Here is a 71796-nt window from a genome sequence, read left to right as displayed (position 1 = left end):
GCTCCGAGTGTTGCTACAGGTACCGAAATTGGGGGACCGAAATCGGACCGACGGCCGCCGGCGGGCCGTCTCCGGCCACCGGACGGCCGATCCGAGCCGTCCAAAAATTCTAAAAAAAAAAACCGAGGGGCCCCACGCGGGAATCAACGTCATCCGAGGTGTGTAGGGTGCTTGATCGGAGCACCCCTTTTCGTGTGTATATGTAAAATTTTACATATACACACGAAAAGGGGTGCTCCGATCAAGCACCCTACACACCTCGGATGACGTTGATTCCCGCGTGGGGCCCCTCGGTTTTTTTTTTTAGAATTTTTGGACGGCTCGGATCGGCCGTCCGGTGGCCGGAGACGGCCCGCCGGCGGCCGTCGGTCCGATTTCGGTCCCCCAATTTCGGTACCTGTAGCATTTTTGTTAAAGCTCCAGTTCCAATTACACAGGTTCACCCGAATAAACAGAAAGCAGTTCTTCCTGAACCAAGTTCACCAACGTTTTCCACCATCAGACTTGGAAGTCCAACTCCAAGTTCTCTCATACAGTCAAAAACTAAATGTTCACAGTTATTGATGTTAGCCCAACAATTAATTGCTCAAGCCAGTCAAGAAGAAGATGAATATTCATCTGAAGAGTCAGCTACAGCAACATCTTGCAAAAACCCATATGGGTCCGCTTTTCAAGATGCTCAGGACCCATTTGCATAGTGGCATCCCATATAGTCAAAGAAGTCATCCGCCAATTATTACTTTTGGCCAATCTCCACCAACTGTCAGCAGTCAATAATTGCTTTTGGCCATCTGCACCGAAAGCAGCAACAATCATCAATTATTTCTACTTTTGGTCCCACCAGCACCAAAAGCAGGACAAGTCAGTCACTTTAGTCATCATTTCTCCACCGAAAGAGGAAAAGTCACGTGATTGAATTATTTGTAATACTCAGGACCTTAGTCTATAAAAGGATCCAAGAGTAAGGTAATAGGCAGAGGCAATAAGAACCAATTACAGAGTTAATTGAATTCTTGCTCTCAAGAGTAAACTCAGAGATATTTTAAATACTCTTCTACAAAGTTATTAGAGTTCTGAATATACTCTTCTATCCCTGTTAATCGCTGAGTATCAATCTACTCCAGCTTCCTTTGTAAACCGGTAAACCATTCATGTACTGTTTTAATTCAGCAATTGAATTACAGTTCCAGTAATTACTTCTGTTCTTACTATTGTTCATATTAAGTTATTCTATACTCAACTATAGAGCTATTATATAATTGCAATATTCATCCAAATTACTATTCATTACTGTTCATTACTGTTCACAGTACTATTCACCCACGGATTTAACTATTCATAATTGACTCCTTTCAATTAAACGTACCATTCAAACTTTTAACTTTTGCTTTTACTATTCCTGATTAATTGATTGATTTCTTCAGTCACTTTTCTATAAATATCTCAGTTACCTCCTCCTTTTGGGATCACCTCCCACTCTGTATCTCTCCTCTACTCTGATAATACCCATGTTCTCCTACTGTGTCTGTGCTTCCGCCCCCTTTTGGTATCATATATATATATATATTACGGGGCAGTTCCGGGAACACTCAAAAAATACCTCATAGTTTTCAATCAAATTTTCATGATCCGAGTCGCTCAATGTGATCAGAACATGATTTTAAAAATCTTCGCGAGAAATCAGCAAAAAAATTGACAGGAAAGAGCTTGATCCGAACAGTTTCAAACAGTTTTTTATTGAACGGTTCAAATAAAAACTGCTCAAATCAAGCCATTCTGGGTCATTTTTTTGCTAATTTCTCGCGAGCACCCTTAAAATCACATTCTGCACACATTGAACGGTTCGGATCATAAAAATTTGATCGAAAACTATGAGATGTAAGATATTTTTTTAGGTGTTTTTTTGAATGTCCCTTAAACCGTTCCGATATATATATATATATATATATATATATATATATATATATATATATATATATACACACACACACACACACACACACACATACACATACATGGTTGTGCGAACCAGTGCATAGTAGCCTTCTTTAAGAATTTGTAAATGAGTGGTGCTATTTGCACCGACCATTCCATACCGACGGTATACCGACGGCCGCACGCGGCCGTCTCCGGCCACCGGAAGGCCGATTCGAGCCGTCCAAAAATTTAAAAAAAAAAAATCGAGGGGCCCTGCGTGGGAATCAATAGCATCCGATGTGTGTAGGGTGCTATACATATATACACAAAAAATAGGGTGTTTAGATCAAGCACCCTACGCACATCGGATGCTATTGATTCCCGCGTAGGGCCCCTCGGTTTTTGATACATATATACCTGAAAAATATGGTGTTTAGATCAAGCACCCTACACACATCGGATGCTGTTGATTCCCGCGTAGGGCCCCTCGTTTTTTTTTTAAAATTTTTTGGACGGCTCGGATCGGCCCTCCGATGGCCGTCGACGGCCGCGCGCGACCGTCGATACGATTTCCCTACATTTTTGGTCAGTACATATAGGATTTTCAATTGTAAAATATGTTGTCACCCATCAAGTTATGACTTCACGGGCCTTTGGCTGTTTGTTGCATTACTCCAACTTCAACACAGCTTTCAAAGCCATCGTTGTTTTGTACTCCATCGAAAATAACACTTTTAACCCTAAGTTGTGTTTTCCATTTTCCAATATTTACCCCTTCTACTTTTTAACCATAAGTTGTGTTTTCCATTTTACATTTGAAACCGAATCCTAACAAGTTACACCAGGTTACCTGATAAAGGTCTTAAACCCCAAAACGCAGTTGTATCATATGTATACTATTGGAGTACATTAATTTGGAATCCTTCAAAAAGTTAACTTGAGTTTAGCTTAAATTTATTTATTTGGAAAAATGATTTATGTTTGTTGTTGTACTCCTTTTTTAAGTTTTTGTGAAAGTACTTGACTATTTCAATTTGTCCAACCAAGGAAAAAAATGGTCTTTCTTTTTGTTTTCCTTCTATCATTAGTATCTTTTTGTTATATTTTTGTCACAAATTTTTTACCTTATTAATCATTTTATCAAGATGAATAAAAAAGTGAAAAAACGGATTGAAAAAATAAGATGACCCTTGAGGATTGAGAGCCTTAGAGGCAAATATTAATGATGACCCTTTAGGATAAATTGACCAAAGAATAAGATCTTTGCATCGGTTCAAACAGATTAAAAATTAGAACACTTAATTTTTTTAGGATGTTTATATATTGTCAAAAGACGAAATAAAAACAGGCTAAAAAAAAGGGGTCATTACCACAAAAAAAAAAAAAAAAAATAGGGGTAAGATTGAAATACACAACATTTATCTCTTATCCACCCATTCTTATCTACCCATATCAACTACTACCTAAACCAAGTATAAGCTAATCTCTTATACTTAACTAATTCCCCTTATACCATATTATCCTCTCTTCCTTATCCCACTAATCCTTATATGTTCGACAAACGGGACAGAGGTGGAGGTGGCAAGATATGGATAGATTAAGAAATCAACAAGTCTAGAACCACTCACACACTCAAATGTACAAACACTCACATCAATGTGCGGGGCTTACACATAATACACCATCAACAAAAAATCTAGAATCACACCAATAACATATCTATTTGCATAGTCACACTCATAAGTGTGAGAGCTCCACATACACTAGATGTGTATAGTGTGTATGGAGCCCACACATTTGTGTATTTGGATGCGCAAATAGGTGTGATTCTAAACTTTTTATTCTTACAAAAACGGGGTGCTTATTTTAATATGAAGAAAAAGTTGTTAGTATACTAGTATTATTGTAATATGAAGGAGTCATTCAAAAAAGAAAAAAAAGAGAAGGGAAAATGGGATAGGTAGAAATGTGAAATAAAGAATATGGGTTAAGAGTATAATTTGTAAAAGTATCAAATGCATAGTGATGTTATGTGAAATAAGAATATGGGTTAAAAGTGTAATTTGTAAAAGCTATCCAACGTGCAATGATGTTTGTCCCGAGGGCCGATTAGGGTGCCGCTATTCGCAGCCCTTTATTTTCTCCCGTAGCCTACTACATTTCGGTAAATGGTTGTTGAAAATCATAAATAACATTTCGGTAAATTACTGTTGAAAACAATATTATATTTCGGTAACTACATGTCGAAAATATGTTCAACTTTCGGTAAACAACTGCCGAATATGCATTTTCGATAAACATCTGTTGAAAAAAATATTATATTTCGATAATTGGATGCTGAAAATATATCTCAATTTCGGTAACTAACTGTCAAGTATAATTGGAAATTTTTAACGGGCTATGGAAGTAAATAGAGGGCTGAGAATAGCAGCGCTCGCCGACTATTCGTAGCCCCGTATTTTCTCCCTTAGCCCGTTAAAATTTTTCGACTAATTACAATATGACCCCTTAATACAAAATGGCCTACTTACCCTTATACCTTTACACGAAATGACCTACGTGCCCTTATTACCAAAACCCCTAAATTATGGTATTCTCTCTTCCCCCTCAAAAAACACATTCACGTGTAAAAAAAAAAAAAACACAGACCAGGGGACCTCATGTTCTTCATCTTCGGGCTTGTCCTGTTCATCTTCTTTTCTCCTCTCTCTCTCTCTCTCTCTCTAAATCATCGTTCTCTTTTATCCTCTCTCTCAAATTTTCCATTGGAGGAGGAGCATGGGCCAAATATTGTATCAATGGAAAGTTCAAGTCTTTCAATTGATCCATTTTTTGACCCACTTGTAGGTTTGGATTTTGAAATTGAATTAAATTCTATTGGCATATTGGCAACTTTATGATGATAGAAGAGAAGAAAGATACTGTGATGGACATTGTATCTTGGAAGCCACGTGAGGAGGGAAGTTTTTCCATTTACAATGGCCTCTGGTTTGTTGTTGTGGCGTCTGGATTTTGTAAATCTAGTTTTTCGAGGGTTTTTCGATGTTTCTGGTTCGAACAGAGTAAAGTAAGTAATTTTGGTAGCTAACTACTGTAAGCTATTACCATACTCAACAGTTAGTTACCAAAATTGAGATATATTTTCAACATTCAATTACCGAAATATATATTTCTTATTTTTGTTGTATGCATTTTCGACATGTAGTTACTAAAATATAATCTTGTTTTCAACATTTATTTACTGAAATGTATGTATGATTTTCGTATATAGTAGTTCGGCAGTTGTTTACCGAAGGTTGAACATATTTTCGACATTTAGTTACCGAAATATAATCTTTTTTTAACAACTATTTACCGAAATGTTATGTATGATTGTCGTATATATAGTTCGACAGTTGGTTACCGAATTTTGTACATATTTTCGACATGTTATTACCGAAAGTGATCTACTTGTTGTTATTGTATATACGGGGCAGTTTCGGGGACAAAAAAAAAACACCTCATAGTCCCGATCAAATTTTGATGATCCAAGCCGCTCAATGTGATCAGAACGTGATTTTAAGAATACCGGCGAGAAAACAACAAAAAAAATGACCAAGAAGAGCTTGATCCGAACAGTTTTTTATTGAATGGTTTAAATAAAAACTGCTCAAATCAAGCCTTTCTCGGTCATTTTTTTTTTAATTTCTCGCGAGTATCCTTAAAATCACATTCTGCATATATTGAACGGTTTGGATCATAAAAATTTAATCAGAAACTATGAGATTGAGATTTGGGGTGTTTTTTAGGTATTTTTTTGGGTGTCCCTTGAACCGCTCTGTTGTATATATACATACATGTATGTATATACTCAGAGAGAGAGAGAGAGAGAGAGAGAGAGAGAGAGAGACACCTTGAAGGTGCGGCGGCAGGAGTGACGGTGGTGGCTATGGAGGTGGGAGGCGACAATGGGGGTAGGAGACGTAAATGGGGGGTGGGGGCTTAGGGTGTGAGTTAAAGTGTAATTTTTGAGAGGGGAACAGTATAATGGGAAGATCAGGTACATTTAATGGGATATATGGAGAATTTTTTTTTTTAAATATTAGAAATGGGTTACGTGAAAAAGTGGGCTAAGGGAGAAAATATAGGGCTGTGAATAGTCGCGCCCTTGTCCCATGGGTCAGAGTACGTCAATATATACACACACACACACACACATACATACAGTTATTTTTAAATAAGGAGGTTTTTATTTTAGTTAAAATAAGAACCTTCCTATTTTTTCCATCTTTCGTTCAAATTTTGATGATCCGAGCCGTTCAATGTGTTCAAAATGTGATTTTAAAGGTATCCGCATGAAATCGGCAAAAAAATGACCAAAAAAGTCTTCATCTGAGCAGTTTTTGTTTAAACTGTTCGATAAAAAACAAACAAAAACTGCTCGGATGAAGCCCTTCCCGGTCATTTTCTTGCTAATTTCTCGCAGGTACTCTTAAAATCATGTTCTGAACACATTGAGCGGCTCGGATCAACGAAATTCTATCGGAAAAGGGAGGTCCGCATTTTATTAAATTAAGGTGGTCATTACAGGAAGTGGACTATATATATATATATATATATATATATATATATATATATATATATATATATATATATATACGAGGCGGTTCCGAGGACCCCTAAAACCGTTATGGTCCGGATTTGTGTCTTAGCCGTTGGATTGGATGGAAGAGATCCAACGGCTGTGGAAATAAAAGGTAATAAAAGGGATTTCCCCCCTCTAGCCCTATTTCGTTCTCGCCAGAGAGAGAGAGAGAGAGAGAGAAAGAGAAAAAGGAGGCGACTGTATACGAACGACCCAGGAAAAAACGATGAACGACGACTGTATACGAATGACGACCTAAGGTGTCTCCCTCTCTCTCTTTCGTTCTCTCTCTCTCTCTCTCTCTCTCTCTCTCTCTCTCTCTCTCTCTCGTTTTAGGGGCTAATTTTTGTGATTTGTACACAGAGGTGACGATATACGAGCAACCCAAGCAAAGAAGACGAACGACGACCCAAGCTAAGGTGTCTCCCTCTCTCTCTCTCATTCTCTTTCTCTCATTCTCTCATTTTCTATGATTATTGAAACCCTAATTGTGATTTTAGGGGCTAATTTCTGTTATTTGTACACAAATGCGACGATATACGAGCAAAGATATACGAAAATCCAAAGCCGAGATCAGCCCTAAGGTCTCTCTCTCATTCTCTCTCTCTCTCTCTCTCTCTCTCTCTCTCTCTCTCTCTCTCTCTCTCTCGTTCTTGTTCTCTGTAATTTTTTTGCATTTTCCCGGATATACGAACGAATGATCCTGTTTTTGCAATATGGGAAAAAAAAAAGTGGCTCGAGATGTCCTCACTGATGTTGGAAGTTGGAACTGTCTCTTATAAATCAAAGATGATAATTTGTCCTAGGGCAATTAAACTGGTTACTATTTGTACTAGTTGATCTCAAAGAAAGGGAAAAATTCTAGTAGTTGAGAGCTGCTCTTGCCTCTTGATACAAAATGCTTTTCGACATTGATACTTGCAATATTTCGCATAATTTATTCTTCTAGCATTACATTTTAGGTGACTTAAATTTTTCCTAACTTATCAAATCTAAACCTGTTTTTGTTGGATCAAATTTAAATTTCACTTTTTAAAATTGTGGCAGTCGGTCAAATGTTTCTATTCTAGAAGCTATCCGTCTCGGATTGGCTCTCCTAACATTCTCACACCCCACTCTAGAAATTGATGCAGTTGTGCTCCTGTGGTAATGTGACTTTCAATACACTTGTTTCTTAAACTTCAGGCACCCTCATAGTATCTCCACTGAGCATGTAGAGACCCGTATTTTTTAGACTATATTTCTTCTTTTGCAATCGTACGGCCCGTCGAGATTGACGGTGCGGATATTCAGTGTGACGTCTTCGTGGGAGGATATAAGGGTAATTGTGCGAGAGGTGCACATGTGTGTGTGTGGGGTGGGAGCATGGGATTACTCCCCATGCCAATAATTTCCCCAGGAGAATCATTTCTCCCATTTTTTCTCTCTTTTTCTCTCTCGGCTATCTCTCTCTCCTCCGAAAAACTCCCTCTTCTCTTCTCTCTTCGATTTCATCTACTTAGGGTGTGATTCCGGGTAAGACTGGAGAATTAAAGTTGTTATACGGAGCACGGGCTTTCCGAATATCCAAGAAAATTCATGGTCGGACCTCGTTAGAGCTTGGTTGACTCGGTCAAAGGCTCGGATTTTGCTCAAAACCCATGAGGTAGGGATTTCTCACTTTTATTATGTGTGTATGCGTTGATTTGGTGTTTGAATCGTGCCCTAGATCGTTGTTTTCGTTGTTAGAAATGTTCTGGTGGAGTTTGAAAATCGTGCAGTGAAAACCCAGGTCCTACCGGTAGGAGTTTTGGCCCTACCGGTAGAAAAGTTGTCCAGTAATGTCATTTTCGTGAAATTGTGGTCTCCTACTTGTAGGAAATGAAAAATTCAGCATTTTGGCAAAACTTCGAACGGGCATAACGTTTTCATCCGAACTCCATTTTGGGCAAATTTTATATCGAAATTCATGTACCGGAAATGTACTTTCAAATGGTGGTGGTCTCATCTCCAATTTCTTAACCGATAAGGTTTGGTAGCCAAAATAAGATAGATATGTTCGTATACGTTGGGTAATCCTTTTTCCTTGGAATCGTGGAGTGAAACATGGATGTTCTTAGGTTCGCCTAAGCACTTAGTTGAGTGGTTTGATGAGGCTAGTGGTACACTAGGCTTTGTAGTGGTTGTTGGGTTCCGTGTGAGTCCTTTGACACCGAAACGAGGGTTTAGAGAACGAAAGGAACATAGGTGGGCGAAGGTTGTATGTGTGACATGCGATGCGAGAAACAAACTCATAGATTACTCTTTTGAGTTAAACAACGCTAGGCGCGAATACATGTGACATTTTCCTTATGTTTGATATGTGACACATTTTTTGCGTAACTTCTATGGTTTTATGTGTGGCAAGGTAGAAATCTACGAATCGTTGAGAATGAGTTTACTTTGATGTGAGATGTGTGGATATGTGGATGATAATATAAGAAACTAATAGTGTTATAGTTGCGAGTAGTTGACAATGGGGTTACCTTATACTTTCTACATGATGAACGAGTCTCGCCTATGAATCCATTTTATGTGATTGAGATAAATACTAGAGTTATGAAGTGTAGCAATGACTAGTGGTATTATGACCTATATTATGTGGATTGAATTCGTTCCATTTGTGTGAGAGGTATTTGTGGGAGTGATGGGACTCCATGAATAGCCCGAAAAGAGCATCCACACGTGACGTGTGGCATTGGTTTGCAATTATGATATGGAAGCAAATAAAGGGTTAACGGAATGAATCCATGAAAGAAATGGTTGGTTGTTCGAACACGATACTGTAGAGATGTACTTGTTACCGTTAAATGTGAGTTGTCACATATATTGCGACGTTGGAATATCGGATAGGTTATATCAGAATAGGTTGAGAGGCATTGGTAGTCGTGAGTAAATCATATGGGTATTAGATCTTCGAGGTGTACTTAAATATTGGGGTGTTGACAGAGAGCTTTCCTTCTGTAGTCGACGGTGGGACATTTAGTATACACGTTCTGTTGCCATTAAAGACACAGTATCTACTTCTGTTATTTATTCTACCTGTCATCCCATTTGCATATAATAGTGGTGTAGATTTCTCTACTGGGCTCTTGTAGCTCAACCTATCATTTTTCAGGTGTGAACCCGGAGCAGTAGCATGGAGCAGAGTGCTTGCATTCAAGTGCATAATTTTGAAAGAAACGGTAAAAGAGACTCATGGACTTTTTGATAAAATATATTTTGGGAATGTAATATAATCTTAACTCTATTTCTTTTTATGATGTAATATATTCAAACTCATGGAGTTGGAATTGTAATTTAATGATTAGGACATGGTGAACTCTTTTGGGGTATCATGTAAGATATTGTGAGGAGTTTTATTTATGAAAAACTATCTTTATTTATGTTGAAAATCGAGGGCGTGACAGAGCAACTGTTATTTGTATTTCCCTTGCTCTTTGGTTTTATCTACTCTTTAACTTTATTCATGAAAACTAATCTAGATATTGAATTGTCAAGGTTAAAACCATTTTCTTGATTACACGACTTATGGATCTCCTCCTTTCGAATATATAGGAAGCATCCTGTTGCCTGAAAACAAAACAATTATTTGAACTGGTTTTCGTGTGTGACTTATGTTGATTTTATTTTTGTAATCTCTGAGATAATGTCTGCCATTGTTTGCCATTGGTAGGTTACTCATAAGTAGCTCACAATTTGATTAAATGAAAGAACAAGATCAAACCAATGTTGATCCAACCCCCTTGTTTTGAGAACCAACACCGAGGTATCTCTCTCACTCTCTCAAAAATTTGTTGCATATTATAGCATAAAGGGAGACACATAGACTGGTATTTGTTGTAAATGTTTTTTTGCATGTTGGTAATTGTTTTCTATTTTGATTTTTAGAATGCAATATTTGGATGGCATAGCAGTATCACCATCCCCATTCCAACTGTGTCAATCATTTGTGAATTCTAGTCAAGAAATTTACACTCCTCAAGTTAAAAAATGAAGTGATACCGAAAATTGACCAATAATTTTTGAAGTTAGATGACGTTTGGAAATTTTACAACGATTATGCTAGATAAGCCGGATTTAGTGTCCAAATCAATTCTAGTAGGTTGGGTGAGAATGGTAAAGTAATGAGGAAGGAGTACATTTGTTTTAAAGAATGGGAGAGGAGAAATTCTAAGGCCACTAAATGGCGTCGGGGTTTAACTAGAGAACGTTGTGGTGCAAAACCTGCTATCGTGAGAAAAAGTGAAGTGTTTGTTGTATCAAAATTTGTCAAGGATCATAACCATGAGCTTACAACGCTAAGAAAGGTGCATTTGTTAAAATATCATCGCCGAGTGTCAGTCGCCCAAAAAGCTTTAACGCAACAATTATCTGCTGCTAATATGCCAACTTACCAACAAATGAGTATTTTTGAGTTGCAAGTGGGGGGTATTGAAAATGTTAGATTTTTACCACGAGATCTTTACAATGATAAAAGAGATAGGAAGAATGTAGTACATGGTCATGACGCGAACATGTTGTATGAGCATTTCGAGATGGAACAACAAAAGAATCCGGGCTTTAGGTTCATATTCGAGAGAGATGACAAGGATAAAATTACTCATTGTTTTTGAGCGAATGCGACCTTTAGAAAGTCATTTCAATATTTTGGGGATGTGGTAGTGTTTGATACTACATACTACACAAACAAATATTCCTTGATATTTGCACCTATACCACCACAGTCAGACAACACTTCTTGGGTGTGCGTTCTTGAGTGACGAAAAAACTGATTTGTTTGTGTGGCTCTTCAATGAATGGTTTCCGGCGATGACAAGAGCAATTGCTTCTGCTATTCCAAATGTGTTTCATCGATATTGTATTTGGCACATTGTGAGCAAATTTTCTGAAAAATTGGGTGCACTGTCATATAAGGAACATTATGATGAGTTAAAGAATTGCATATGGAATTCTGAAACACCTGAAGAGTTCGATGCAAGATGGGCAACTATTGTAGGAAACTCCAAGTTGTCTGCTAATAAATGGTTGCAGGATATATATGAAATTCGTGATAGATGGGTTCCCGCATATACGAACCACATGTTTTCTGCCCACATGACTAGTAGTCAATGGACTGAAATTTCTCATTCGTTTTTCAAGAGGTATGTGTCCAAAGAAAATTCAATGATGGATTTTGTGATGCGGTTCAATAGGGCACTTGCAAAGTCCGACATAATGAATTAGATTTGGACCATAAAGATGTAAATGAGAAGCCTCTCTTGAAAACCTTGTGGACAATGGAAAAGAAAATGAGTAAAATATATACACAGAGCATATTTGTGAGGTTTCAAGAAGAAATCTTTTAAATTAATGCGTATGTGGTTACGTTCACACGCGAGAATGAACATCGGTATTTGTGGAATGTTAAGAGAGAAGAAATGGAAGGTGTGAGAATTCGTGAGATTTCGTGGACAAGTCATCGAACCGTGTCAGTTGTAGCTGCAAGATGTTTGAATTCGATGGAATTCCTTGTCAACACCTGTTGGTGTACCTGTTTAGAATACAAATTAGAGAACTCCCTACTGAATACATCTTGCCGAGGTGGACGAAGACAGCAAAAGCGAGTAGGGTGATGGATGACTTAGGTAGTGGTGTGAAAGAAATATGTAACAGTTCAGTTCTTGTGAGGCGACAAGGGCTCTTCCAACTTGCTTGTATAGTTATCAATGATGCTGCATTAGATGAAGAAGAAAGTGAAGTTATGCGAGAAGCTTTGAAGTTTAGTTAAAAGAAGATTGCATTGATGAAGAGTTCTCGCAAAGATGGTTCAACGAGTCATATCCAAATGCCTTCTTCTCTCGGAAGCTGACATAGTTTGAAAGAACCACTTTAAGTTAGGGCAAAGGGTTGTGGTAAGCATTTGAAAGGAGGAAAAGAGAAGGCCGTCAAGAAGAGGAGGAAATGTAATAGTTGTGAGTTAACGGGGCAGTTGCATGACAAAATGAATTGTCCAAAATTTATGAATATGTAAGTGGATGTTAATTTGTACTATGAATTTCGTTGTTTATACACGGAATACATTTTAATTGTTGTCTTCTTTTATTAGGTCTTCACAAGATGTCAGGTTGAGTGATGACGAGGACGATGAGGGGGATGATGTTGACGATGAGTGTAAGTGTTTGTTTTTTAATGTTCTTTTATCCAAAGCATTTTTTGTTATCTACTGTTTGAGTTTTATCTGCTTAAATATGCAGTGTGATCAACATTCTTCATGATGAACCTCTTTGGATGACTTTAGCTTGGCTGCTTTGAATGACTCTAGCATGACACCTTCCAGCTCGAATTGGCAGTTGTTGAAAATGGGCATTTTGGAATTCCCTAGTTGAATTCTCCAGTGAATTTGTTGTTGGATAGAACAAGTTTGTTTGTTTTTTTTTTGATCTTGTTGGATAGAACAAGGTTGTCAAGCAATTTGAGCCGTGATACTGGTTTTGGAATTGAATAGTTACAAGAACACCAAGTATGTTTTCTTACTTTTTTTTCTCTGTCTTCTTGACCATTTCCATATGAGTTTGCCACTCCAAATTCATCCAAAAGTGTGAATAATTCAGTGAGCTTTTCCTATTACCCGATCATTTATACATGTTTCTTCTGAATTGAAAGTTCCATTGTAACAGCTCAGCTTTCGTTGCTAAAACTTCACTTTGCAATTCCGCATTGTCACTAATGATGCTGAACAAGGTTGGGAATATAGATTCCAATCTTGTGTTTCCAACCCATATATCTTTCTAGAATCTGATGCAGTTTCCATTGGCCGCCTTCGGAGAGATATTTTCCATGTAAAAGGAAAACATTTAAGGTTGTCTACTTTGTATTTGCATGATGTCTCGGAAAAAATAAAAAATAAAAAATACAGCGCCTTTTAGTACACTTTTTTTCCTATGTTTTCTTAACCTTTCATCGATCATTCACATCGAAACAGCATTGCCAGAAACTTGATATCTAACTCACATCAATGGATTTACGAATTCAATTTACTAATCACACCATAGCTACTCAAACCAAAAGCTTAAATTCTCAGAAGCATTACATTCATCCACATAGTTGCATTACATTCATTTTGAGCGCAAGTCAAGCAAATTCATTTACCAACGACTACAATAAATACAATATCTGCCATCACATTCAAAACATACAATACATTTTCAGAACTAAGGTTTTAAACTACCGGTTACAACAAATACGAACGAATACAAATTACATTCATTTAAGAAGTGCAATGATAGCCACTACCAATGCTAGCCCACTTAAGAATTGAAAGACAATCAGCATGTGCTTTAAATTAGCAACGGTGACTTCGATGACTTTAACACGTGCATCATTCTTTACTACTTTCACCTCTGGTGCAACATGTGGGTTGGGTTCGTGGCACCCAATTTGATAGCACCACTCCCAATACTTGCATTTTTCTTTATTCTTTGGATCCTTTGGACACCTATAGTAGAGCCTTCCAAGATTCTTTTCTAACTCTGAAATATGCACAGTAGCTCTCAACCCACACCAACATGTCTTGTTTAGAAATGTAGGGTGGCGAGATTGAATGGTACTCCTGTTGCTTGAACTGGACATGACTATTTTAATACGATTACTGCACACACTCACACAATGTCTACACACACTCACACAAATGTTCAACACAATTAAAAACTAGAAGTAATATAAAAAATTGAGAGAGGTAGTTTTGGCTCAGAAAATTTTCATCATAGCCAAATAAATTAAATGTTTAAGACACCACTTTTTTAAGGCACTAAGGCGGTAACTTTAGTTGCCAAGCTGACCATCTAATGTTTCCAAGCCTCAGTACAGATTACACATTTTATATACAGTCCTTTTCAAGTCCAGTCGTCGGGATTTTTTTATGGTCTAGATTTGTGTCTTAGCCATTGAATTGGATGGAGGAGATTCAACGGCTATGGAAATAAAAGGGTACTAAAAGGGATTTCCCACCCCTCCAGCCCCATTTCTGCGTTTTGTTCCACAGTCAGAGAGTGAGAGGGAGAAAGAGAAACGGAGGCGACTGTATACGAACGACCCAAGTTGAGAACAAAGACAACGAATGATCAAAGCTACGATCAGCCCTAATGTCCAACACAGCTACAACTACAAGTAACTTATATAAAAAATTTAGATAGACGATTTTGGCTCAGAAAATTTTCATCATAGCCAAATAAAGTGGCTCAGATAAATGAAATATTCACGACACCACATTTTTAAGGCACTAAGGCGGCAACATTAGTTGCCAATTGACCATCTAATGTTTTCAGGCCTAAGTAAACATTGCATGTTCATTTATCATCATAGCAAACAAATAGGGGCAAACAAATCTGGAAATAGGGGCAAACTCGCCCAACGGCTCAGAAAATTTTCATCATAGCCAAATAAAGTGGCTCAGATAAATGAAATGTTCACGACACCACATTTTTAAGGCACTAAGGTGGCAACATTAGTTGCCAATTGACCATCTAATGTTTTTAGGCCTAAGTGCACATTGCATGCTAATTTATCATCATAGTCAACAAATAGGGGCAAACAAATCTGAAAATAGGAGCAAACTCATAGAAAATCAGGACCATAAGAAAATCCAGGCGACTAGACTTGAAAACAACTGATATATATATATCACAGTTCTAAATGATACACTGATAACACCAAACAAACCCCACTTCAAAATTCTCTGGCTAAAATCAGCATAAGTCACACACGAAAACCAGTCCAAATAACAACTGATCATAAGAAAATCCAATAGCTCAGACACAAATCCGGACCATAAGAAAATCCCCAAATCGGATATCATATATACAACCCTAAAATACTGTTAAGGTTTCGAAAATCATTCAATCAGTAGAAATCAGCCATCCCGAGATCAAAAGAAATCACCACACAAACAAATCAAAGAAATCAGCCCCTATTCTTCATTTAGGGTTTCGAAAATCGAAGATATATTGTTAGGGTTTTGAAAATCATAGAGATCAAGAGAGAAAGAGAGAGAGACCTTAGGCTGATCGTAGCTTCGATCGTTCGTCGTCGGCCATCTCGAGATCAATCAAAACCACACAAAAATCAATTCGAAAATCACATGAACGAGAGAGAGAGAGAGAGAGAGAGAGAGAGAGAGAGAGAGCGCTTAGCGCTGACGTTCGTCGTCTTCGATCTCAGCTTCGGTCGAAGGTCATTCGTATATAGTCGCCTCCGTTTCTCTTTCTCTCTCTCACTCTCTGGCTGTGGAACGAAACGACGAAATGGGGCTGGAGGGGTGAAATCCCTTTTATTAGCTTTTATTTCCACAGCCGTTGGATCTCCTCTATCCAATCCAATGGCTAAGACACAAATCCGGACCATAAGAAAATTTGGGCAACTGGACCTGAAAAGAACTACGTGTGTGTGTGTGTGTGTGTGTGTGTGTGTGTGTGTGTATTAAGCTTCAGGTAAGGGCGTCTTCATTTTAAATAAAATGCGAATGTCCCCTTTCCTGATCAAATTTCGATGATCCGAGCTACTCAATGTGTTCAGAACGTGATTTTAAGGGTACTCGCGAGAAATCAGCAAAAAAAAAGACCAAGAATGGCTTGATTTGAGTAGTTTTATTTGAACCATTTGATAAAAAATAAACAAAAATTGCTCGGATCAAGCCATTTCCGATCCTTTTTTTTTTTGCTAATTTCTCACGGGTACCCGTAAAATCACGTTCTGAACATATTGAGAGGCTCAGATCATCGCAAATTGGTCGAAAAATGGACGTCCTTAATTTAACAAGTTAAGGACGCTCTTACTTGAAATTTTGTGTATATATATATATCGGAACAGCTCAAGGGACACCCAAAAAAAATACCCCAAATCTCAATCTCATAGTTTCGATCAAATTTTTATGATCCGAACCATTCAATTAATATATGCATAACGTGATTTTAAGGGTGCCCGCGAGAAATTAGCAAAAAATATGACCGAAAAGTGCTTATTTTAAACAATTTTTAATTGAACCGTTCATCAAATCTAAGCTAAAAACTGCTCAGATCAAGCCTTTTCCGATATTTTTTTTTGTAAATTTCTCCTTAAAATCACGTTTTGATCACATTGAGCGGCTCAGATCATCAAAATTTGATTGGGAACTATGAGGCATTTTTTAGATGTCTAATTAGTTGTCCTCGGAACTATGAGGTATTTTTTATATAGATAAACTAAAAATAATTTTATAATTAATGTCCAACAAATTTGTACAAAAATACATAAAATGTTCAAAATTAAAGAAAAAAGGTAAAAAAAAAAAACGTATACTATTGAAGTTGTATCTTACTGAACTTGTGTTCTATGTTGTTTTAGAAAGTAGAAATCATTTATTATCGAATTTGAGTCGATATCTTCAACAAGTTTTCTTTCAATGAAGATAATCATTTAGAATCGGTTGGACTACAAAAAGAAAATGAGGTGGACTAAACTCTATTGGGCTAAAATTTTACATATAATTTTTTTTTTTTCTTAATGAACTTGGGCTATAGCTCACCCCTAATTGAAGGTACTTCCGCCCTTAGCTATTGAGATGACGAGTAATTGTTCTTGGAAAGCAAACTTTGGTCATGATACACTTTACACAATCGTAAACAATTTTGATTTGGTCGCCGAGAAATAGATGTGAATGTTTAGATTTGTTGGACTTTATACTTTATAACTTTTTGCATGGATGAATGTTTAAACTTGATTGATCTTGAAGTTTTCGGGTTCTATTTTTCAATTTTTTGAGTATATATGTAAAAAAAAAACTGCAAGCTCAAATCCGCCCAAACCGGTCAATATTCACAGATGGGTGACCGATGGAGAAAACGATAAACTGCCACTAGCGCATCAGATCGGGAACAGAACCAATCTACGGGCAGCCCTGGTAATTACCAAATTAAACTCCAGCTAAGCTTGATTAACGGGTTGTGGACAACATAATTCTGACTTCTACCCTACTCTGCATACCTATATCTTGCTTGGAGCCACCCCCGCCATGGTCCAAAATTATGTGGTCGTAGTAATTAGTGCTAGCTGTGCATTATTATGTAGCCACAGTCAGGGCTGGCTCTGAGATTTTGGGAGCCTAAGACGGACGTAGACAATGAGGCCCTTAATAAAATTTACGACAATAAAATAACAAGTAGTTAAATGATTTTTTCAAAGCCAAATGCATGTATTCGACTAGGAAAAAACCCATACAAATACTAATATCTGATCCTGTTTTCTCTTCTTTGATCTCTAATTCATCTTCTTCCATTTTATTGTGTGTTTAGGAGATTAGAGCTGTTAATGGTAGAATATGCATAAAACTTATATAGGAACCCACCACATGGAATCATTTTCTAAAGGGCTCTCTATGAAGATAACTGCCCGTGATCCGCATTTTCTTTTTCCTTTTTTCTTTCCTTTGATTGAGCAAGTTAGGTTGGGCCAAACTATTGGGCCTGTGTCTCTTAAGTGTAAAATAGGTGGTTTGGGTATTAAAATGGGCCTCTAATGTTGTTATACCCAAAAAGATTGGACATATATAATGGGTACCTAAAATAATAGGAGGCCCTAATTTTTACACATTCTTGAGGGGCTTAAGGTGCCGGCCTCTTAGGCCTTAGCCCAGAGCCGGCACTGGCCACAGTTTACCTTCTTCTTCTTTTTTTTGAACGAACTGTTCACCATAGTGGACTTAGGTTAAGAGTTTTGCTGGGGGTAGTTCAGTTGGCCAAGATTTTTGCATCTCATTAAAAGGTCAAGAGTTTGAGTCTCCCCACCTACGTTCTTCCCTTAGAGGGTTTTTCCTTCATTTCTTTGTTTCTACCCTATAATGAGCTTATTTCTTGTATTGGTTGAGTTGTTGGACTTGGTTGTCTCGTGGACTCTCATAATTGATGTAGTGTCTCGGGTTCGTACTATATATTTCATATCTGATGTAAAATAATCGATCTCTTCTATTGATTGAAAAAAAAAGAAAAAAGACTTAGGTTAAAGGTGACTTTGGATAAAATTAAACACGGCGGTCATTATTGATGACTATTAATTAGTTCTTATTTGCAAGAGGAGAAGCTTGAAATAAACAAAAATATGGATCGAAAATGCGAAAAGTCAAGATAAGACCATTTTGAAAACTTCTAAATAGGGGTGTAAATGGTTCGATTTCGTCTAGTCTAGGGATTTTTCAAAGCTGAATCAGACAATTTTGGTTTGAACATTTCGCACACTAAACCAAACCAAATATTTAGAGATTTCGGTTTGGTTTGAATTAGTTCTGTTTGATTGGTTTATTCTAGTTTTTTGGCTTGAAGCAAAACACAAATGACTTCAAGCAACATTTAAACTAAAAAACAATTTCGAAATCATAACAGCAACTACCACGAAGCAAAAGTAACCCAAAAAAAAATTAGAAAAAAAGAGAGCAGCAAAACAACTTTAAAGTTCAAACAACAACGTCGTCTGTTATGTAACTTTAAACAAATATCAGCGTTTTTATGTAAGTTGTGAGAAATTTTTTGTTGCAATTAAGTTAAGTGTTTTTGGGTAGTGAGCATGTTATTGAGAAATGTCAAGTTATTTTCGGTAGTGAACAAGTTGTATAGTAGATGGGTATGTGAGTGAAAAAATTGTTAAAAAAGAAGTTGTTAGTTAGTGCGAACAAGATGCTAAAATGTCAAAACTTGTTGATTAGTGTGAACGAGACGATAAAATGACATAAATTTTTTCCCAAATCTTACCGGAAACGCCCCCTAGGTTTTTACACTATTAAGTTAAATGTTCAATATCGATCGAAAAACCTCCAGTAGCCATTCAGAGTCCAAACGGCATCATACAAATAGTAGGGCAAAAAAATTATAATAATTAATTTTTTTTGGAAATGTAGGGTGTTCCTGGCCAGCTTGCGTGCACCTCGGTCTAAACCCTGCAGCCCCTCTCACAGCCGTTTCACATGCTTACGCGTGGGAGTTTGGTAATGTAGGGTGTCCTGGGCTACTTGCGCGCACCTCGAACTAATCCTTACAGCCTCTCCCACAACTATTTCACATGTTTACGCGTGGGGGTGATATGGTCTCAAGTGTTGTTGGTAAAGATAATCAAACCTGAAATCTTAGCATGGAGCAAACACTTAAATTACAAATCAAAACCACTTGACCTACTCCTTTGGTTAATTTAATGTTCCTTTCAAAAAAAAAAATTTACCGTTAAATGTTGAAGAAGAATTTAAGTACGAGAACAGTAAAGGGTGGTATATATATATATATTTTATAAGTAAATAGAAACTGAATGCAAGCAAATATATTAGGTTCAGTCCGGTTTATTTCCAGATTAGATGGTGGTGAACCGGACCGGACTGACATTTTCTTTTTGATTTGTCTAAACAGCGAACTAGACCGAACTGTTTACCTCTAAAATCCAAACTAAATTACCGGTTTGGTGCGGTTTTTGTTTTCGGTCCTACTTCTAGCTAGACATTGAGATTGTGAAAAACTCACTTTTAAATTATTATTTTTTTGGTCTATAGTGAACTTTTTAGGACTGTTATGTTAGTATAATTTTTTTTTGGGCTCCGTTTCTCATTCTATAACATTAACAATCAAACCATGCACAAAGTAATAATTCTGTACCAAATTTAGTTAGATAAAAAGACATTTCAAAAGTGAGGTTGGGTTTTCCTAAAAAGTTTGTCTATAGTTTAAGAACTACTCCGTAAACTAGTTGTTTCTATTAAATAGACTTGTAGTTGATCCAGGTATTTGATGAGATTGACCAGTATCGAAATCTGTATTTTTTGGACTTTAATTAGCTTGTTAAATGCTTTTAGTTCATTTAGACAACACAAGAGGATAAACTCAACCCCAAATAGAGTATCTTTTGAAGTAATTGGTTATTACAGTATCTGACCTGTGTGAAGCTAGCAAAAAGTATGTGACCAAAAATGATCTAACAAATTAAATGAAGATGGCCCAAATAAGTTACAGGCCAGCAGGCACAGATTTACTATGCGGCACATGTGGGCACATAATTGTTACTTTGTGGCTTGATTGTTAACGTTTATACAAAAACAAAAAGCATGTGCGAATTAACTATGAGCAGTTTTTATTGACCAAGGGATCTCATACTAACGATAATCAATGTGTTCAGAACCCTTAAAAAAACCTCTAAAAAAACCATTCAAATCTTAATCTCATAATTCCCAATCAAATTTTGATGATCCGAGCCACTCAATGTGTTCAGAACGTGATTTTAAGGGTGCCCGCGAGAAATTGGCAAAAAAAATAACCGGGAAAGACTTGATTTGAGCAGTTTTTTATTGAACCGTTCAATAAAGTTCAATAAAAAAATGTTCAGATGAAGCCCTTCCCGGTCATTTTTTTTGCTGATTCCACACGAATACCCTTAAAATCACGTTTTGATTATATTGAGCGGCTCGAATCATCAAAATTCGATCGGGAACTTGGAGGGATTTTTTTAGAGGTCTTTTTAAGGGTCCTCGGAACCGCCCCGTATATATATATCATCTCTCATAATTATAAGAGCGAGGCTCTTGCGACTTACATCATCATTGGCCAAAAGATTAAATAGAAAAACACCATTGCACAGTTTGCACTACCCTTCCATGCACCTTCGCCACTACCGCCTAGCCGCCACGCCCACAACATCTCTAACCCATCCCAGGGATGGATCTGTAAATTTATCAGTGTGGGCACAGATTAGGGGCAAAAGGTTGCTAATTTTGATTATTCAATAGCCAAAATTTAATGAGTTGCTAAGAGATTGTTAAGTTTAGTTATGCCACTATGAGAGCATCCACAGTGGAATAATAAAAACCGTTGGGTTGCTAAAGTTAACAATGTTTTCTCAAAAAGGTGCTCATAATGGCATAATCAAACTTAATAACCTCTTAGCAACTCAACAAACTTTGGCCCTTGAATAATCAAAACTAGCAACCTTTTGCCAATAATCAAAATTAGTGGTCTTCACATTTTCTCAATCAAGTACACCCACCATTATTCAAAAACTTCTCTCTTTCATCTCTCTGTCTCTCTCTCTCTCTCATATTTTTAAAAGTTCTTGTTTTTTTTTTTGCAAAAACAGTAAAATGGTTTTCCCAAAACTTTTTTTTATTAAAAATTGTTTTTTAAAATTGTCTATTTTTCAAAAACTGTTTTTTTTTAAAAATGACCTTTTTCAAAAAAAAAAAAATTTAAAACTTTTTTTGAAAAGTGTTTTTTTTTTTCAAAATAAAAGTTTTCAAAAAAAAAAAAAATCCTATTTCTAATAACCTATTTTTATTAGTTTGAAAACTATTTAAAAAAATTATTTTATATAGTGACAATTTTTAGATTTTTATAGGTTGAAAAGGTGATGTGGCAAGTTTCGATTATTCAATTTTGACTATTCACAATCTCTTAAATGGATAACTAAAAGTTGATGTGACAACTTTTGATTATTCTAGATCTGACCAGTTTTTTGAAGAAACATTGCTAACTTTAGCAACCTCCAAAACTTTTTTTTATTAAAAATTGTTTTTTTAAATTGTCTATTTTTCAAAAACTGTTTTTTTTAAAATGACCTTTTTCAAAAAAAAAAAAAATTTAAAACTTTTTTTGAAAAGTGTTTTTTTTTCAAAATAAAAGTTTTCAAAAAAAAAAAATTTCTATTTCTAATAACCTATTTTTATTAGTTTGAAAACTATTTAAAAAAATTATTTTATATAGTGACAATTTTTAGATTTTTATAGATTGAAAAGGTGATGTGGCAAGTTTCGATTATTCAATTTTGACTATTCACAATCTCTTAAATGGATAACTAAAAGTTGATGTGACAACTTTTGATTATTTTAGATCTGACCAGTTTTTTGAAAAAACATTGTTAACTTTAGCAACCCTTAGTTTTGATTATTCTATTGTCGATAATGGAGAATGCATGTTTAAATGGTCCCCAAAGTTTGGCAGCCTTGGAAGCTAGGAAGAGTAGATACAACTCAATAATAAGTGGATTTTAATCACGAAGTACGATAGTAATTGCCACATTGCCATCTTGGTTTCTTATAAGAGCTAATCAACGGAAACTAATGAGAAGGACAATTTCAAAGAAAATAAATAAAATGGATGTGAAAATTATGTCCAAAGAAATCATCAAGCCTTCCACACCAACACCGAACCACTTGCGGAACTTCAAATTCTCCCTCTTAGACCAGTTCTCACCTGAATTATACATTCCGGCTATCCTCTTCTATCCTATCAATGATCCCCGCCTCAACATCTCACAAACCTTGAATCACCTAAAGAGGGCACTCTCGGAAACCCTAACGCGCTTCTACCCATTTGCCGGTAGAATTAAAGACTTGGTTTCTATAGATTGCAACGACGAAGGAGTTGTATACGTAGAAGCTCAGGCTAGCTGTCATTTGTCAAAGTTTCTTGCGAATCCCAATATTCGGCTCATCAACAAGCTCCTTCCTTGCAACCCTAATCACAAAGAAGAGAACTATTCGTCCTTAGTCGCTTTGCAGGTGAGGGAATAACATCACAATTGTTCCTTCAATGCTTATCTAGTTATCTGAATAGCACTCCTAAATATTTTTCTTAACCTTTTATCTCTAGGTTCAGAAAATAGAAAGTAATTCTCATTAGGTGTTATCTAATTAATGAAACATTGAAATACTATGAAAGTGCCTAGACCTTAGGGTACCCTATGAAAATGCCTAAACTCTATATATGGTACCCTATAAAAATGCCTCTAGGATACCCTTTAAAAATGCCTAGACCGGTACCTTATGAAAATGTCGGTTATCGCTAAAATCCTATAATAAGAAAGTGTACCATAAAACCCAACCTATTAAAGTGCCTAAACCTAAACCCTATGGCTTTATAAAAGCGCCTAAACCTAAATCCTAGGGTATCCTAAAGCCTAAAATCCTAGAGTGCCCTAAAATCCTAAAACCCCGCCACTAGGGTACCCTATCCACCAGGGTACTATACCCACTAGGATACCCTAAAACCATAGGGTGACACTTCCATTAATGGTAAATATATTTTTGTAACAGTGGATCTAGTGGTAATTAAGTATTTCATTTCTCCTTAATGAGAATTAAGTTTAGCTTTTCTATACTTAGAGCTAAAAATCTCATTTTTGAAAGAGAAAATAAAACCTTCTATCAGTCCTCAATTTTTTCGTAAAATGTATTTATGTGGTAAGTGATAAAACGGAGGCAGGTAAGAAAAGAAGAACGCAACGACCGTGAGAATAGAGAAGAAAGACGGAGAGAAGAGAGGGGTTATAAAAAGATTGGGGGAGAGGGGAGATGTGAGAACGCCTGTGGGAAGGAGGGGAGAGGTGGCGCCTCCCCCAAGTAAGCATATATACTATTTCTTGGGGTTTTTTTTTTCAATCGATAGAAGAGATCATTTTACAGTAGATTTAAAGTATATAGTACAAACCCGAGACATTACATCAATTGTGAGAGTCCACAAGACAAGACAACCAAGCCTAACAACTCAACCAATACAAGAAATAAGCTCATTATAGGGTAGAGAAACAAAGAAAAAAAGGAAAAACTCTCTAAGGGAAGAACATCCACACGCAAGTGGGGGAGACTTGAACTTTTAACCTCCTAATGAGATAAAAGAGTCCTAGTTAACTGAGCTAGCCCCAATTGATTTATTTTCATGCTAATTAAACACTAAAAATCCATATATTTTTTTTCACTTTACAACGTTTTCTATATTACCGCGCTAATCAAATGACCAGAATAGTTTATGATCCACACATCTTGTGGTGAGCCTCAACAAACAATCCAATCCACAAATACGTGAACTAAAGAGAAGCTTCTTTTTTCTTTTGGTAATACATGGTGTTCCGGGCTAGCTTGCGAACATCTCGGACTAATTCCTCCAGTCTCTCTCGCAACCGTTTCACAAGCTTACACATAGGGGCGAGATGGCCCCAAGAAAGAAAAGCTTATTATTTTGCAATCAGCCAAAATTTTACTTTTCCACCACAAGTTAAGAACCCCGATCTCCGTTTCGAATGGAGAGAGTATGCCCAAAAAATTTCCTAATAGAGAGATCAGTGCGTTTGAGAAAATGTTTACAAGGATGCTTAAAAACTTATTTTAAAAAGAATTGAGCGGCTCCAATCATTTTTTGTGAAATTTCTAAATGGGTCTCATAAATAAAAGGCATTGTACATTTGATAGTTTTATTGGAGGTAAAGTGATTGAAAAAATTTCATATTCGGAGGTTGCTTTTTTTTTTTGCTTTTTGAGAAAGTGAAGGAGTACTTAAAGCATCCACATCAGACAAGGCAAATTATCCTGTACGCTACTTTAGCGCGCCAAAGGCAGAAATTGGCCTCCCATCAGACTCTTCAAACGTGGGGACCACTAGCCAAATTTTTACATTTTCTACCGTGGCTCTTTTTCTTTGCCTAGTCACTGTTCTCTTGCTACATGATAGTATATTATTATATTATAATATACTACGATGCCTTAAATGCATGGGAGGCAATCCACCACTTAAAAAATGAATACACAAAATACTAAACCTTCTACAGTGTCTGGTCTTAATAATATGTTTTTACATACTTTTTTTTGGTTCAATGACTTTCATATGAAAGCCCTAGAAACAAATATTAATTATGATCTTTTAAAATAAAATGATTAGAAAAATAAATTTTTTGTACTGGTTCAAATAGATTAAAAATTAGAGCACGTAATTTTTTTAGACAGTTTATATATTAAAAAATAATAAATAACAAGTAAATAGTTACTCATAATGAGATAGTTTGGTGGTTTTTTTTAGAATAAAAAAAATATTTTCAATGGGATAGTTTCAATATACAAAAGTCTAATGCAGTAGGCATTTTAAAAGTGAATAACAAAAATAGTGAAGTAGCTTTTTACTCTCTAATTTGATCTAAAATTTAAAAATACTGGTTCGAATGCTCTTACTGGTCCTTTTCTTCCCCTTGACATTCGTGTAATTGAGTTTGGTTGACCATTTTTGTAATGCAGGTGACCGTTTTCGGTTGTGGAGGGATAGTAATCGGGTGCGGCATGTTCCACAAAGTTGGCGATGGAACCACAATGAGCGTCTTCCTAAACAGTTTGGCCGAAACATTCCGCCGCCAGGATAACCAATCATCAGATTCAAGCACCAATATCGATTTCACACCCGGTTCATCCCTCTTCCCTTGCCAATCCCTGCCCACCGGTTTACTCTCCTTCTTTGACAAATTCTACTTCGTCCACCAGAAAATCAATACCAGAAGATTCGTATTCACCGCTGAATCACTCGCTGCTCTCAAATCCAAATCCGCCAGCGAATCCATCCCCAACCCAACCAGAGTCGAAGCCCTAACTGCCTTCCTCTTGAAACGATTCATGGCCGCTTCCAAACAAATCCGGGGTAAATCGATCACCTCGTTGATGACGCACGCGGTGGACATGCGGAGGCGGATCGATCCGCCGCTGCCGGGAGACACGCCGGGTAACCTGGTCTGGTTAGTGAGCGGTTTCTTCGATCCACCCGAATCGACGGAGGTGAAGCTGTCCGAGCTGGTGGGGATGGTGAAAGAAACGTTTGGGAGTTTCAATAATAATGCGATAAGGAGTTTACAGGGGGACGAAGGATTTTTATTGGCAAGTTCTAGGCTTAAGGAGATGGAGGCGGTTCACGCGAATGTGGAGTTGGATACGTTTAGGTTCACGAGTTGGTGCAATCTGGGGTTCTATAGCGTGGACTTCGGGTGGGGGAAGCCGATTTGGGTGGGTCACATGGGGGATATTGAGAGTACGCCGGCCAAGAGTGGGGTTGTTTTCATAGAAAGCGGCGGAGGTGGTGGCGGGATAGAGGCGTGGATGATGCTGGATGAGAAGGAAATGGTTGTGATTGAAAATGATACCGAGTTTCTGGCTTTTGCATCTCCAAATCCCAACATTATTAGTACTATTACCCGCTGAAACTGATGATTAAACTTCGGGCGATTCCGGTTTTCATATGTAGTTTTTGCGAATTGAGAGCTTCTGGCTTGCTTTTTATGAAGACGGTAGATCTACCGTCTTGATAAAAATAAATATTTATATTAATCTTTTAAATCTAAAGTTGCGCTCTACGGTAGAGTAAAAATGTAATAAAATTACTATAGTGATGGTAATTAAGCCATGCCATGAATTGTAATAATTAAGACTTTATTAATTCTACAAAAGCCTAAACCAATGATGGTTATCGTGAAAGGAACAGACAATCATAGTTCGTATCGCAACAAATGTTACGCGACTTCACAATAATCGCAGTATTTTATTAATTTTGATTTTTTACATGATTGACTTATCAATTGATTATAAAATCAATAATTTAACCATCAGAAGGGATTGTGATTTGTTTTGTTTTCTCGGGTCAAGCTCCCTTCTACACCTTTATGATCTTCATACTCCATCTTTGTGAGATTTAACCCAGAGCAATATCAACGGCTGGATGACCCAAACTGTCGACCTCAATATCAATATGGAGAGGAGGAACATTTTTTAAAAAACCTAGTTTGTTTCGATATCGAAAGGTATTTGAATAACTCGATCAATAACCAAAAAAAAAAAAAAGAGTCTATCCATACAAACTAGCCCCTATCTTTCTTTCTAAGTCCCATAGGATAGAGTAGATTAGGATTACCGAATGACAAAAAAGAAAGTCTATCCATACAGACCAGATTAACATATGTCGCACAAATTAGAATTGTCGCACTGTCATGGCAAAAAGAAAGGGCCCCACCTTCATCCAAAATCAAAGCGGGTATATTTCAAGAAATTTGGGAGTCTCAAAATTTGAAAACTTCTCTGAATTCCATTCCCATCCCACTTATCTTTTTCTCTCATACCACCACTACCAACCACTACCGTCAGCAACAGATTCACCACCGACCTCCCCTCCTCCTCCCCCCCCTCGCTCTCTCGTGAAGAGATTAGGCAAAATTATCGACGGGATAAATTAAGGTGTTTCTTTTGTGTTTTCTTCTTTGGTAATTTGTAAATGATTTTGATTTTCTTTCAATTTTTCTTAAATCAGTTTGCTGTACTTTTTGAATGAAAGCCCTAATTTTTGAAATCCCCTAATTTTTGAAAGCCCGAAACTTTGGGTATATACTTATGGGTATATACTTAAATATTGATCCTCCAGCCTCATATAAGTTATTTTTTCATCCCGACCATTTTTTGGGCTTATATTTTCATCTTCAAATTTAAATAAATCCAATTATGTCATCATTGCACTATGTTTTCTATTTTTTTTGGGTACTATATAGGCACATAAATTTGGGACCAAAATCTAAACTTAGAAGTCCACCACATTATTCTATAAAACCTAATCAAGATTCAAAACTCATATACCCTCTCTCTCTCACACACCGCCAAACCCATCATCAAACCCATTAAACTATTAGTCGACCAAGATCAAGACCACCATCATCGGATCTCTCTCATCTGATGCTATTTCCCACCATCTTGATCGAGACCCATCAATTAGAATATTGCAGTGAAAGGCTTGAAGTTCAGTCGCTCCTGAGTAGTTTCCTTTTGCAATTTTTTGGGAAGAAGATAAAGTCAAAGACGAAGATGGAAGTGTATATCTTATTTGTGGTTTGTAGCTATATTTGTGTTTGCATGCCTTTGTATGTGGAAGGAAGTTCATTTGGATTTATTGATCTAGGTACCAGGTGTACCGCAAGCTTTTATTTTACTATCTATTTTGTTGTGTTGTAGCTATGGAAAGCACACTTCCTTGATTGTGTGAAACAATTTATCATCTTTGTTGATTGTATGCAAATAATCCATGGAAGTTTTATAATGGTTATGGTTCTAATTTTTAGTCTCAGTTTTCATGGTAATTTTGCATAAATAATTCATATAAATATGGTAGATTTTGATATATCCACTATGTTTTGAAATATGTTTTATGATGAATAAAAATAATCCATTAAAAACATAGTCGATTTGACAATCCACCATATTCCGAAAATATGTTTCATGGTAATTTTGCAGAAATAATTCATGAAAAAATGGATTTTCTTGAAATTGATCATATTCAAAAATTGGTAAGTAAGATAATACATGGGCGTAATAAATGCAAATTGGTGGTTTTGCTCTATAGTTTTTGTGAAAAATGGTTTTTCTTGCTTTGGATTTTGAAAGTGTTAGAGGAGAGAGAGTGCCTATTGGGGTGTCCATTGGAGGAGAGAGAACGGTTCAAGAAATGGGTCATTCTAAATATTAGTTATCCCTGACCAATTTGCTAGCAATTTCACGGCCGGTACAAAGTTACCATAACTATTGCACAACCAGGTGGTCCTCTATTTGTTTTCCATTTTCGTCATCCCCCTATCAACTTTTTGGACGAATTTCAGTAGGACACCTTAAATCTTACTACAATCACACCACACACCCCTTAGCTCTTTCAAATCACAATTTACACCTGTTGTCACTCTTTGATGACATCCACGCAATTTTTTTGTCTTGGAAATTAAGGATGTTTTCTTTCTCTCATAAACAATATTTTTTCCTTACTCAATCAAAGACACAAACAAACCACGTGGCTCAACTCAATACCGACCTTTTGTACTAGTGCGCGTTGCTCTCTTTTTTCCTTTCCTTTTCTTTTCTTTGTTCTATTATGTATTCTCTTATTCAATTTTTATAGTAAATTATAGTTTTATTTCCATTATCTACGTGATTCTATAATGCTCTAAATTAAAAAATGTGCTATTTGCATGGTTGTCTCTACATTAACTTATTTTTCATAAATGTAAAGATAATAGTATGAATTTACCTAATTAAATATATTGATGAAAAAGGAGTGCAAATCAATTGTGAAAGAGTAAAATACTATTGACTATCTACGAGCTTGGTAAGGAAAGGTTTACCATTGCTTGTTGAATAATTTATCATTATAGAGTATTATGTATTTACAATTAAAAATGGGCAGTGATAATGCCAAAACTCTAGTACAAAAAATGTTTGTACCATGTGTAGGGTACAAGTCTTTTCTGCACTAAAATTTTCACATTAATAAAAATAGTTTGGACATTATCATTTCCCTTCAAAATACTTTCAAAGAGATGGATTAAGTTCCTCAGTATATAAGGAGGAAGAAGGAAAAAACAATATTCATGGATCATTAAGGGATGAGAAGCACAAGTTTTGATCAAATTAATTTGCACCAAATATAATATAGTTAGACTAGGAATTAACTATGTTATAATTAATGTAAGCGTTGGCTCTCATCGACATGTATCTTTCCACCATTATAATCACCTTCTTTGTAGAGACCCGTGATTAATGTGGAATTAGGCATTTTAATGTGGATAATATCATGGGGCCTTTGTGAAATTGCTCATTAGTTGTGAGAATTGAAGTAGTGGCTTATATAATGGAGGAGTGTTAGTGTAATATGTCTTATATACTCGTCCGGATTTAATGATCCCTAATTCAATCTTAACCGGATAAAAAATGAGTTATATCTTTTAAATTAGTAAGAAATTTTATATCCAATTTGGATTTTGTTTAATAGATTTCAATTAGTTCTATAAGACAATATTTTCAAAATTACATAAAATATTATAAATTACAAGATATATAATTGATTGAAAAGTAGCACGAACTCCTAAAAAGAACTATTAAATTTGGACGGAAGGAGCATATGAGTATCAATAATCAGAAGTAAAATTTCACTTTCTCCCCCATCACCTACCATGCGCCTTTTTCCTCTCCCGTACTCTCTCCCTCTCTCTTGGTTACGTCTCAAACACCTCAAACCCACCAAGATTCACCACAAATCATCAATTCGAAAGAGGTGTTCTTGGTTGATTTCAAGCTTTAAGATCAAGGGCTTGCTTGGAGTTCTTGAGTTGCTTTTGAACTTTTGAGGTAGAGATTTTTCATTCTCTCTATGTGTTTATAAGTTGATTTTTTGACTTTATATAATATTTTAAAAATTAAAGCTAGTCAAAATTAGTTGGTTTCATATGAGATCGATTTTGTCTCATTTGGGGCTGTAAATGAACGAGCCGAGGTTTAGAATGTCCAGGTTCGTTTGTTAAGTTTTCAAATAAACTCGAACTGAGCACTAACTTAATGAAAATTTGACAAGCCAAGCTTCGACTGAGCTTGCCTAGGTTTGATTCAAACTTGTTCACGAGCTTTAATGAGTCGAAAAATTTAGATATTTATACTCTCGTACAGGTCTAAAATTGCAAATAAAAATTTTATTTTGTAAATATGTATGATTACCGATAAATACGGGACGGTTCAAGGGACACCTAAAAAACCACCTAAAAAAACAAGCTACAAAATGAATTAAAATTATAATTTATAGTACAAGCTATAAAATGTTCATATGTACATGTGTGTGTCTATATATATATATATATATATATATATATATATATATATATATATATATATATATATATATTCATATTAAGGTTATATGTGAAATTATTATGAGATTTACATATACTCTAGCGTTGTGAGCCTAATCGAGTCGAATACTGTCAGGTAGGTTCATCTCATTTATTTAACGAGCTTAAAATTAATTAAGGCTCCGATTTGGATTGTGTAATATCTGAATCGAACTCAAATGAGCCTTACCGAGCCGAGCTTCAAACTAATCACGAACGACTCAGTTCTCCTAGTTTCAATCAAACCAACATTCAACAACTATTATCTGGCTTGGTTCGTTTTACAGCGTAAAGCCCAAACTCAGTAATATCTCATTTTCAGGCTGCGTTCTTTTTAACTCACTAGTGTAATGCACGTGCTCCGCACGTTTTCGCGTGCTCATTGGTTGATTTTTGGTCTGCAAGTTTTTTTGGGTTCTTGTAGTGGTGGTAATAGTGAAATATTGAAGTGTTATTTTAGGAGTAACTATGTTAATTTTTTGCAATGATCTGACACATCTCAAAAGAAGAAGTCAGCAGTCGAATCATCTTCTAACACAAGAGCATAATGCTTGTAGTGTATTAAGGTCTGAACGTAGAGCATAATTAACATAATTACTTACGATGTGATGATTCCATATCTCATATTGGTTCTGAAGCGAGTTGTGCAACTCTCAATTAACTATGCCTTTTTAGTTCTGCAAGCAGTGGTAGTCTCAGAAGTACAGGCAAAAAAGTGGATGAGTAAGGTATCAAATTATGAAGAGATTTTCATAGGCGCCCAGAAGAAGTTAATTTACTGCCACAGAAGCTGCAGGAACTGGCGCAAGTATACAAAATTCTGAATTCCTGTGCTCTTGAATTCCATAGAGGAGGGAGCGGCTTGCCACAAACCACCTCACACTTTGCTTCCACTCGGTGATTTTATATCTTACTTCCACTGTCGATAGTTCTACAGCAACCCTACCAGAATCAATGAGAGCCCTACTAACCCATTAGGTTATCTTTAAAAGGTAATCACGAACAAGTATATCTACAAAGAAAATATCAAACAGCTAACATAAACCAACTTTTTTGGTGCTTTAACTTAGTTTCTATCACCTGCAAATCTACATTCAGAGGCAATATGGTCTCCTCCATTTTGGTAGCCAGTGACAAAGCAGTGTCAACTCTCACTTTTCTTGTAGTTGTGTCTATTATGCAACCGTTAGCCTGTGTGTTTGCATGACTATATGCAACATGGGGGTATCCACATATAACCAAAAATTGACTTATTTATCTACCCTATTTCTCATTTTCTGCAGCAATCGCCCAATTTGGGAGAAATTATGGATATAAGGACCTACCAAGTAGTGAGAATCGAAGACAACACCATCCAACAATGTGATTCAAGTCCCATGTACAATACACTAATAGAGAAATACAAACATACATAAGAGACTCCTACGTTAAGAAAATGAATAACAATGAAACTGTAGCCTTGATACAACAACTAAATCTTCCAGTGTCGCAAGAGATTGGAGCTTTCTTTCCAGCTCAATGCAAATTTGGTGTTTAAAAAGGCGAGCACTATGACACTTCATTTCAATTCCATCCAAATCAATGGTTACTTTTTCGCATGAGCATAGCAGAAATTGTGCTCTCCAGATTGATTTTTGTTTCAATAGCTCACGAGCCAAGCTTGACATGCCACGAAATGGAGCTGGGTTGGACCCACAGAAATTGCATCGGTAGGTTTATTGACTCCACTTTCGCTAAATTTTGACAAAAAGCTGACTTGAGAGACATACATGAGGCACAGCCAAAGCAAGAGGTTCCATTCAATAAAGGGCTAAAAAGCAAAAGGAGCAACAAGCAATTTCATGGTTTAAGCAAAATTATTTAGAAAAATACAGAAACGAATTCAACAATAAAACTTCAGTTTGTGTTATGAAGAAAAAGTCGTGCTAAAGCCTAAACACACTAATAAACTCACAGTTCAATTGCATATGGAACAGAAGACCACTCAGCTTAGATTGTACAAGCTCAGAAATCCAGAAGTGGGAAGCGGAGAGATTCGTTCTTTCTTTTCCCAACATCCTAACCCACCCCTGTTTCCCCTTCTATGCATAACATACACGTAGATGCATGATCCAGCACGCCCTTTGTGAAATAGAAGTATGTCACACTAACCCGTAGAGGAGAAATTCCAACAGTGCAGAAACATACATAAATGGAGACAAAATTTCACTCAAGTACTGGGAATATGCAATGTAATACTTAACCAAATCCAGACACTTAAGTCCAATGGTATTTATGTCTCCACTTTTGACGATAGCCAAGCAGTATAAGTTACCTTCACCCTAAGAATAGTGATCAAGCATTTCAGTATATCCCGAAAGGCAATAGGATAATAAACCACAAGTAAATGGAATCCTATTTGTTTGCGAGGAGAAAGTGAAATTATACCTCGGTAGAAATTGTTGCTATTGGACGAACTGCATGACGGAAAGAATCAGCCCTTGATGGTTTCAAAACAAGTTCATAAAAACAAGGTAACGATTGACTCGAATTGACATTAGATCATAGCAATACGCAAAAGGGATCCTGTAATCAGATGGACGTCATTTTCTTGGGCCTGGGATTTGAACTGCGGGACAGCACAAAGCAGGGTCGTTTACGTATGTGAATGAGGTACCAGAGTCGAAGATTGCACTGAAACTAATACAGTGACATTATCTCCCACACTAACTTGTGTCATGCTAACATTATAAGTTGGACTGCAACAATTGTCTAAAAAATTCAGTACCTTTCAATGACACAGAACCATTTGGATCACATCAGATTCCCACCACACTGTACATATCATCTTTTGCTAATACATATTCTTATTTCAATTATACCATAATCTAGGCCACCGGGGAAAAATACTTCGTACCTTCTTCTAGACAACCACTCCAACTCCAAGGAAAACACAGCTAATAGCACCAACGGTTAATATGCTCTAACCCATTTGAATCAAACACAACCATTCGACTCCTCTCGTAATTCATTAATTTTGTTGGACAGGTAGCTGCCCAACTATCTATCGTCGGGCATCATTAGTGAATACAGTTGGTGCAGTATTATTGATTACTATTAGCCAGTTACATCGGTGGAAACTTTCACTGAACCAGCTTAATTAACTCCAGAGGCTGGAGAAGGGTAACTATGCCAGTTCGTAAAGGAACATTTTAAAGTCAAATTGTGGAAGATTTTGCTCCATACCTGACGGGATATCTCAGGTTGAGAGGTGTAATCATTTACCTATTAGATGGAACAAGAAAATTAGCATATAATGAAACAGGTTCTAGATAAAATTAATTATGGAATAGATGAAGGACCAGCTACTATCAATTCCTGTGTCGTTAGTCCATAGGGGGCTTAAAGCCCCGGCTTAAATTGGAGCCCACTCTAGTGGACGGTAGGATTGTCCCTCGGATTAGTAGGTCCATTGGGTAGGATACCGTGTTATCAAAAGGAAAGTGACGAAGGAAGAGGCTCTTTATCTCAATGCGAAAGCCAAGAAATCAATTTTTAACGGCCATCTAAAAGATTATGAAGCAAGACAATATCATGGTTTGTTTGAAGACACAAGACCAGAAGAACTGTAAACCATTGCACAACTTACCGGTATTCCATCAGAGCACTGTATCCATCACAATCTGCAAAAGTTATTATTTTTCAATTTGCGATTTCCAAGACTGTATCATATGAGAAAAACAGACAGGAAGGGGAAAAACTTCGAGAGTACATGACTTTATTCGCCCATAAATTTGGTATTAAGAAGCAAAACCTCCTATTAAGCATTTCTTAGCTGGCATATTCTGAGAATTTATTTTAAGAATCAAGATTCTAAGAGCACACACTGTGATTTTGGGTCCCTCTCTCTGCACTCCCCATTATCAGATCAACCAGGGATTTTGAAGAAAAAAAGCAACACCTTATAATTTTGAAAGTAGGACCTTATCTATGTAACCAATAACGATAGACTTGAGAGTTGAGACAGTTATAGGAGAACCAACAAGAGAGTAGAGATGAATAACCAAAAAGCTCACAGCATGCCCTTCTGAACTCTGAAATTTTATTTGCAAAAACAGTTTTGTATCTGGTCCATGACAACATTTAGAAGCTTCAATTTAAGCCAATCGGATTAAAGTTAACTCAAAGCTACGCAGCAAAAACTACCATCAACCACTAACCTTTCCTCGCATTTTTCAAGTGTTGCAATGTGCTCCTTGTATTGCTTGCCAGAAACATGGCCGAAATCCACCAAATAGCTCCATTCCCAAAAAGTAGAAGGTAAAATAGCTGTTCTCAACCCTAGTTCATTCGAAATGTGGAAATTAGATTTCAACTGGAAAAGCAATACAAGAAAATTAAAAAATTACTTGAGATGAAACTAAGCAAGTAGTTCATTTGGGTTATAAAAAAACACAAACTAACCAAGCGCAGGAGGTGTAGTAATCAGCTCACTGCCATTGTAACTCCAATCATATTCAACACGATTCAAATGTGGATCAAGTATTATCACGTAAAAAATCCATTCACGCTCACTTCGGAAGATCAACCTAAAGTTACTTCCCAAACAATGGTCAGCCTAAAAATTAGACCAACCTCGCTTTAATTTATTCTCCACAATTCCAACTGGATAAACCTTGCATCCGCTATTCAACAAAACCTTTATGGACAATTCCAAGTATGATAGGAAAATACTTGAAGAATAAATCCTTCTTCAAATTTAAGGTGGGCCAACACTTACAAGGAATTTACAAGGTTAAACTTTTAACAGAACCACACAAGGGCTCTAAAAACCATTCAATGTGTTCACATGCTACACGTGTTGAAGATCGCAAACCAGTTCAAACAAACCTAAAATTGTATCCCTTTATACATTATGGAATAAATTTTCAACGTGAATTCAAATCATAGTTGAATGCATCATTGGGAGTTACTTCATTCCTATATCAGTGACTTGCAAACGTAAAATTTGTGAAATATGGTCCTGAAACCTGTATTCCCTAAATCATGAAATCGAATCGAAACTGCAAATAAACCGATAATTTACCTCTCCTCACACGCCCTCTTTGATTGTAGCACGCCAAGAATGAGGTGAAGCAACAACAGATCTCGCATCTCCTACAAAGACGTCGTCCGCCGCAACAAGAGTGTCGTAATGATGAGGTAGGACAAATAAATCGGCTCAATAGGTACAAAAATTCAGTGAATTCCGGAACTGAACTACCGAGAACAAATCTCGGCTCTCGTTCAATGACGGCGGCTGGTGTAACAAGTACAAGAGATCAGTGAAATCAGGAAACCGAGTACAAATTTAGACCCTAAAAACCGGAGGACCGACCACGTCTCTCTCGCTTCTCTCTATGCTATAGGGGTCGGTACCGAAATCGTACGGACGGCCACACCGGGCCGTCTCCGGCCACCGGACGGCCGATCCGAGCCGTCCAAAAATTCTAAAAAAAAAAACGAGGGGTCCAATGCGTGAATCAACAGCATCCGAGGTGTGTAAAGTACTTGATCCGAGCACCGTTTTTTCATGTATATATGTATATTCACACGTGTGTGTATATATATATACAAAAAAAGGGTGCTCGGATCAAGTACCTTACACACCTTAGATACCGTTGATTTTCCCGTAAGCCCCCTCGTTTTTTCTTTTTAGAATTTTTGGACGGATCGGATCGGCCGTCCGGTAGTCGGAGACTGCTCGGCGCGGCTGTCCCTACGATTTTGGTACCGACCCCGTAGGTACCAATATCATTTCTCTTTTTATTTTCTCAAACGGAAAACACTCTCACGCTCGAGTGTTTGCACCTATACCGTCAAAAGACCAAACCGACCCAAACACAAACACTGGCAAGAACAAAACGCAAAGGAAAAGAGTGGAGGGCAATAAGGTAAATTCACACCATGCCTTGGCTTGCCATGCTTAGGTTCTTTTCTATACAAGTGTATTGATAACTCTGTAACTTATTTTGATATTTTCTACTTTTTGGAACTTTTTGTTTAGCTTTTCATCGTAATTTTTTAAAAAATATAAAAGTATGGACCAATATTGAAAAAATTCAAATAAGACGACACTTTAGACAAATAAGATAACTATTTGATATTTTTTTCGTCTTTAATGATTTTTTTTTTGCTTTCGATCATAATTTTATATTTTTTAAAGAAAACTAATATTGACATTCTAAAAAATGATGGAGGCACTCCAAAATCAGTGTAATTCCAAAGCTATTTTTCTTTATTTTTTTGGAATGCCCAATTATTTTTAGAGTGCGAATAACATTTTCCTATTTAAACTCCCAGCAAGTAATTGATCCTTTCTCTCGTCGCACCCAATATGGTACATGTCGACTGTATATATATCTAGAGGTGTCAAACGTGCCTGTCGTGCCGTGCCGTGCCATTTTCTTCCGTGCCAACCGTGCTTCGTATCGTGCCGTAGCGTGCCCGTTTACTTCATCGTGCCATGGCGTGCCGTGCCATACCGTGCCATGGTGGGCCATTTTGCTTTGTCAGGCCGTGTCGGACCGTGCCCTTTTTAAATATTGTCATGTCGTGCCGTGCCCAATTAATTAATCGTGCTGGATCGTGCCATACCTTTTTTTGTCGGGTCGTGTCGTGCCGTGCCTTTTTTTGTCCGGTCGTGTCGTGTCGTGTCGTGCCTTTTTTTTGTCGGGTCGTGTCGTGCCATGCCTTTTTTTTGTTGTGTCATGCCGTGCCTTTTTTTGTCGGGTTGTGTGTGTCGTGCCGTGCTTTTTTTTGTCGGGTCGTGTGACTCGTGTCGTGCCTTTTTTGTCGGTTCGTGTCATGCCGTGCAGCCCTTAATCGTGTGTCGTGCCGTGCCGTGCCATGTTGTGCCATCAATTTTCGTATACACATTACCAACCGGCAATTGATTTTCATCTAAAAAAAATCTTCCCATAAAACACACATTCTGGTGCCCAAAAAACACAGATTTTTGACATTCAGTAGAAAAGCTTGGTTCTCATTCTCGACCAGATCAAAAGCTATTTGAAATGCAAGCAAAGCATCATCCTTATTTTCAGATCGTAGAAGTTTTTTCAAGATGCTGGAAACACCCTCTGGGTCATCCAGTAACATCAGGCATTGGCAAATGGTTAAATAATCAGGAGAAGTCAACTTATGGTATAGTTTAACAAGAGAAGACGATACACCTGTGTACAAGATCGGCGGAGAGTTTGGATTAGTTTATGAATAGCTCATCTCCTTCCTTCAAATTATATTTTGTTCATATCCATCAAGCAATTGGGAATAATTATCAGTTATATAACTTATATGGTGAAAAAAAGAAGGATATCTTCTTTGATATGTAAAATTGAAGTTCTCCAAATAAAAAAATTGCAGACATACAAATTATACAATTTCACCAAACAGGAGGCAAACCTTCTATCCTACCACCTCCGTTTCCTCTCCATGGAAGACCATTCTCACTCAAAAAAACCGCATCCATACAAGTTCTAGTTCTAGATAATCAATCTGGTTCATACATGTTTGGAACACTATGGCAATGTTTGGTAACGTTGCCACTTTTCTATTTTCTGTTTTGTATTTGTTGAAATCAATTTCTACTTTTTTTTTAAAGTAAAAACAGAAAACATGTTTCATGTTTGTATCAATTTATTTTTTAAAAAAAAAGAAGCAAACGGTGCCTGTTGTTACCATAGCGTTCTCTACCTGTTATCCTATACTACTTTTTATAGCTTGCAATGAATGCCATATTTGCCAATTGTTGGCCTTTTTTTCAAATATTCTATAATACCAATATGCTAGTATTTTCAAATAAGATCATGGTAATTTCATTTAAGAAAAAACGAAAATGAAATATTCCATTCAACACCAACTATATTTAAACGTCAATGTACAATATACAATTTAACCATTGAATAAAGATTCATTACATTAGAGGGGAAAACGATTCCCCTACAAAAACTACATAAAAGAGTCTTGACTAATTAGATAATACAAATGACAAAACTTCCCCTAGTTCAAACAGTGACAGCAAGACTTCAATTTCAGATGTCTCTTGTAGTAGAATTGATAGCTTGGTTGGTAGACAAGCTGTTGTTACCAAGTCTGTTCTGTCTGATGAGGAGGAAGCTCCAGTTTCAACTATTTCATCTGTTTCAAAACGAGCTTTGGAAAGTGAAGGGGACGGTACTGAGTATGTTAATGTTGGCTTGGTATCTCTTCCAGCAGCAGCTTCCAAGGATAAACCTGTGGACCTGTGGTAGAACTTAGTAGGTCAAAGAGTAATGTCTCCAAAGGAAAGAAGAAAAGAAAAGAATTTCTTCAAAAAGTAGATGCTTTAGGAACAACCTCTGATCTGTATATGGCCTACAAGGGTCCAGAGGAAAAAATGAAACTGTTGCCTCTTTAGAAAGCACTACCAGTGCATCTAGTGTTGCTTTGAAGCAGGAATTTGTTTATATTACGAAGGATAACGTAAAAGAGACTGGTGCCCAAAATTTGGTGGAACGCTATGGTAGTAAGAGTTTTGCTTCTACTTATCCCCGTGTCTCTTTACAATTTCAGCACACTTCAGCAACAACTAAGGTATATCAGCAACAAAAAATATCATATTCTAGCACTCTATCTAAGCTAAAAAATACTATTTTTTCACTAAACATTCAATCTTTCGAGATTGCAGTATTATCACATCACAACAACAAATATAAGTTGAATAACTATTTGCTTGTGAAAGTATAATCAAATAACTAATTTAAATTTGGAGGATACCTAATCTGACCAAGCACTTTCCCCTACTCCAAAAACTGCTCATTTGATGATTCCTTAGTCTCTCAAGATCAGAGTATCCAACCTTCACATAGACGAGAAAAAAACCAAAGTCTATCCTTTGTATCGTCCAAGTCTCCTTTTCCTCACCCCCATGTCCCCTTTATCCTATTCTCTTATTTCAATGGAACAATGACAACCAAAAAGTTCAGTCACACATTACAAAATCCCAAGACAAATATCAACGAGTAAGAGTATAATGGAAGTCTGACCTCCTGGTTACTGTAGAGTTTGAGACTTACACAACCATTATTTCAAGCAAGAGGCACATCAACATTATCGTCTTATGGATCTGCTCGCCGAGAGACAAACCAAAAAAAACTATAAAGAGAGACAAACCAAAAAAAACTATAGCAGATGAACTCAGCAGAAGCAGAACCAAAGCATATAAGACTTGTGGACAAACTCCTACAATATGGTAAGTAAACTCCTATTGCTAAGACGATCAATCTACCAAAACTACGACACAGCCTATTCACCAAAGGCAGCAAATAAGATTGTGGATAGTCATAATGTCATTCAAAGAAAAGGTGGGTAGATTATTGTGGAATGCAGCCAGCCCCGCCCCCGTGAAGCTTGAAGTGTCTTTTTAGGCTACAAATGGAAGTGTCTTATGCTACAAATGGTCGTGTTTTAGGCAGCAAATGGTAGTGTTTTTTGTATCCACATGACTCTGGAAAAGCATAGCATGCAAAGCGTTAGGTAGTATGAACGTTAATCAGTAGACGGAACCATAGAAAACCCACAATAGTCTTCTTGCATTTTCTAGGCAAACAGTTAAGTCCCACTAGATCAAGCATAAGAGTAATGAGGTTATCAATTGTCATAAAACTCAACAATATTTACACAAAGAAACAAGTTTTTCATGTATTTTGAAATTCATCATTCATCTTTGGGCACTTTGAGAGGATAGTCAACTTATTTTCCTAAAATTTTAGCAAACACTAACATCATAAGTCATAACCAAAACAATATAAAGATTAAGCCGAAAAACCAGTTAGCTAGTGAGAAAGGGAACAGCTATGAAACCAAGAGAGCACAATCAAGTTACAACTCATGTTACTGATAGTTTCTGAGAACCATAACGATAACCGTTTCCTATAGCAATGCCGGTAGCAGAAAACAGAAAGAGGTTTTCAACTTAATAAAAACCACATGATCAAACAGAAAGAGGTTTTCAATTATTTGAGACACGCAGGACAGACAACTACATGATACTTTTGCGAGGAAAAAAGGGTCATTCATGAATTGATAAGTAAAAACCACATGATCCACAGAAATTTAGTGTGAACTCAACTAGGGCTGAAAGCTGAATGGTAAAAAAAAAAAACCTCAAGGTTCAATCATTCATGAATTGATAAGTAAAAACCACATGATCCACAGAAATTTAGTGTGAACTCAACTAGGGCTGAAAGCTGAATGGTAAAAAAAAAAACCTCAAGGTTCAATTCTAGGCAAAGTAGTTGTTGGTTATTGGAATGAATGCAGAAATATATTGGGCAATCTCTTGCAATGCTTTTTCTGACCATTCAAAGAGAACAGAATGCAAATGGAATCGTCATCTTAATGCTAAATGAATTTAATGAGTGAACTACATTTCAATAGTAGCATCTTAATGCTAAATGAATTTAATGAGTGAACTACATGGTTTTTATTTAACTCGTTGATTACATTAAGCACATGTGCCATTTGAGACTTGAACTGAATAGTTTCTTCACTTACCTAATCTTATTTGTGCGACTCCTTTTCCCACTCCTCTTACACGTCCACACCTCTCGGGGTTTCCTTCATTTTCTCTTTCTGAATGCTATAAATTTAGCCCTACAACAACATTCCTAAAAAAGTGCTGTAATCTAATGCTATTAAAACTCACACTTCGCTTTGCCAAAAACTAGGGTTGTGTCTGTGGCTTATTCATTTCAGACTAAAAGGAGACACACACACACACCCCACACTGCCACACTGTCCAGAACGCATGCAGGCATCATCCACTTCAGTTAAGTGAAGCTAAACAGACCACAAGGCATGCAATCAAATAAATAGCTAACAGACTAACAAACTAACAGACTGGAGGGGCTAGGCCGCCACCTCAACTCAGCAAACAGAATATGCGAGGGGTTATGCCACCACCTCGGCTAAGAAATGCAATCAAATAAAAGTAACTATACTAACTAAAAATAACTCAATATTTAGCCTGGCTTCGTTACACCTCAGGTTAGCATAAAAACAGGTTAGAGGTATCCACCAAGCTAAATACGAGTTACTAACACATAAACTACTAGAGTCTAGAGATTGAGAATGCTCCAATCCTTACTATTTCACGTATTTACTTTTGGTATTCAAACAGATCAAACTGCATATGTTGTATGCACTATTTCCAACACATAAGCAGACTAAGCAGTAAGCACCATTTACTTTAATTGAGGGAATCATAAAACAACTATGGATACAAAAATAAGTAACAAAATCCACCTTCAACATTTTGTTGGTATTAATTTGCTTCAGCCTTCACGTGGTTTGGTTCTTGGCGTCTATGGTCTACAATGTCCTACAAAACAAGAACCAGCAGCAGCAGCAGCAGAAAACAGGTATATAAAAGCCAAATGAACAAGGAAATTGAATAAGAAAATTAAATTCTGCTCAGATATTAGTTCCTTTTATCATCATAGCAGAAAAGTGAAATGGATGCAACGTTAAGTTGCCATTATGGCCTTCATAAGTTGCAACACCACTTCATAGTTCATAACAACACAACTACGGCTCAGACATTAGTGTTTTTTTATCATCATAGCCAGAAACTGAAACGGATGCGGCAACGTTAAGTTGCCTTAAAGGCCTTCATAAGTTGCAACACAATCACACTTCGCTTTGCCAAAAACTGGGGTTATGTCTGTGGCTTATTCATTTCAGACTAAAAGGAGACACACACACACACCCCACACTGCCACACTGTCCACACACACCACAATGCATGCAGGCAACATCCACTTCAGTTAAGTGAAACTAAACAGACCACAAGGCATGCAGCATAACTTAGGGCCTTAGGCTCAGCATGTTAGTTAACAAAATACATCATAGCCAAAAACTGAAGTGGGGGCAACATCATGTTGCCATTTAAGGCCTTCATAAGTTGCCGCAATATCCACTTCAGCCCACTTACTGAAATGAATAAGCCATACACAATGCTGAAATGAATAAGCCACAGACACAACCCCAACAGAAAAAATGAATAATAGATTCAAACCAAATGACAGCAGGTCCCCCTAATCACTGTCTATATCAGAATCTGCAAAATAGCCTCTGAATTCATCTTTAGCCGAGCGTTTTTGAATTCCAAGGCGTGCATCCTCCCAATCTTTCAAACATATGAGACAATCCAAAATGTCTGGAGCAAGTCTGCTCCTCCTCTCATCCAACACTCTTTTACCTGCACTAAAAGCAGATTCGGATGCCACTATAGACACAGGAGGAGTTAGTAGATCACGTGCCATGATTGAAAGAACAGGATATTTATCTTCATTTTTTTTCCACCAAGCTAAGACATCAAAATCACGCATGTCATTCACGTTAATAGATTCTAGGTCTAAATATTTCTCAAGTTCAATGCGTGAAGTTCCAGTGCTACTTTCTATTCCTAAATTTGAACTAACAAAATCCTAAAATTCATCAGTGGTACTTGTAGAAGATGTTAAAGGAGCAGCAGTACATGAAGCATTAGAACGAAACTTAGATTCATATTTGACATACATGATAGTCAGTAAATCATTCACATTAGCAGAAGAAGGTAAAGCGGTAATCCCCAAATTCGTACCAATCTCTCTTAAGAGCAAGCTAACACCTTGTAACTTCATCCTAGGGTCCATTACTGCAGCTAACATAAATATTGGTGGCATTTCCTCATAATATTTTTTGAATTTTCCTTCCATATCTATACAAGCATGTGCAAAATTTGGATGTTCCCTATGTTTACGAAAATTGACACTGATATTGAAAAGATGATGAAGCACAATACAAGAAGTAGGATAACGAACGCCCGAACAAGCTACGGTAGCAGCATAAAACACTTTCAAAAATTTCATGAACTCAAAACCAATTTCCCAATCAGCTATAGTTAAAGGATTACCACGACACGGTCGATACCTCTGATTAACATAAGCAGATATTGCATCACTATATTTTTTACAAGACTTTAACATAAGGTAGGTCGAATTCCAACGATTTTGAACATCAGAGTTCATATTTTTTGGTTTAAGATTGTAAAGTGATGTGCACAATTTATCAAATTCTTGTTGCCTAGATGGGGAAGTAGCAATAAAAAGCACAGCATCTCTAATTTTTTTAATCTGTGGTGCTATATGTTTCAAACCGTCTTGCACAACTAAATTAATGACATGACATACACATCGCAAATGCAATAATTCACCAAAATAAGGAGTCATCAAATTTCTTATAAACAATGGAAGTGTAGCACTATTAGCACTATGGTTGTCAAAAGTAATGCTATAAACTCTATCAACAACTTCAAAATCCCTAAAAACACCCATAATACTTTCATAAATCTGTTCAGCATCATGAGGAAACTCCACTAAACGGAAAGCAATAATTTTTTTTTGCAAAGTCCAACTAGAGTCTATATAATGAGCAGTCACACAAATATAACCACGATTATTTATACCAGACCACATATCAGAAGTAAAACCTATAGCACCAACAGTTGCAAGTTCACTAATCAAATCTTTTTTAACTTCACTATAAGCTTTCTTCGTATCACTACGGGTTGAATTTCAAGAAACTTTAGCAAATGAAGGATTCAGACAATTTTTGACAAAATTTTCAAATCTAATATCATCATCAAAAGTAAATGGTTGTTCTGCTGCAGCTACATAAAGGGCCAGTCCATGTCTCATTTTTTCCTTTGAATAAACAAAAGTACTACTATCAGATGCATCACCAATTTTATCAGCATGTTTACTTCTTAGATGTCTACCATGTGGCCCTACACCATTATTACTTTTGCATTTATAATTTATGTCACAATAATGGCATACAGCCCTAGCTCCTATGTCAACACCATTTTCATTTTTGAAGTTTTCATTTATAGAGAAATGATTCCATACCCATGAGTGGCGTCGTGACCTTTTTGAACCACTAAGGCCTGAATTTGTAGCTGCATGAGTAGAATCTGTCGGAGTAGCAGTGGAACCTAGAGGGCCTGTTCCACTTGGACCACTTCCACCACCAACAATGTTTGAAGCAGCCTCCTCACCTACAGAACCCATACGCTGTGGTCCAATAGGGTTTCGTGGTAGTTCTTCAGAACCTAAGTGGGAGTCACGATCCTCCCCATTTCCAGCATCCATCTACAAAAAAAACAATATAACAGGGGTTATTGGGAAACACGAAAGCCCTAATTTTGTAACCCCAAATGCAATATTCAAGTAATGCAAAAATAAACTAATCCATATCAAGTATGAAGTATCAACAGACAACAGTGCATATCTATAACAAAATCATCAGATCTGGTCAATTCTAGAATATACAAAATATCAACAGTGCATCTGTGCATGTGTGTACTAATATACGAAATTAGTGCAGGTGTGTCCCGTGTCCGTGTGTGTACAAAATCAGTTTCGACAAATTTGTCGAAAATATACTAATATACGAAATTACTTAAGTTAGTAACAAAAGTGAAAAAACCCTAATTTCTTGTTACTAATTTCAAAAATTAGCAACAAAAACCCTAATTACGTAACCCTAATTTCAGAAATTAGTAACAAAAGTGAAAAGCCCTAATTTGTTGTTACTAATTTCAAAAATTAGAAACAAAAACCCTAATTTCATAACAAAAGTGAAAAGCCCTAATTTCTTGTTAATAATTTCAGAAATTAGCAACAAAAACCCTAATTTCGTAACCCTAATTTCAAAAATTCGTAACAAAAGTGAAAAGCCCTAATTTCTTGTTACTAATTTCAGAAATTAGCAATAAAAGCCCTAATTTCGTAACCCTAATTTCAAAAATTAGTAACAATTAACAAGAGCCCTAATTTCATAACCCTAATTTCAGAAATTAGTAACAATTAACAAAAACCCTAATTTCAAAAACCAGGTTAAAACCCTATTTTCAGAAACTCTATTTACAGACTACAGTAGATAAGTGGAGACTGAAGAGGGAAGTGAGAGAGGTACCTGTGCAGATGTGCTCAGAGAGATACGGTGACTGGAGTGAATCGGTGAGCTCGGTACCTGAGCCTGAGGTGATGAGAGAGTCGGAGTGACAGACGTTGAGAGACTGATGGTCACCGTCGCATCGACTCACCCTTTGAGATTTGCGAGTTGTGTCGCCAGAAAGTCGAAAACGGAGAGAGAGAGAGAGAGAGAGAGAGAGAGAGAGAGAGAGAGAGAGAGTTGTCAGGTGACCGTGGTCCGTGAGCAGAGAGAGAGAGAGAGAGAGAGAGAGAGAGAGAGAGAGAGAGAGTATGTGAGTCTGAGTCTCTGAGAGAGTGAGAGAGTGAGAGAGCCAGAGAGGTGAATCACTCGGTGAATGGATCCAAAGAAATAAGGAGGCGTGCGGCGTGCCAGAATCCGAACGTTGCTCTGCTCGTGAGACTGTGAGAGGACAGAGAGACGTTGAGATGAGAACTTGAGAGTTGAGAGTTGAGAGGAGTCTGAGAGAGTGAGAGATCGGAGAATGACTGAATGAGATGTCTGCTAGGGCAGCATCTCATTCCTTTTATATGATGTGTGTGATCATGTGCATACAATACACCATAATCCATATGCTCCAACATATCGAAAATTCTCGTAGAGTCCTATAATGCATCACTCAAGGGCCGCTTGAGCTGTTTATTGAAAATCCGAACCGTCTACCTTTTATGTGAGAGTGACTATATCATTCATGCAAAAAATGAAGCAAATTGGCTATCGTTATATACTACATCGCACATGACAAAAAATTCCTATTAATGAATCTATGTTCCGATGAAAGGGCTTCCAAAACCCGATAGACCCGAATTTTTGCGAGAGTGATTAAAACACCAATAACAACGAAATGAACGGTATGGATCGTCATACTTGTGTCGCAATCGTGTGGCTAGCGTACATTGGACTATAGCGGAATACATTGGTTTAGAACTAGATAAGTTAGATGTATAGATTTAAATGGTAGCTGCAGACTCATTATTTCAAATATTCGATCTAAACCGTTATGATTTAAGATCTTATCAAATTTATCATCCTCCCCAAAAATAGGTGATAATCGGATATCGGAGACCATGTGATCAGAACACATTCGGTGCTTCCAACGACGTAAAAGTCCTATAATGCACCACTTTAGGGCCGCCCGAGTTGTTTTTTGAAAATCAGAACTGTTTACCTTTTATGTGGGACTATTTATATCATTTGTGCAAAAAATAAAGTAAATTGGTTATCGTTATATACTCGATCGCACATAAAAAAAATCCCCTATCAATAAATCTACGTCCCGATAAAAGGGTTTCAAAAACCCGATAGACCCGAAAATGTGCGAGAGCGATTAAAACACCAAAAACAACGAAATGAACGGTATGGATCGTCATACTTGTATTGCAATCATGTGGCTAGCGACCTAGCGTACAAGAGGTCGTTTTTTAAAAATAGAATTATATAATATTAATATAATTGTTTGGATAAGTTTTCTTTTTAATTTAATTTTTAACTTTTAATATGTAGTTCACAGGAAAAAAAAATACTTTTGACTATATAAAAGCATAGTATTTACTTCGAACTCAACAAAATTTGATAAAAGTTGTTTAAAACAATTAATTCTCTTATTATTAAAAATAACATTCTTACAATTAAAGTTCATTAGTACAAAAAAAAAACACAATGTATGAGCGATACCAATACGTTTGATTCATTTTTTTTTTCTAATGGTATAAATCGTTTTAATAATTTATTTTAGTTAAATTATGAAGCTAAAAGTTTAATCTCTTGACCTCATATTAGACACATACTGACATACATTGATTTTTATTGTTAAAAATATAGAGCCTCATTTTTAAAATTCGCTTTATGCCTCGAAAATCTCAAGATCGGCCCTGCGTGCCCGTGCCCGTGTCGTGCCGTGCCGTGACTCGTGCTCCATCCCACTTCCATGCCGTGCCCGTCTAAGACCGTGTCGTGCCGTCCCGTGCCAAGCCAACTTCCGTATCATGCCCGTGTCGTTTCCCCTCACTTCCGTGCCCGAACCGTGCCACGTGCCCGTGCCGTGCCCTGTGTCTGGCTAGAACTGTGTCGTGCCGTGTCGTGACTTGTGCCCCATCCCACTTCCGTGCCGTGCCAGTGTCGTGCCTGTCTAAGACCGTGCCGTGCCGTGCCAAGTCAACTTTCCGTGCCCGTGCCGTGTCGCGTGCCCGTGCCGTGCCGTGCCGTGCCAAGTCAACTTTCCGTGCCCGTGCCGTGTCGCGTGCTTGTGCCGTGCCGTGCCGTGCCGTGCCAAGTCAACTTTCCGTGTCCGTGCCGTGTCGCGTGCCCGTGCCGTGCCGTGCCGTGCTGTGCTAGAACCGTGTCGTGCCATGTCGTGACTCGTGCCCCATCCCACTTCTGTGCCGTGCCAGTGCCGTGCCCGTCTAAGACCGTGTCGTGCCGTGCCGTGCCAAGTCAACTTCCGTGCCGTGCCCGTGTCGTTCCTGCTCACTTCCGTGCCCGTGCCGTGCCGCGTGCCCACTAAGACCGTGCCGTTCCCGTGTCGTGCCAGGATTATTCCATGCCCGTGCCCGTGCTGTGCCGCCTTCAAACGTGCCGTGCCGTGCCGTGCCCGTGCCGACCCGGCCCATATTACACCTCTATATATATCCCCGATTGTTCTTGGTAGGGTTGTGAGTTGCTTTTGATTTGTTTGCGTCTTTGTTACAAGGTATTTTGTGGCTTATTTTTCGGGTACACGGTAGAGAGAGAAGAAGCAGAGATGGCAGGGAAGGATTTAGAGAACCGTATATTCGTTGGAGGCTTGGGTTGGGACGTCTCTGAGCGTCGGCTGGAAGACGCATTTGATCGATTCGACAAAATTATCGACTCTCAGGTTCGGTCTCTTAATCTTTCTTGTTTGTTTTCGGTTCTATTACACTGCATCCTGTATACTACTCTTCATTCTGTTATCGGCTTTGGACAAGTTGAAAAACTCGTTCCAACGTACGAGTACGGATGTAGTATTAGGTTCAGCTGATTGGAGCGCAGGCTATTGTTAGTTTAAGACCTGTAACATTACATATAACTTGTCTTTCTTAGATTCACTCGGATTCAAAAAATGTACAATGGGAAAGAGGATGGGTTATGACAAATTTTAAGTGGTCGCGGGACAATGTATTATAAAGGCCGTCTAAGGTGCCAAGATTTCCATGTCAGGAAGGCTGTTTAAGATACTCACTTACTCAGGTCTCATGAGTCTACACCATGCTTTGTAATATCGCATCTGTCACCATAATGGTATTGATTGTGATGTTGCAGTTTCGGGGTGTAACAGTTGTAGCATAACGGTATTGCTAACTGGAGATGTGTCACTTGAATTTTTAAAAAACTACCGTTATCGAAACGGCCATATTTTCCTTGTGATGAACTGTATTTTGCCCGTAACGGTTTGAGATGGTCGTTAATTACTCGTTATGGTCCGTTACCGATGTTACAACGGGCGATACTGTAGTGTACTACCACGCGTTACATATTCAATTTTTCTTCATACCAAAATATCGGCCATAACGGGACTCCGTACCTATGTTGATTCCATTACGTATCGCCAATATTTCAAACCATGGGGCCCTACACAAAATGTGAGTGGCATGCTTTAGGGAAGTAAGAGTATTATGTGTAATTTGAGCTTTTTGAATCTTTGCTAATTGAATCTACTGCTCTAGGTTGTCAGATATTCAAATAAATGGGAAATAAATTACAATTTTGTTGTTCAGGGAATGTCAAATCATAAATATCTACATCGTGTGCGACTGTGCGTTATTAAATTGAGGAAACTCGAACTTGAGTCGTTTTATTGGTGCATGAGTGTTCCCTGAACAATGCGAGGGTATGTCATTGCTCCTTTTAGAAATATTCTGGTAAAATGTCTGTGAGTCCTACCTTCAGTAACAAGAGGCCTGTTAAAGTAAGTTTTAGGACAGTTGTACAAGATTGGGTTCCATCAAAGCAGTGTGGCGGCCATTTCATTGCAAGTGTTTATAACTGGGAACATTTAGGCTACATAATCATCCATACTTCTGTCCAAGGAGTCTTAAAGGCAAATGGAATATTTCGAAGCTAGGGTGGGACCTTCATCCAACATTAAGAGACAGAAGATAGTACATATATAGAAGTTTACAATGGTTGTACTGAGATAAAAATTTACAAAATCAAAGTTTGCAGTTGAAAGATTTTGCTTTCTCGCCTCTAGAAAGCTCCATCTCTTTAGTCTCGAGTCTGGATGCGTCGAGTGGACGTGGTTTAATTTTTTCCGTCTCTCTTATTCTTCTTTTTGAGGTTTTCAGGCTTCTGCTTTCCTAATGTACTTGTAAGTGGATGTAGATATGTTCTGTCGAGCTGCTTACATGTAGTTCATTTTTGGGTGGTCTTGCTTATCTCAGTTCTACATATTCAGGGGACCATGCAAACAACATTTATTCATTAGTACATTTCTAGTCGATACTTGCAATCTCTGGGCCCACTGTTGCCGCAAGGGAGCACTGGAAATAAGTTGAATGCCTGGCTATAGGCCTCACAGTGAATATTTGGATGATAGTATGTTACATATGTACCCCATATCTAATTTTTATTCGGGATCCTAAAAAGCTTTATGTGTGCAAGTAAAACTTTTGATGTGGAAATGACTTCTGGCCAGATGTCACAATGTGTTTGTTTCCATTGTATGTGTAGTGCTCGTTTGTGTCCGACCTCCAAAAATAGATAGTGTGTTTTACTGAACTGTCGTGAGCTATGATGCACGGACACGGACACGGACACGGACACCGACACCGGGACACGGGAATTCTAAAAAAATGGGGACACAGACACGGCGGGAGACACGCCACGTGTATATTTATTTATTTATATAATTATAGTTTAACACCCAGAAATTAAAAAAAAATTATAATTTAGCCGCAAAATTAAAAAAAATTACAGTTTGACCCACAATTTTTTTTTAAAATTACAGTTTGGCCCCCAAAATTTTAAAAAAATTACAATTTGGCCCCTGCCGTGTCCCCAGCGGTGTCCCGCCGTGTCGCCAACGGTGTCCCCCTCAAAATTTAATATTCAGATATGGGACACGCCACGTGGCGTGTCCCGTACCTGTCTCCGAGGTGTCCCGCCGTGTCCCCGTGTCTTGACACTGCGATTCTTCGACGTCTAGAGGTGTCGGTGCTTCATAGGTCGTGAGTAAGGTCAAAAGGCTTGTTGGCAAAGGGTAGGAGGTAATTAATTTCAGTATTCTGCTGCATACTGAGATTCGTGTGGTGTAATGTATTTTGAGAGGGATTGGAGATATATCTATAACTCCTTGCATCTGTCTTGAATTCTGGGGAAATTGAGGCCGGAGGTAATTAAGTTACTCCTTCAAATGCTGGATATCTGTAGTTATGTGGATTCTTCCCTTTCCAGTAAGAATTCATATCTTTAAAAAATGTCATCCTTAAAAGGCTACATATTTGCAGTTTGTTTTATTGACTATGGCATCTTGATTTTGCATCATCCCCTTGGAACGTCATAAACATATTAAACTGAACACATTTACTCTTTTACTTCACTCCTTTATGGTTCATCAATTTCTCAGATGTTACTGATTAGGCTTGCATTCTTAGCTCTATGCTGTGTCTATGATAGCATCTAGGATCCAAAGATGCCCCTATTATTATTATTATTATTATTATTATTATTATTTGTGCATGTTACGAGGGCCCGGGATACCCTTTTGGTTTGGAAATGCAAAGAAGTCATTAAACATTAATCACTACGTGCATAATTTTAGCTTTGTCAGTTGTCCCATAAAAACTTTGGACCTATAGAGGTTATGGTGGAAATACTTTGTGCTAAATGATCTTTTAGGATTAGGTGGTGGGATCCTGAACTTGGACCTGAGTAGAAAATTGAACTTGGACCTAAGAAACACAGAAAGGTCTCTAGGTCTTATGTATCTGTATCGTTGATGTGCTGGAGACTGACACACTCGGACACGTATGTCTGAGTACTTAATTGTTTTCTTCTAAGACTGACACATTTCGGACACACCTTGACATGTTGGACACGTACCCAACACGTTTTGGGTAATAATGTAACTTTAAAACATAAAGCGGGGTAAAAAATGTGGAGTATTTGAAGTTTAAACCAAATTAAAAACTAGTATGAAATAACTCAAGGATGAAATCACAATCTTCTCTTCTCATTTTTTCAATCTTTAATTTGGAAATAAATAATCTATATAATAAAGAGCAACAATTTTTGAATCCTAACACAAATCCAACGGTCTGGAATCATTTTGCCCTAAATGGATGATTCGGATTTACTAGCACCTTTCGCTCGGGCTGAAATTGAGAGCCAGATTGAGCAACGGCTGGGATAAATTTGATATCTCCAACTTTTGGCGCTCATAAGCACATGTCTTCTGTATCCCAGCCCTCTCTCTTGACCGCTCCCCACACCCCCCACTCCTTTCTCTCAACCGCTCTCCCCACTCCCACCCCCACCCACTCTTTCTCATCTTCACTCCTTCCTTCCTCTTCCACAGAACTGCAAATATAGTTCTGAACTCAATCCGGGTAAACTATGTTCTTTGTCAATCTCTTCTCCTCTTTTCCTTTTTTTCAAAGATCTGACGTTCCTTTTATTTAGTTTCATCCCACAAGCAGGTAGCGATCAAAAGCCCTCAGAAAATTGAAAATTTTGGGGTCACCAATTACGACTCTTCTTGCTTTCAAAGACTATCACCATTGCGAAATCGGTCCAACTTCATAAGGTGGCACATGCGTATTTTCGAATCTATGAAAAATTGGCTTTTTTTTTTTTTTTTTGGCTCTTTTTACCCATAACAAGCACACCAGTCCAAAGTCTGAGGACTCAAGGGGTTAATGTAAAAAATACCTAATCATTCGGTGTGTATCCAACGTGTTCAATAAAATGATTTAGTGAAATATGACTCCATTTTTTTGGTGTGAGAAGATTGCAATTGAGAGGGTATGAATTTTTTTCCTCACAATTCTTTGATTCAACTTCTGCATTCATTTTGCAAATTGGGCTTTACAAAATCAATTTCTCTTCCATTATGCTTACTTATCCTGTTCTAGGTTGATATACTCATGATTGATTTGTTGAGCAACACATGTCTGTGTAATGCTAGGGAGAATAAAAGCAACACATGTCTGTGTAATGCTGGGGAGAATTACACCAATTTTAGCATGTCATTTGAACTCATAATCTCAGCAATTCATCTACAGCAAGAATACTGGGAAAGAAATTCAATAACTAAACAATCCCCTTGGATGGTAATCTTAGTGACTACCAAAGAACGTATAGTAGTAGAATACATCAGAGGTCTGTTTTCCCTTTCAAGAAATTGGATAAAACGTGCTATATGTAATATGGCAGGACTGGTGATTGGATGTTAGGACATGTAGCAAAGTGTTTTCACTTTGATTTTTTCACATTCCAGGTGTTTGATTAAATGTTTACGAACTGTGGCTACCGCAGCCTTCGTTTCACGGGGCCACGTAACCTGGTTGAATGTTTGATTCTATTAAATTCGGTCAGGATTTTCATCTTTTCATATTTTCCATTAGATTATATTTTGATGAATTTCAAAGTCTCCCGGTTGAATGTTTTATTCTGTTAAATTCGGTCAGGATTTTCATCTTTTCATCTTTTCCATTAGATTATATTTTGATGAATTTCAAAGTCTGCTCACATTTCTACTTGCATTCTATGTGTTTGATAAAATGCGAGAAAAACTCACATGGATAGCCCAATGTTGCCGGATGATTTCGCATATAGCTTTGCCATTCCAGCCATGAGCATATATGAGGCCTTGAAAGAGTGTCTGGTTTCATGTCAATTCATTATGTTCAAATATCATCTTCCTGTTATTGTGTGCCATTGGCTTCGCTGTAGTTATTGTTCATTTTCCTCTACGGAGTTTTGTTCAAGGATGATTCCTCTGATTCTTAGTATTGAGTTTATTTTGACTATTTCTACTGTAGTTTGTCATCAGAAATTAACTATTGCTATCTATGGTGGGATTAAATCATCAAGGATTGACAGTGGAAGGCACATTATTTGATGAGGTATACTTCTTTTCCGAATTCTTGATGTGTTTTGTTTAATCCTGAAAACTTGGTCATTGACATTGGATGCCTTTATCTTTTCTTTAATTTCTGTATGCAATTACATGAACTGGTTTCTCAGTTCTAATGGGATGAGAAATCTCTATGTGAGTTTGAAAGTGCATGATAATCGAAACAGTCGGGATTCTTGGAGTTTGTTCTAATAGACCTACTCTCAAAATTCTATTGTGATTCGAATTAGGTCTTTCTGTTTTTGTTTGATTATAAATGAGACTAATCATTCCATTTCATCCAAGCCGAGTAACTCAAAGTCTTAATGTGTTCCATAATATGGTTATCTTTGAGCTCTATGATAATGCACTTTAGATAAATTGAATTGTAAAAGGAAAAAAGCCAAATACAAGAATGATTAGTTTTCGGGTACATCCCTTTATAGCCATTTTAAAATACCATTAGAACTTATAATTTGATTCCAATTTAGGTGATGAATTATGCGTATATTGAGGGTGTTGTACAGGGTGTCATTGGATATAAGCCCACTAGTGCATGCCCATGCCTGAAGACACACCTCGAGCAATCAATTATGTGTGCACATGCAGTATCTCAACCCCTGACCAACAATTTCAACTTTTCGAAAAACAATTCCATAAAGTTTTAGAAAATCTAAACACCCAATCGCCATAGTATAACAAAAAAAATTTAACATAGTAGAAATCATTATTCATGGGATAAGAAAACCCTTGGTTTAGAGATGAAATACCAATCAAACCCAGCAACTCTCAATTAACGTTTCATAAAATCTAAACACCCAATTAACATAGTATGCCCAAAAAAGTGGGAAGAAAATTCAAGTAATTGTCCGTGCCTGAAAGCAAGATGCAATATAAATAAAGTATCCTTTCCCGATAAATATACTCACCCACACACCCAACTCCTCCCAAACTCTATTTTTTCAATGAAGTCAAATAGGGTGGATCTAATAAATTCCATCAAGCTAATTAAATAAAAATTCGATATACAAAAAATGAAACCAACACAGTATATAATCTGATTGTGTGCAAGGAAAAAGGGTGCGTTAACATTACTGTGAAGGAAAATACTACTCCCCCGTCCCAATTTAAATACTTTCTATGGAAATTTGTTCAATTTTGAACCCCAAAAAAAAAATAGCACATTTTTTTTTATTTTCTTACACCAAATTAAAATACTAATTGAATATTTTAATTTGGTGTAAGAAAATTAAACAAATAATATTTAGAAATATGTTTTTTTTTTTTGGATTTGAAATTGCACGGATTTCCGTATGGAGCATTTAAATTGGGACGGAGGGAGTACAAAAGACGATATAAGAGGTAGTAGGCATCAAACATGGGTGAATTAATTTTCAGTACGACCCGAAGAAAAAAGTTCAATTCAAAAAAATTCAGATTAAATATCTTTCTCTCAATTTTTTTTTTCCTGAAAACAACACGAAATCATGAGTTGCTCATCTGCACACCCATCCTCAATATGATTCGCCCAATGCACAACCAAACAAAGGAAAATAGAAAAAAACTTAACCAGAAAGAAAAAGGTATCATAGAAAGAGCAATAAATTTTGTTATCGCTATAGTTGATTATGGTTGTCGAGTTTGATCGGTCAATCCAACTCTTAGAACTATACCCAAAATTGAAAGAAAAATCCTTACCTCTCAAGTTTTTTGAAAAATGGTGAAGATGAATTGAAGAAAATTGTGAACTTTTAAAAATCTCTCATACAACAGCTGTTTCATGGAAAAGTTGTTTCCCGTAATTTAAAAATCTCATCTACAACAACTATTTTTATGGAAAAGTGGTATGTTACCCCGTAATTAAGGGGTGTTTTACTTACTACTCCCTCCGTCCCAATTTAAATTCTCCCTGTGTAAAGTACTCATTGAAATCTTTTGAACGATGCAAAAAAAGTTATAAATTAATTCCAAAAGTATTTTATTTTTTGAGGTCAAAATTACACAGTCTCCCGTGGGGAGCATTTTAATTGGGACGGAGGAAGTACTAAAAACAATTCACTAGTTTTTACTTATTAAAGAACGGTTCGTAACGTTCCATTATGGAAAGCATGAAATCTACTAAAAACATTGAATTCCATAGGTAGGCATGCAAAAGAAAAAGGTGATTAAAACCGCTAGATCGGAGAGAGAGTGAGAGAGATCGGACTTCCCATAATTGGAGAGAAAGAGACTGATTTCCAAATTAGATCATACCACTTAGATCATCATAATCGTATTTTAATACGAAAACCGAGCTCATAAAATGGGGATCGGAGAGATTTCCGTCCGTATTTTAGATCATCGCAATCGTATTAAAGGCATTATTATACGGAGAGAGAGGGTTTGAAAATCAGATTTTCCAAATTAGGCATGGGAATGTGTGATTGGGAATGCTCAAAAAATATTACGTATTTATGGGAATGCCAACAAAATGAAGGGTGGAGATTTATGTAGGGGATAAGTTAGGACCGTTAGATTTATGCACATAGGATTCAAATACTGAGGTAATTTATTATATAGATTTAGCATAATCGAGCATTGTGAATCGGAAATTTTTTTATTTATTGTTCTGCTGGTTTAGTGAGTTGCAAAAGCTTCAAAAAGTATATTAGCCGTTGCTTTGAAATTAAATGCAACTCTGCTACAATAAGATGACTCTATTTGTGGGGTCGTGTCTTCTTTCTAATTGAAAGTCAAATCATAATTTGATTCCTTAAGAAAACCAGCATGCTATGCATGTGCTTCTTGGATTGGATCATAATCCAGGATTTTGTGATGAATGAATATTGCTTCTGGCATGAATTTACATTCCATTTTCATGTTGGTTGTTTCATGTATTCTTCGGGGAGGATGGTAAATTTACCTACTCTCCAACGCTAGGTAATAGGTCAAAGTTTAATTAAGTTCCAACTTCAAAAATACAAAAAATCACATCGAAAAAGGGTTTTTGTGATTTTTGGCAATCCAAAAGATTAGGAGCCATGAATGCACAACTAAAATAAGAGAGGCAGAAATACTTGAGAGAGCACGATGTTCATCTCAACGCACGGTTGAATAACTCCCACACCTGGGATTTCTCCCCACAACGCATGGTGTTCACCTCTCTCTCTCTCTATATCATTGTTTTTGTTAGATATTTTGGCACTTTCAGGGGTTGTTCAAAACCTCTATTTGTGTCTTTGTTATATCAATTCCGTTTGATTGTAATGGGTAGGTTAATTAGGGGGTAGTTTCCCGTTCGATGCTCCTCCCATTATCTGCGCCAAGTTGACCGCTGTGAAATCGATCCAATTGCGTGAGAGGTAAAAGCATTGCACGACATCTCATGCATAGCATTACCGAGCTCAAAATCATTTTGGTCTTATTTACTGATTAGGGGGTTTTTCTTACTTAAAATTCTTATATATACATATACACTCCTTAATCGTTTTAATTCCCCTTACTAGTGATTTACCTTTTCCAAAAAAAAAAAATTCATGTTTTCCATACATATCATTAACTATCCGTTATCAATGCTATTATATATAAGATAAAGGGGGCTCGTTTGTTTTTTCCTTGATCTGCCTATATATATATATATATATATATATATATATATATATATATATATATATACAGTCAGGATCAGGTCAGGAGGTGTGGACCGGAGCTCCGGTTCGCACCTCCCCATTTCTCACATTTTCCGATTGAATTTCGATGATCCGAGCTGCTCAATGTGATCAGAACGTGATTTTAAGAGTACTCATGTGAAATCAGCAAAAAAAAATGACCGGGAAGGGCTTGATTGGAGCAGTTTTTTTCTAAACAGTTCAGAAAAAAACTGCTCAGATCAAACCCTTTCCGGTCATTTTTTTTGCTGATTTTTTGCGGGTACCCTTAAAATCACGTTTCGAACACATTGAGCGGCTCGGATCATCGAAATTCAATCGGGAAAGGGGAGGTGCGGACGGGTGCGGACCGTAAGGGTGTGGACTTGATCCGGACTCTGTGTGTGCGTGTGTGTGTGTGTGTGTGTGTGTATATATATATATATATATCAACTATTAGGTCATATATGCAGCGACGAGCACGGAGAATAAAATATACACAGAGAGGCGAATTGGCAAGTGTTGGTTGCAGCCCACGTTTCTTTTTTCTTCGTTCTTGCACGACTGTTTTGCTTTTTGGTGGAGGCGAGATTGTTTTCCTAGCCGCCCATATTTTTGTTTGTTCTTGCACTCCGAACATTTTTCTTGGGTTGTCTAGATCACGCTTCTGTTCTTGGGTTATCATTTATCCATTCACTGTTCGTGATTTTTGGTGCTGTTTGCTGCTGTGGCCGAATCTTTGGGAGATTGATTCGGAGCTGGTTGAATCCGGAGATCGGGTGTGAAGTCCGTAGTGCATCTATTGGATCTTGAAGAAGTTTTGGGAGCATCGGAGATTGGCGAGAATATGTAAAGGCTTGGGTAAGGTTTTTGCTATTTCGCAATCTGTGCTTCTTTTTGATTAATAGAATAAAGCAGTGGTGTTAGGCCGTGGTTTTGGCTTAGAGTTATTTAGGACCCTAAGTTTTTCCACGTAAATCGTGCGTCTCTTGTTACAATTTTTATTCTACTGCAGTACTTTATTTTTGGTTTGGATTAATCGAGATAATCAACCCGTTTATCTTTATTATTATTTTTTAAAATATGAAAATTGGTATATTTTTATTAAAACTCCTATTCACCCCCCCCCCCCCAGGAGTAGATTGAACGCTTCCGCATATTTTCAATTGGTATCAGAGCGGGTTGCTCTGTTTAGGTTTAACCACCTGAGTTTAATTCTAGTTATAATGGACACGAATGCACCACGAGAGGGAGCCTCAAACTCGAGGCCACCTTTTTTTGACGGTCATGATTATCCGTACTGGAAAGCCCGTATTACTACGCATTTGAGTTCCCTAGGAGTTAGGGTTTGGAGATCTGTTAGGTATGGCTATGAGGCTCCTACTATAGAAGACACTACGACCAAACAAATGAGGGCTAAGGAGGACACTGAGTGGAATTCTGCTGACAATGATAGTTTTGAGGCAAACTCTAAAGCTTTAGGAGCCATCTACGGAGCATTGAGTAAAATTGAATTTAGTCTTATTTCCACGTGCACTACTGCAAAAGAGGCTTGGGATATTCTCCTAGTCACCCACGAGGGTACTAAGACTGTTAAAACTTCAAAACTCTAAATGCTTACTACACGTTTCGAAGATTTGAGAATGCAGGAAGATGAGACATTTGATAGTTTCATCACTAAGTTGAGTAACATCGCTAATTCCTTCCACGCATTAGGAGAACCAATCCCTAATCTTAAAGTTTGTCGAAAAGTGCTTAGGTCGCTGCATGAGAGGTTTAGGGCTAAGGTAGTTGCGATCGAAGAAAGTGATAAAGTTGATGACATTCTTTTTGAGGAACTTGTAGGTAAACTTCAAACGTTTGAATTGAATCATCTCTCAAAGAAACCTACATTAAAGCCTAATAAAAGCATTGCTTTTAAATCTTCTAAAGAAGAATCCTTTGTGACACAAGAGAGTGATGATGACCTTGACGAAGAAGAACTTGCTTTCTTTGCTAAAAAATTCAGAAAATTTGTTAAATTCCGTAAAAATAAAAATTCTGAAAATTTTTCTTCTTTCGACTAATGGGGGCAAGAATTTTAATTTTGGGGATAATGAAAAGAAATCTTCTATTGATAAATCCAAGAAACCCCAAGGTATACAATGTCACGAGTGTCACAGTTTCGGGCATGTTCAAGCAGAGTGTGCAAACACTCTTAAAAAGAAAGTGGCCAAGGGTTATAAGGCTACGTGGGATGACGATAGTGATGACAGTAGTGATGGGGGTTCTGAAGCTCCTAGATATTCTATGCTTGTTGTCAACATTAAGTCCCCCACGTCCCCCAAATCGGTTGAACTTTCTACAACTCTTAGCGATGATAGTAAGTATGTCTCAACTGACGAAGACTATGAGAATAGTGATGATGATATATATTCTATTCATGAGGCCTATAATCAATTGTTTAAAGAGGGTGTCAAACTGAAAAAGAAAAAGAAGGAACTCATGAGTGTCATCGAGAAAATTAGTGGTGAGAGGAACAAACTTAGTGATGACATTGAATCTAAGAACACCGAGCTTAAAGAATTAAAAACCTATACCACTAATTTGAAAGACAAGTTTGCCAAAATTGAGAGAGAGCATGTGGATGCCTTGAAGGCTCTTGAAGGGTCCAAGGATAGGATTTTTGAATTGGAGCATGACCTTAGGGAGGCCACTGAGGCCATAACGCGTAATGAGTGTGGCGCAACTCGTATTGCTAAGATGACACATACGTTTAGAAATAGAAGCGGCTTAGGGTTTGTTGATCCACCTTCACTAATACATAAGGCTAACGAGTTCACAAAAAGGGAAATCAAGGTTGTGAAATCTGAAATTGTAAAGAATGAGGTAGTGAGCGATAAACCTGAATCTTCTATTAAATCTTCCACCATCATTAAAAATGCTTGCAACAGTAATCATGCTCCTGAAAAGAAAAATCTGTTTATTTGTCACTACTGTGGTGGTCAAGGTCACATTCGACCTTTTTGTTATACATTTAGAAGGGACAATCAAAGAACAAAGGGGAAATTGTTTGTAGCCCCAGTTAATAAAAGTGTTCGGTATGGTCAACCCAATGTGGGAAGACCTCAAGTTGTGCGTCAGTCTCCCATAAACATTAAGAATGAAAATTTTAAAAAGATATTGAGTCAGTTGGCGAATTAAACTTTTCACCTCGTCGAGGAAATCAAAAAGTTGTCAAATTTGGCTAATAATAATGGAGAGACTGATAGGATTGTTGAAAGACGTACTACACACGGTCACACCTCGCATGTGAACACCAAACCGAAGCAAACATGGAAGAGAGTCGATGTTGTTTGTCATGTAGCACACACTGCTTTTCGGGCACATGATGCTTGCGCTTGGTACTTAGACAGTGGATGTTCTAGACACATGACCAGAAATAAATCTTTGTTTGCTAAGCTAGAGAAGTATAATGGTGGTTTGGTCACAATCGGTGATGGTAATACGGGTAAAATCGTAGGACAAGGCACCGTAAACACACCCGGAATCCCTCCGATAGAAAATGTGTTATATGTTGAGGGTTTAAAAGCTAACCTGTTAAGTATTGGGCAATTCTGTGATAATATGCATGAAGTCAATTTCTCTAAAAATAATTGCTCTAATATAGATGCTTCGGGTGCATGTGTGGTTAAAGGTATTCGATCTTTGTATAATTGTTATTGTGTTGAAACTGCAAGGTCTAATGTGTGTCATCGAGTCTTGCTTGATGATGTAGAAATTTGGCACCAATGTTTAGGACACGTAAATTTTCCAGAATTGCATCGAATAACCAAGAACGAGATTGTGCGGGGAGTGCCCAAACTTGCCAATGGGCCAGGGCTTGTGTGTGGTGGTTGCATGAAGGGAAAACAAATAAAAAGCCCTCGTAAAAAGACATATTTAGTTGCAACCACAAAATGTTTAGAGTTACTTCATATGGACTTGATGGGACCCTCACGTACTGAAAGTTTAGGGGGCAAGCGATATATTCTGGTTATAGTTGACGATTTTTCTCGCTTCTCATGGATTGGTTTTCTAAGAGAAAAATCTGATGCTTATGCTTGTTTCAAAACTATTTGTCAAAGTATTCAAAATGAGAAAGGGTACCCTATCACACGAGTCTGTAGTGATCATGGTCGTGAGTTTGAGAACTCCGACATTGAAAAATACTGTGATAAAAAGGGCATTAAGCATGAGTTCTCCGCACCTCGCACACCCCAACAAACTGGGGTTGTTGAAAGAAAGAATAGAACCCTTCAAGAGATGGCGAGAGTTATGCTTCATGCCAAGCGTGTTTCTAGAAACCTTTGGGCTGAAGCTATTAATACTACGTGTTATACTATAAATAGAGTATATGTTAAACCAGGGAATGCCCTCACACCCTATGAAATTTGGAATGGTAAGAGGCCTTCAGTGAAGTATTTTAGGGTGTTGGGTAGTAAATGTCATAATTTGAGAGATAGTGAGTCCTTAGGCAAATTTGACTCAAAGAGTGATGATGGTATCTTTTTAGGCTATTCCAACACGAGTAGAGCATTTAGAGTATATAATCTACACACCTCTACCCTAGTTGAGTCAGCCAATGTAGTTGTTGACAATACCACGCTTGATGAGTCAGTCCCTTAGGTTAATGATTATGATGAGGGGAGTTGGGAAATTTTTGAGGGGGAGTTTCAATCCAATGGTTTAGATGAGGGAGTTTCTTCTGAAGAGGTTGTTGACATTCCTACGAGTGTGGATGAGAAAGTTGAAAATGATAGTGAGGTTGAGGTAGATGAGCCTCTAGAAGATGAGGAGTTAGGTCAACACAACTTAGTTCCTCTTTCCACCAAAGAACCTTCGGCTAGAGTAAAGCTTAACCATCCCATTAGCCAAGTCATAGGAGAACCCAACGATGAGATGAAAACTAGGAGGCAAATTAGGAATGAGATCAATTATGTGTGTTTCACGTCGACATTAGAGCCAAAAAGGGTAGAAGAGGCCTTGGGAGATGATCATTGGATAGGAGCCATGCAAGAAGAACTACAACAATTTGTTAGGAATGATGTTTGGTACTTAGTACCGAGACCCTCTCACACTAACGTCATAGGCACGAAATAGATATTTAAAAATAAGAAGGATGTAGATGGCATAGTGGTACGTAATAAGGCTAGGTTAGTTGCCCAGGGGTACACCCAAATTGAGGGAATTGATTTCGATGATACATTTGCCCCCGTAGCAAGAATGGAGTCAATAAGGTTACTTTTTGGCATTGCATCTCATTTTAATTTTAAATTATTTCAAATGGATGTTAAAAGTGTTTTTTTGAATGGTGACCTTAAGGAGGAGGTGTATGTGGAACAACCCAAAGGGTTTATTGATCCCTCATTCCCTAATCATGTGTACCGCCTTCGTAAGGCCCTTTATGGCCTTAAACAAGCTCCTCGAGCTTGGTATGAACATTTAACCGATCATCTTTTAAATACCGGCTTTGTGAAAGGGGGAGTAGACCGAACTTTATTTCTGAAGAAAATTGAGAGCGACCTTTTAATTGCTCAAATATATGTTGATGATATTGTGTTCGGTTCCACAAATGAGCGGCATGCGAAACAATTTGGGGCACAGATGCTAGTTCTTGATACTAATTGACAAACTCAAAGGCGAATGATGTCCATGAGCTGCCAAGCCTTTCAGATTCTGTCTACTATCTCAATTCAGCTTATGACTTCTGATCGATTTGCTCAAAACAGTGTCTAGGGCTGCCCAGGATGTTGGTATCTGGGGGGCAAGTCTATGGAACAATTCAGGTTTAGTTATTTTGTCCATTAAAAAAGCCATTTGTTTGAGGCTCAGCTGACATGTCTTGAATTCTAAAATGCTGATGAGTGATCAAATAGTATAAGAAACAAAATTACATGGACTTCATTCAGCTAAGGGGTTTTTAAGGCACTCGTTTATTTATCGTATACTCTTGTGGTTGCGTTTGAGCTTGCATGTTACTTTTGCAGCATTAAGGGTGTGAAGTTGCAATTTTTTTGGAACTGACATTGCGTTAATAATCGAAAATCAATCTCCTCATCACACTATTATATAGAATGCATTTGTATTCTACTTATGAACAGTACATAATGTTTTTGAACCGATGATTGAATATAATTGTGTTGTTATTCCTATTACTGTGATGCAGTATGTACTTGGTTTTCGTCATCCAAGAGTGCTACAAGGGCATTGTTGCCTCTGACTTCTAGATACTTAGGAAACCCCTCTTACAATGCTTTGCTTGTTTTTTGGGCCTGGGACTTGCGGGTGAAATATTCAGTTGTTCCTGGCTTGGATGCACTGGTGGGATTTATAGTTTTTTTTTTTTTTTTCCTTCTTATTCTCATTCACACAATCTTTTCTATCTTCATGTTATTGAAAGATTTCATGCCCTCCAGCTCTATTAAAGAATTTATGGTGTGGGTTTCAAGCTGGATGGCTTCTCAACTGATCTGTGTATGTTTATCCAATCGTACTTATAACATGATATTTTTGTTCTCTACAACATCGTGACAAGCTCTAAAATGGATTAAAGCAGGGCATGTGATTTCGTATTTTAACATTTCTTGCCCACATCGATCGAATATAATTGTTGTCTATTTTTCAGTCATCTTAATCTCAAATATATATTGTTTGTATTAGGGATCAGTTTCTCAATTGTAATGTTCATGTAGATTATGGTGGAAAGAGATACAGGCCGCCCTCGTGGATTTGGATTTCTGACATTTGCAGGCCGCCGGGGAATAGAAGATGTGATCAGGGAAATGCATGGTAGGGAGTTTGGTGATTGTGTTATATCAGTGAACAAGGCTCAACCCAGAATTGGGGGTGATGATCCAGGCCATGGTTATAGCGACGGTTACCCATCGGGTGGCAGGGTGAGCTATGGGGGAGGAGATAGGTCTGTAGGCCAGGATGATTGCTTCAAGTGTGGCTGCCCAGGTCACTAGGCCCGTGACTGCCCTTCAGCAGGCGGTTGCGACCGAGGTGGTGGATTCTCTTCTCGTTCTAGATTCGGTGGGCCAGGTGGCCGAGGGGATCGCTTTGGCGGGAATTGTGATTGACACATCGATGATAGGTGTGATGGAGAGCGCCATGGGGATATCGATCGTTATGATAGCAGAGAAAAGTATGGTAGCCGCGACCGCTATGCTGATGACAGGTATTCTCTTAGATAAAAGTAATTTTGCTAAAGTGATAGTGGTGGAATGGTAGTCCTTCGAATGCAAACAGTATTCATACAACTGTTATTAACTGCCCAATTGTTGTTTCCTTGCTTTTCCAAAAGTTGGATCATTTATGCTCTAAGTTTTTTTTTTGATTAGTGTATTTTCAAAGTTGGCATACTGAGTTTTTTATATGAAACAGTAGATTGATATTCGGTCAGCGGTTTGGTAGTTCATTTTTCCACATCGATTGTTCCATAAAGAATGTCCACTCTGAAATCTCACTGCAAAATTTACTTGCATTCTCCAAAATGGACCAACAAAGGGACAGTTTTGGCGTTGATATTAAAAAATTTATCAGGCAGGGGTGACCAATATGGAGGTGGAGGGGGCCCAGCACGTTACAAGTGGGGGAAAATCCTGCATGCCAGGACAAGTCCGCTCCCTATGACCGCCCCAGGAGGGGTGGAGGGCGCCCATCTTCTTTTGATCGCTACTGAGAATTTTCAGACTAGCTGTGGACTTCATTAGCTTCTTTGGGTCAGGTACCTGACTTGCTGCCTTGTTTTGTCTAGGAATGCTGCTTTCTTATGGGTTTTTACATGTAGCTCTTGTTTGGACCCCTACTTCCCGTGCACTCCAGGAAAAAACGGAAATGCCCCATTAAGAATTTCTGGATTGGTGTTTTAGCTTTATTTGTAGGTCATTGGTGTTTTAGCTTTATGTGAAATTGTGGTATGTGAATCCTTGTCTCATTGCAATGGTGAAAACTATATATCTATATAAGTTTAGGCAAATGATTTTGGCAGTCCACTTTTTTTATGATGGCACTCAAAAACTTGTCTTTTATTATAAAAAAATTATACATAGCAATGCATACTAAAAGACAAATTATGGAGTGCCATCGTAAAAAAGTGGAGTGCCAAAATCATTTTCCGTAGTTTAATAGTATCTTAGGTTTTTTGTGCCATAATTATTCTGTCAATTAAGTTCCTGGCTGATAACATGGATTATAGTATCCACTTTTAGGTAAAATTAACCCCAAAATAATGTAAATTTATTTCATGCTATAATCAAAGGAGTAGTAATCGTTTCTGTCTTATAACCGAGTACTGCTATGGGTACCGACGGTACCCATAGGGAAAATGCACCGACGGCCACCGGACGGCCGTCTCCGGTCACCGGACGGCCGATCCGAGCCGTCCAAAAATTTTAAAAAATAAAACCGAGTGGCCTTACGCGAGAATCAATGGCATCCGAGGTGTGTAGGGTACTTGATCCGAGCACCCATTTTTCGTGTATATTTGTATATACGTGTATATACACGAAAAATGGGTACTCGGATCAAGTACCCTACACACCTCGGATGCCATTGATTCTCGCGTAAGGCCACTCGGTTTTATTTTTTAAAATTTTTGGACGGCTCGGATCGGCCGTCCGGTGACCGGAGACGGCCGTCCGGTGGCCGTCGGTGCATTTTCCCTATGGGTACCGTCGGTACCAATAGGATTTCTGCATTAAAAATACGGATTGCGATGAATTAATTCAGAGCCGAGTCAGGAGTTGGTTCAAATTTTTATTTAGAATATTTTCGAGTGGACTGTAATGAGTGTCAATTGTCTGAGTAAATATTTTTCATGTAAAAAATATTGGTTTATCTTCCTGAAGTTAGAAAATGTGATGCTGAGTTCGAATATGTTTTCAAAATGATCTGAAAACGAACCGGAAATTACGTTGGGAGTTGGGTTAGATTCTTCAGTCCAAGTTCGAGGGGTGATTTATTTAATTTAATTTAATTTTTTTGGGGGTAAGTATGAGTTATTTAAGTTGGGCTTAAAAAATAAGGAGTTTTAAAATGTGTTCATATTTTATTCGTTTATTATCGTTTGAATCATCTCTCCAATTAAGATGGTTAGTTTATTAGACGATTTCAAGTTGAGGTCGGCAATGTCAATTAATTTAGTTGTGGAGTATTTAATTTTCTTTTCAAAGAAACCAATTGTATTAAGCACATGTGCGTACAGATAAGTAGAGATCTGCAAACCAAAATTGACTCAGGAAACTGAGAACACATATGAGGTCTTGCTGGCATATGCTTTCAATTTCTTTATGTAAAACGCACTCACTTACTTATTTCTCATGTTTAGACTTATTATTATTATACTAAGAGGTGCTTGACTTATTACTCTCTTTCTCTCTACTCATTTTTGGGGGTCTTCTCCAATATGGTGTGTTTTCATTGGCCTCTTTCTGTCTTCTTCTTCATCTTTAATGTGCTGTGTTTTCAAAACAAAGACTTTGGAATGAGACACTTGCCTTAGATTTTTGGTCATTGACCAGTGTGGTGGGCTTTGGAAAATGGCATGCCAGAAAAAAACAGCTTCTGTGATGTAAGTTCAACATTAATTTCCAAAGTTAGCTGGACCACCGGTGAGGTCACTTGATTGTTTGCAACTCTTTTTCAAGTCCAATTCTTTGAATTTTCAAATTATGTCAAAATCATTGAGAGAGAGAGAGAGAGAGAGAGAGAGAGAGAGAGAGAGAGAGAGAGAGAGAGAGAGAGAGAGAGCCCAACTTTTTTTTTTATTTTTTATTCTCGTGTTTTATTGAGTTGATCTTTTATCTTTTCCCAAAAAAATCATTGTCTTACTAATTCCCTTTTTTGATGAGGGTGTAACAGGGCTTAGTCTCAATTGATCTTGCAGGTGCATCCTCTCCTTAACTTGTACCAGGAAATTAATGGCTAAGCCTTACGGATAAAGGGAGTGCGGAATGCCAATTTACAAGAACCATTCATTAATTTTAAACTAATTTTTTGAGTGGCTGAGTAAAAATTAGCTCAATTGAATAACAAAAAGTGCTTGATCATGGATTCCGAATGAAATATTTGTAACTCGGTTTAAGTACTTATTGTTATTAGATTGAGTTGAATTTTTGAAAGGCCACTCAAAATAATATTTTAAAATTAATTGATGGTTTGGATAATTGGTATGGGACCCAGAAGTGGGCTTTGCGCACTGATCGATCTGTGCAAGTGCACTTCTCGTCGGTTCCATTTTCCAATTTGCATTTAGTCCACCTCTTTATATTCCACCTTTAAATAAAACATTCCACATTTGATGTTTTGGCCGATTTTCCAATTTGCATTTTGTCCACCTCTTTATATTCCACCTTTAAAACATTCCACATTTGATGTTTTGGCCGACTGGGTGCAAGACCTGTTTGTTCACTGTCACTGATACAAAATTGCATAAAGATCACAGTAGAAAAATTGAAAAGATCTCAGTTTTAGTTTATTTTAATTATTAAAAAAAACTACCGAACAAGTCTTTAATCTCGTTTTTGTTGATTACCATCATAAATGATTTTTTTATCTTGGGTATGAAAAAACAGAGATGGTTTTTTCATTCTCACTCTTCCCTAAAACTGAGATGAAAGAGTATTTATTACGTGGGACAAAATTGAAAACAAAGCCCCCTCTTCCCTTGATCAAGTTTGCTAAACATGTCGGTCCCTTGAACATATTCCCTCCGTCCCCATTCTTTCATCCTAGTGTGGCCCTGTGTTTCGATGTTGAGTGTTGATCAGTGGGTGAATTAAGCCGTCAATTAAAAATTGAACATCGATCGGTAGCCCCTGTGGTGATATTTTTATTTCAATTATTGGAATAGGATACAAGTGATTCAAAGCTAGGTTTTATTGACAATACTCAGAGAGGTAATATTCACAAACATAGAATGGAACATCACATGTGGAAGTAACTTCATCAACGAGTTGAAGAATTAATTTGTAATAAAACTCCTACTACTATGTAGCTTCAAAGACTGTGTTTTTTTTTTTTTTTTTTGAAAGGCGCTTCGAAGACTGTTTAAACAAATGAATTTGCTGAATTTTTAGGGGGTGTTTGGCACCTTCTTTTTCAACTTCTCATTTTCCTTTTTTAACATTTTGGCTGTTTGGTTGTTGATTCTCAAAATGGGTTTCAGAAACTGGCACTTGTTTCTCATTATTGCCTTTTCCCATTTTGGCTGTTTGCCACCCCATTCCGAAAATGGGTTTTGGCAAAATACATTTACTCATTTTGCTTAAGGAGGGGAGAAGTAAAAAAGTGGTCTGGATGAGCTTTTTGCATTTTTGGCTTTTGCCCATTTTTGTTTAAGTTACGAAAATACCCTCACTAATTTTAACTAATAACCATTTCTACCGTACCCGTTACACTTAAATTCAGCTTCAAGTTTGGACTCACAAGGGAATTCGCTGTGGATCGTGTTTGGAACTAGTGGTGGTGTACGTTTTTATCACTTTTGTGTTTTATTTATTTATTTATTTATTTTTGCTTTAGTTGGTACTCCTAATTGTTTCCAAGGGGCAACATGGTACTCCTATTTTTTTTTTTTTCATTCTGCACATATTCATCCAAACACTTATCAAGATTCAAAATATATTCTAACCATAATTTAAAAAGCCAAAAAGGTATAAAGCTGAAAATGAAAAGCCAAAAAGTAGGCATTCAAATACTCTACCAGATTCAAACTATATTCTGACCAAAAAACTAAAAAGTTAAAAATGAAAAGTTAAAAAGTAGGCTCTCAAACACCTCCTTAATCTTCCATACGATTTAAGAGTCTATTGCTTGTTTGAGAGAGAGAGAGAGAGAGGGGGGTTTCTTGTCCGTTGGGAAAATAATATGGCCATTGACCATTCTCTTATTTTTTCGTTTTGTGTGTTTTATTCGTCTTTTCTGAATATTTGTTAGATTTGTGTCATATGCTTTGGATTAATCATCTATTTCGACGAGAGGAGTCTAAAAAGTACTCCCTCCGTCCCTTTTTAAGTGTCCTGCTTCGTAACTCCAACTTATTAAAAAGACATCATCATTACACCTTTCACATCAACTTTTTCCTCCTCTTTCCCTACTTACCCATCATTATTACACTTTTACTCACTAACTTTTCAAAATAAAATCTACTTTTAGGGACAAAATAGACAATACACAAACTTTTACCCTCCTAACTTTACAAAATGGATACTTATTAAGGGACAGCCCAAAATGGAATATTGGACACAAAAAAAGGGATAGAGGGAGTATAAAATTATGACCGAAAACAAAACAAAAAAAGTTCACTGAAGACGGAAAAAATATTGAACAACTGTCTTATTTGTATAAAGTGTCTTTTTATTTGGATATATTTTAAACATTAGTCCATGTTTCTGTACTTTTGTGATTTTTCTTGCCAAGACTAACGATTAATTTCAAAAAAATAAAACAAAAAACTAAATAAAAAGTTATGAAAAATTAAAAAATATCGAAATAAGTTTTAGACTTAAACAACGCAGCCTAATTAGTCGTAGAACTAGATCTATTTTGGTACTCTAGCGAGAGAGAGAGAGAGAGAGAGAGAGAGAGAGAGAGAGAGAGAGAGGCATATCTCCAAGGGACGTCTTCCATGAGAGAGAGAGGCATATCTCCAAGGGGCGTCTTCCATGATCTCCACATGGCAATTGGCAACTTGATAGCTTTTGTCAACTTTCTTGCGTAGAATCTAGCATTAGTTTTTAGCGCGTAAATAATACATACACTTCACAGAATCTAGAATCTTGTTTCTCGAGCTCGCTTAAGTGATAATGCATTAATGATTGGGTTTTATTAATACGGTCTTGCTATTATCAACTCACTGGGCTAACAATAAACACACTAAAAGATAAAAAAAACACACATATTTATATGTAATTTATACACTCTTTAATACACACATGATAAGGCATATGATAATGTTCATTAAATGAGGTCAACTAAACTCCACTATTGTAGAAAGCAGTGAAAGTAGTTGAAATATTGAATGAAAAGTAAAATTTGTTTTGGAGACCAAAATACCCCTTAATTATGGTGGGGCTTGAACATTCTTTAATCTTTTTTCTATTAAAATTCTCTCCCTGTACTCAAGTGTACCATTGATGTCGTTGGGCCAAAGACCTTTTATTTTTTGGTAAGTAGAGCCTAAGGCCTTTTGGCTGGCTACTTTCTTTAATCTTGAATAACCACATGACAACATATTCTAGGATGGCCAAACGAAATCTATTTATAAGGGGAAAATGACGGCCAATGGCATGTTTTGATAATTAATACCTGTCAAGAATGTTTTCAGCATAAACAATTATTCTTAACATGTCTTTGAAGGGTATTAATTATTAAAACACGTCTTGAGCCGTCATTTTTCCATTTACAAGTGGATATCGGACTAGCGTTATTCTAAACTAAACCTTAAAAAACTTGGGCGTCACATGCGTGTGGTCAAAGATCCTTCTGGTTGTTATATAACCTCATCTAGATTTGGTGAATACCTTGTCAAGTTGTTCATGTGGAGCATAATCTCTAATAAAGATTAATAAACCTACTACTCCCGCAGTCGGATAGCGACATGCAATACAGGTAATTTCCAGCTGCCATATGAACGTGTCAAACTCTGTTTTAATTTGTCCACATTATTATTATACTCTCAGACGAATCAAGTTTGTAGCTAGGGGGTTAAAACTTTGTGTTTCTGCTAAATATGGAATTAACACATTAATTAATTGGATTCTCTACCTGCAAAAGAGAGAACCATGCCAAAGGCGTCCAGTTGGTTTGGCTGGAGTGCCCTCCGATGATTAAGTCAGTAACTAATTAAATGCTTTCGATCGAGTTAAGAAAGTTCAATCACAATCGAAAAAACAATATTAAATACGAAAGTTCTAGAGGGAGAAAGCGACGATTATATATCGAGGGGAGATTATGGTATACACGGACCCTTTGTGCGAACATACTTGAACGGCCCACCGATGAACAAT

At 37.2% G+C, this 71796-nt stretch overlaps 4 protein-coding genes, 2 long non-coding RNA genes and 1 pseudogene across 11 annotated transcripts; 5 read left to right on the top strand and 2 right to left on the bottom strand.

Annotated features, from left to right (window-relative positions):
* The first annotated feature begins 7764 nt into the window (after window positions 1–7764).
* On the top strand, window positions 7765–9954 carry LOC131318669 (uncharacterized). The gene is made up of 2 exons (XR_009197773.1): window positions 7765–8186; window positions 9678–9954. It is a non-coding gene; the product is annotated as an uncharacterized LOC131318669 (long non-coding RNA).
* Window positions 9955–22643: 12689 nt separating this feature from the next.
* On the top strand, window positions 22644–26792 carry LOC131318660 (stemmadenine O-acetyltransferase-like). The gene is made up of 2 exons (XM_058348578.1): window positions 22644–23093; window positions 25596–26792. The coding sequence occupies exons 1-2, from the start codon at window positions 22653–22655 to the stop codon at window positions 26541–26543; spliced, it is 1389 nt and encodes a 462-aa protein (XP_058204561.1). The 5' UTR covers window positions 22644–22652; the 3' UTR covers window positions 26544–26792.
* Window positions 26793–32341: 5549 nt separating this feature from the next.
* Window positions 32342–36404, bottom strand: LOC131318664 (uncharacterized). Of its 6 annotated transcripts, none has more exons than XR_009197766.1 (5): window positions 36093–36404; window positions 35471–35595; window positions 35227–35347; window positions 33455–35132; window positions 32342–32837 (listed from the first exon to the last, which is right to left on the bottom strand). XR_009197766.1 is itself a non-coding variant. In XM_058348583.1 (4 exons), the coding sequence occupies exons 1-4, from the start codon at window positions 36158–36160 to the stop codon at window positions 34991–34993; spliced, it is 456 nt and encodes a 151-aa protein (XP_058204566.1). In that variant the 5' UTR covers window positions 36161–36404; the 3' UTR covers window positions 32801–34990. The 6 variants fall into 6 exon arrangements, 1 of the variants encoding a protein (XP_058204566.1); XR_009197767.1 differs by having other exon boundaries at window positions 32342–32782; XR_009197768.1 differs by having other exon boundaries at window positions 32801–34291; window positions 34656–35132.
* Window positions 36405–39014: 2610 nt separating this feature from the next.
* Window positions 39015–39955, bottom strand: LOC131318667 (uncharacterized). The gene is made up of 2 exons (XM_058348584.1): window positions 39803–39955; window positions 39015–39280 (listed from the first exon to the last, which is right to left on the bottom strand). The coding sequence occupies exons 1-2, from the start codon at window positions 39843–39845 to the stop codon at window positions 39015–39017; spliced, it is 309 nt and encodes a 102-aa protein (XP_058204567.1). The 5' UTR covers window positions 39846–39955.
* Window positions 39956–48688: 8733 nt separating this feature from the next.
* On the top strand, window positions 48689–58879 carry LOC131318668 (uncharacterized). The gene is made up of 3 exons (XR_009197772.1): window positions 48689–48917; window positions 54064–54147; window positions 58510–58879. It is a non-coding gene; the product is annotated as an uncharacterized LOC131318668 (long non-coding RNA).
* A 110-nt stretch (window positions 58880–58989) lies between these two features.
* On the top strand, window positions 58990–60946 carry LOC131321135 (uncharacterized). The gene is made up of 3 exons (XM_058352143.1): window positions 58990–59344; window positions 59399–59778; window positions 59867–60946. The coding sequence occupies exons 1-3, from the start codon at window positions 58990–58992 to the stop codon at window positions 60944–60946; spliced, it is 1815 nt and encodes a 604-aa protein (XP_058208126.1).
* A 2470-nt stretch (window positions 60947–63416) lies between these two features.
* On the top strand, window positions 63417–65150 carry LOC131318662 (glycine-rich RNA-binding protein RZ1C-like; annotated as a pseudogene).
* The last annotated feature ends 6646 nt before the right edge of the window (window positions 65151–71796 follow it).

The sequence above is a fragment of the Rhododendron vialii genome, chromosome 3a, assembly GCF_030253575.1.
Source record: "Rhododendron vialii isolate Sample 1 chromosome 3a, ASM3025357v1".
Taxonomy (NCBI): Eukaryota; Viridiplantae; Streptophyta; class Magnoliopsida; order Ericales; family Ericaceae; genus Rhododendron; species Rhododendron vialii.
This window is presented reverse-complemented; position numbering and strand designations above follow the sequence as displayed.

What these genes read in the sequence shown, in the direction of transcription:
- LOC131321135 (XM_058352143.1), top strand. Translation starts at nt 58,990, where the DNA reads ATGGACACGAATGCACCACGAGAGGGAGCCTCAAACTCGAGGCCACCT. An exon ending in TCTCCTAGTCACCCACGAGG is followed by an intron (nt 59,345 to 59,398) that starts GTACTAAGACTG and finishes CACGTTTCGAAG; the next exon opens with ATTTGAGAATGCAGGAAGAT. An exon ending in CTAAAAAATTCAGAAAATTT is followed by an intron (nt 59,779 to 59,866) that starts GTTAAATTCCGT and finishes GATAATGAAAAG; the next exon opens with AAATCTTCTATTGATAAATC.
- LOC131318664 (XM_058348583.1), bottom strand. Translation starts at nt 36,160, where the DNA reads ATGCGAGATCTGTTGTTGCTTCACCTCATTCTTGGCGTGCTACAATCA. An exon ending in AAGAGGGCGTGTGAGGAGAG is followed by an intron (nt 35,596 to 36,092) that starts GTAAATTATCGG and finishes AAGTAACTTTAG; the next exon opens with GTTGATCTTCCGAAGTGAGC. An exon ending in TACTACACCTCCTGCGCTTG is followed by an intron (nt 35,348 to 35,470) that starts GTTAGTTTGTGT and finishes CGAATGAACTAG; the next exon opens with GGTTGAGAACAGCTATTTTA.
- LOC131318667 (XM_058348584.1), bottom strand. Translation starts at nt 39,845, where the DNA reads ATGAGCAGTTTTTGGAGTAGGGGAAAGTGCTTGGTCAGATTAG. An exon ending in AAAGTGCTTGGTCAGATTAG is followed by an intron (nt 39,281 to 39,802) that starts GTATCCTCCAAA and finishes ACAGGTCCACAG; the next exon opens with GTTTATCCTTGGAAGCTGCT.
- LOC131318660 (XM_058348578.1), top strand. Translation starts at nt 22,653, where the DNA reads ATGAGAAGGACAATTTCAAAGAAAATAAATAAAATGGATGTGAAAATT. An exon ending in CGTCCTTAGTCGCTTTGCAG is followed by an intron (nt 23,094 to 25,595) that starts GTGAGGGAATAA and finishes TTTGTAATGCAG; the next exon opens with GTGACCGTTTTCGGTTGTGG.